Source organism: Lactuca virosa, chromosome 9 (genome assembly GCF_052849685.1).
Source record: "Lactuca virosa cultivar CGN04683 chromosome 9, Lactuca_virosa_CGN04683_v6, whole genome shotgun sequence".
Lineage (NCBI taxonomy): Eukaryota > Viridiplantae > Streptophyta > Magnoliopsida > Asterales > Asteraceae > Lactuca > Lactuca virosa.
Window position 1 is genome coordinate 147,380,169 of NC_136434.1, and position 71,546 is coordinate 147,451,714.

At 38.2% G+C, this 71,546-nt stretch overlaps 6 protein-coding genes across 9 annotated transcripts; 3 read left to right on the plus strand and 3 right to left on the minus strand.

The window, feature by feature from the left end:
- The first annotated feature begins 2,496 nt into the window (after positions 1-2,496).
- Positions 2,497-4,400, plus strand: LOC145135514 (cytochrome b-c1 complex subunit 6-1, mitochondrial-like). 2 transcript variants are annotated; one of them, XM_079069779.1, is made up of 5 exons: positions 2,497-2,624; positions 2,765-2,806; positions 3,463-3,547; positions 3,994-4,083; positions 4,166-4,400. In XM_079069779.1, coding segments are annotated over exons 2-5 (210 nt in total). In that variant the 5' UTR covers positions 2,497-2,624; positions 2,765-2,804; the 3' UTR covers positions 4,199-4,400. The 2 variants fall into 2 exon arrangements, with proteins under 2 accessions (XP_078925905.1, XP_078925906.1); XM_079069780.1 differs by having other exon boundaries at positions 2,516-2,624; positions 2,716-2,806.
- Positions 4,401-9,715: 5,315 nt separating this feature from the next.
- LPA66 (Pentatricopeptide repeat (PPR) superfamily protein) lies at positions 9,716-11,705 on the plus strand. The gene has a single exon (XM_079074636.1). It carries the CDS (start codon positions 9,783-9,785, stop codon positions 11,679-11,681), a length of 1,899 nt encoding a protein of 632 aa, XP_078930762.1. The 5' UTR covers positions 9,716-9,782; the 3' UTR covers positions 11,682-11,705.
- A 27,708-nt stretch (positions 11,706-39,413) lies between these two features.
- Positions 39,414-44,162, plus strand: LOC145141327 (phosphatidylserine decarboxylase proenzyme 2-like). Of its 2 annotated transcripts, none has more exons than XM_079074616.1 (21): positions 39,414-39,811; positions 39,913-39,992; positions 40,154-40,178; positions 40,491-40,550; positions 40,771-40,839; positions 40,985-41,077; positions 41,160-41,225; positions 41,308-41,391; positions 41,475-41,566; positions 41,657-41,812; positions 41,899-41,983; positions 42,098-42,209; positions 42,285-42,385; positions 42,463-42,510; positions 42,713-42,859; positions 43,038-43,133; positions 43,263-43,337; positions 43,414-43,506; positions 43,586-43,672; positions 43,767-43,817; positions 43,901-44,162. In XM_079074616.1, the coding sequence occupies exons 1-21, from the start codon at positions 39,563-39,565 to the stop codon at positions 44,045-44,047; spliced, it is 2,016 nt and encodes a 671-aa protein (XP_078930742.1). In that variant the 5' UTR covers positions 39,414-39,562; the 3' UTR covers positions 44,048-44,162. The 2 variants fall into 2 exon arrangements, with proteins under 2 accessions (XP_078930742.1, XP_078930743.1); XM_079074617.1 differs by having other exon boundaries at positions 39,415-39,811; positions 41,175-41,225.
- Positions 44,163-46,985: 2,823 nt separating this feature from the next.
- Positions 46,986-47,863, minus strand: LOC145139901 (uncharacterized). Its single transcript, XM_079073569.1, has 3 exons — positions 47,618-47,863; positions 47,378-47,563; positions 46,986-47,243 (listed from the first exon to the last, which is right to left on the minus strand). Exons 1-3 carry the CDS (start codon positions 47,861-47,863, stop codon positions 46,986-46,988), a joined length of 690 nt encoding a protein of 229 aa, XP_078929695.1.
- A 1,230-nt stretch (positions 47,864-49,093) lies between these two features.
- On the minus strand, positions 49,094-52,060 carry LOC145136051 (putative clathrin assembly protein At1g03050). 2 transcript variants are annotated; one of them, XM_079070249.1, is made up of 3 exons: positions 51,818-52,060; positions 50,962-51,737; positions 49,094-49,561 (listed from the first exon to the last, which is right to left on the minus strand). In XM_079070249.1, exons 2-3 carry the CDS (start codon positions 51,716-51,718, stop codon positions 49,233-49,235), a joined length of 1,086 nt encoding a protein of 361 aa, XP_078926375.1. In that variant the 5' UTR covers positions 51,719-51,737; positions 51,818-52,060; the 3' UTR covers positions 49,094-49,232. The 2 variants fall into 2 exon arrangements, with proteins under 2 accessions (XP_078926375.1, XP_078926376.1); XM_079070250.1 differs by having other exon boundaries at positions 51,809-52,060.
- Positions 52,061-57,697: 5,637 nt separating this feature from the next.
- On the minus strand, positions 57,698-59,852 carry TRM11 (tRNA modification 11 protein). Its single transcript, XM_079074426.1, has 6 exons — positions 59,472-59,852; positions 59,180-59,391; positions 58,801-59,118; positions 58,658-58,732; positions 58,482-58,556; positions 57,698-58,364 (listed from the first exon to the last, which is right to left on the minus strand). Exons 1-6 carry the CDS (start codon positions 59,680-59,682, stop codon positions 57,810-57,812), a joined length of 1,446 nt encoding a protein of 481 aa, XP_078930552.1. The 5' UTR covers positions 59,683-59,852; the 3' UTR covers positions 57,698-57,809.
- Positions 59,853-71,546: the final 11,694 nt, after the last annotated feature.

The window sequence follows — 71,546 nt, forward strand, 5'->3', positions numbered from 1 at the left end:
AAGAGTGGATCTATGGATTGGAGCCCCTGCATGGCTCGAAAGGCCTCTGTATGGATTGAGAACTGAAGAGACTCGGCGAGTCACATGGGTGTACTCGACGAGTTGTATGAACATGTGCATGGACTCGGCGAGTCTGTTGAAGATTGTCTTGGACTCGGCGAGTCTGTTCTTGGACTCGGCGAGTCTGGTCGCGGAACTCGACGACTCTGTGAGTTGAGCAGGATGGGACTCGGAGATCGTTGAACTCGACGAGTCTCGGGGCGACTCGGCGAGTTGAGTCGTGTTATGGGAGTTTCTGGGGGATACTATGATGTTTAAACTATTTTGAAAACGAGATGTATGAACTTAATAGTTTTTGAATGAATTAAAATGTTTTAATTTGGTTGAAATTTTTGGTCGTTACACATTTACAGAAAAATTGACGTCATCTCCTGCTTATATTAATGACTATGAGATTCATTTTCGCTTCACTTCAAAACATAACCCATGAAAGAACATTATTCATACATGTACAACTTTGTAATTCACTTGAATATTTATTAGCGGAATCTTAACTAATCAGGTGCATTTCATGACTGCATTTATGTTTCCAATCAAATGATTTATCGTATCATGGATTCTGGACAAGTCTACAAACGAGTGGAATCCCAAGTGCTGTGATTTTTGAGTTTACTTGGCTTTAAGATCGAATTCATGGGAGAAGATACAACATCAATATGTACAAGATCATGCAGCTTTTGCAGACACATCACCATAATATACCTTAAGGTAAACGGTTATGTTGATAAATATACCTCTCATACACAGTCATATCCTTTTCCAGAGAGGTGTTGACAGCTAACCATAGTAAGCATAACATAGACCATGTTTTAACGAAGCTACCCCTCCGAAACGCTCTTCATGTACGTTATGGCCAAAGAAGGTTGCAGTCTTTGATACTTTTGCAACTTTAATTTTATTTAACTTTTTGGTGAAAATGACTTAGGAGGGTAACCAACTGTAGAGTTTGTTCTCATTTGGTCCATTTCCTTTTTTTGTACTCAATATACCATCGAACTTGATAGCCGGTCAAAAGGGTTATGGTGAACACAAACAACAAGTTCGATGGTATATTGAGTACAAAAAAAAAGGAAAGAGACCAAATGAGAACAAACACAATAATTAGTTACCCTTCAGAGTCATTTTCCCATTATATGGAAGTGCCGCCTTTTATTCTTTTAATGGATTATGTGGAAGTGCCGCCTTTTATAAGAAAATGTGAGTTTTGTTGTTTTTTTTTTTTTTAATTTTAAATTTGTCATTTAAATATAAAATCTACCAAAAATTAATTTATTTTCTTATTTATCCATCAAATCTACTAACCGAGGCATAATATGTAATAAAATGTTCATGTTAAGAAAAAGTTTTGACACTACAAAGATATCAGTTCTATTCCAATTTCATATCATCACTTAAAACTATTCAAAAACACAACAAAATATTTAAACTAATATACATCAAATCACAATAAATTTGTTGAACAAAAATATTCAAACCGTAATAATATTAAAAAAAATCTAATAATACAAAATATTCACCTTATGATCACTTAAAAAGTTGGATATACACTAAAGATGATACATATATAATTTTAAAAAATATATATAGAAAAAATAGTAATACTTACAAAGATTATAGTTTAAATTGTTGTAAAACATTAGTTTTTACATTAACCTTTAATAACTTTTGGTTTTTTAACATTATGATTTAAATATTTTTATTGGTATATTTATTATGATTTAACATATATTAGTTTGAATATTTTATTGTGATATACATTAGTTTGAAACATATTATTTCTCATTACATCTTATTGTGATATGCATCAATTAGTAGGTTTCATAGATAAATCAAAAAACAAATAATTTTTTTTAGATTTTATATTAAGTGATAAATAGGAAAAAAGGGGAAAAAAAATCTCACAGTTTAAATGGATTGATGGATGAGACAGTTTGATTATAAATAAGTAAACAAATTAATTTTTTAAACGATAACTAAGGGGGAAACGCTTAAACTTGTAGTTTTAAATAAGGGTAAAAATATCAAAACAATTTTAATTTAAGTGGAAGAATCAACTTAAAAAGTGGAAATATCATATCCCAAATATATATATATATATATATATATATATATATATATATATATATATATATATATATATATATATATATATATATATATAAAGTAAAAACATAATAGATTTTTAAACTTAACGGGTTTTTTCAAAAATTCAGTTTCATGTAAAGCCCGGTTATTACATGGGCTATGAGTCTTAGTAATCTTGATTCGGTTAAGTTTAAACCCAGAACCGAGAGGGCCGAACCAGAATTGCACCAAAACCGAAAGTCAGGATTTTATAAAACCGAATACTGAACCGGAGTTGTTATTCGGTGCTGGATCGGTTCGGTTATTGGTTTTTTATTAGGTCCAATCAGATAAATACACGTGGTTTTTCCTAGAAAGCACTAGACGAAAACGCAAAATTCGCATTGCTAAAAAGAGATCTCCCTCCCCATTTCTCTCTCATAACTTCTTAGCCCTGATCTTTCGGTTGACGGCTGCTGTTTTAAACCCCCATTTTCACGGTAATCATTGCTGTTCATCTTCTCCATTAATTTCGTTATACTCGAACAAATTCGATCAGATCTAAACTTTATTCATCGATCTGTTAACTAGGGTTTTCACGCTGTGTTTCATTCGATTTTTGAAAATGGTGCTTCTGTAGGTTGCTTTCAAGTGTTCGTGTATCATATCCTTGTATAATAATGTGAGTAATCCGTCTCTTGAATTTATCCCTACAACTAATTTAATTGTTATGTTTGAAAGTTTGTTTTGTAAGTATTAATGTATTGGTGCCCTAAGATGCCATCATCCGGCTGAATTTGCATCGTTAACTCCTATTTATCAGATCAATTAGGAGTTAATCCCTGATTCGAAAGCAGAAATTCAAATCCATGATGTTATCTGAGAAAGCTTTTTCGAAGGCTGATTGCAACTAAAGAGAAATAAGCTTGATTTTGCTTCCAAGTGACTGTAACAGTTATATATCTTCAGTGGGATGTAACTGTGGATCGTCTGAATCCTTTTTCTGATGTTTGCCTCCATTAATAAGCTCGATAAGCTGGAATCAGTTTAGTTACAAACTACACAGTATATCATGCTGCCATGTATTCGATTTTAAAAATGATGTTTCTTCTGTCGAATCTTTCTTGATCTTCTGCATCCCAAATTACAACTATCTTGATAATTCATCGGCTGCTCATCCTGACAACACAGTTACTTTTAATACTTATCTCCCATTATTTGTATCCTGATTTGCAGACTTTGTCCTGTTTGAATGAATCGTTTGATAGTTAAGAGGTTTTCAAAGGTTTTATGTTCAAGCTCACATTGATAATATGTATCTTTATTTCTCCATTGAAGGTCGGATGAAGAACCAGTTGACCAGAAGAAATACTTTGAAGATTTATGCAAGCCAAAGTGTGTTAGAGCTTGGCTCGACTATCAGGTTTTCTATTATACCAGAAATTGAATATTTTCTCTTTTACTTTCCATAGCCCATAAAGTCCATGTACAAATACATCTGCTATCACATGTTTGTTTCTCTTTGCTTCTTTCTTTTTTATTGCAAATATATGGAGGAAGTCAGGAAACTTCCTTTTAAGTTACAAATGAGTGAAATGACCAAATGGGTCTTTGCTGAGATCTTGAAATAACCAAGTTTCAGATTGTTTAACCACTCAAGTTTCATTCTTATACAACTTTATGTTTTTTGCTTCATTTCTATGTAATTTGAAAACAAAATTTATCATCACTAAACACTTATTAAAAATGTTATCTTTTTCTTGTTTATGACATGGTAAATCTATGTCATCACATAAACATTGGCATAATATTTTGGGTATTTTCTAAAAACAATAATTTATTTCTAATTTAGGCTATTATGATTTTCAGGGATGTGTGAAAAGGGTTCAAGCAGATGAAACTGGCCACAAACATTGCACTGGGCAATACTTTGATTACTGGCAGTGTGTGGACAAATGTGTAAGTTTATTATTATTTTATTTAAATAATAAATTTGATCCGTGTTTATCTTTATTTAATATTGAGGCTGATTTGAATGCAGGTTGCACCTAGGCTATTTGCAAAACTCAAGTAATGGAGATACATATTGAGGTCACATTTACGAGTGTTTATTTGTTTGCAAGAAAACTCATTTTTGGGTAAAACTGGTACCTTGAGTTGAAACATGAATAAGGAATGCCTTAATTGCCATGAATTTAGCTTTTTGATGTTTATTTGTTGAAACCTTGAAAATTAAAATAGACCTTTGCAACAAGCAAGATCATGCTTTTACATCATTTTGTGTTTGTGGGTTTCGTTTATCTCTCACTTAAATACAACATGTAATGACACTATCTATAACATCTTCAAACAGATCATATTTGCATCATAATAATTAACAAAAATATTTTCTATTGTATCTGTCTCCATTGTCACACTTTAAGCAGATGTTAAAATTAGTCTCATTCTCCACAGCTTTCCACTTTTTAAAGGGTACTATTATTGACACATTTATTTTTTTAAGAAAATAAAACCATACATTTCTTGTGGAATATCCAATGAAAGTAATGTAATATCGATCATCCTATTGAAGAAACTAATATAGGTCTTACACATCAATATGTGCAAACTCTATTTTTTCTAGCTTTAGATGACATTTCCATCTTTGCAAATGTTACATTTTTTGTTTAACAAGAACACATGAATCACAGAAACCTATCACCTTCCTTAGATCTAGAATTATGTATTTTAAAGCTAGCATCTTTATACATTCCTCACTTATATTGTAACATCTTCAAAGGCACGTATCACAATATTTTCTGTTTTGGGTCATGAAAACTTCACAACGTGGTCACCGATCCTGGAATTGCTCTTTCCTCGGACACGCTTAAATGCAGAGTGCTTATGGGATTCACGATCCTCATGGCTTTAACAACACATTATGATAAGGAAGATAATCACACCCCTTATAAAGTAGAGTTTGATTCTCCTTCCCAGGCAACGTAGGATCACATATCTCTCCCCCATTCACCCCTTACTACAATGTTAGAGGTCCCTGTTGAACACATCGACATGTAATCTCTGACACCATTTTGTAACATCCACAAAGGCATGTATTATAATATTGTTCGTTTTGGGCCACCTAACAGAAAAACTTCCTAACGGGGCATCTATTTTCAATTTGTTCTCGTCCGGACATGCTTAACTGCAAAGTTTTTATGAGATCTATTGACCTCACGGCTTTAAAATGTATTGTGATGGGGTAAATATCCACACCCCTTATAAGACAATCCTTAGTTCTCATTCCCAGTTGACATATGATTAGGGATGATTTTAATCCCCTCCTTCACATCTCTATTTGTAATTGATTGTTATATTAGCATTTTTGTAACAAACAAGAGACGACGTCCCTCGTGGACACGATTTGGTCGCCAGGAATAGAGTGATGCGACATTGTAGCTATAACCAATTGTGTTGCCATGTCGTTGCATAGATGACAAAAGTGTTAGTGATTTTATATCACTAATGTTATTTAAGTGTAATGGGGTTAATTTGTTGATCAATGTCACTTTGACAATTATTGAACAAATCGGTATGGTGCGTAATGCACAATTGTTTAATATTGTCTTTGTTGAAAGTACACTGCTATTTAGGGGCGAAGCCCCTGAACGGCTGAACCGACGGGGGTCCGGGGGCAGCTCCCCTGGGAGTGGGGTCCAAGGGGCGGCAGCCCTGGCGGGGTCCAAGGGGCAGAGCCCCTGGCTGGGGTCGAAGGAAATTTTCTATATATGTTATGTTACTATATTAAAAATGCTTCAAAAATCCGGACTTTTGGTAAATGTATCCGGTTTTGTGATCCATATTCTAGACCCGAATTTAAGTTAGTTTATGACGTTTTGACAGTTTTAGGACATAAAACTGTCATGTGGCAGTTGTAAGACTGGAAGTTTTTCTGGTTATATGATCATATCCGAAATTTGTTGTTGGTACACTTCTTCTTCATAACATCTTGAATATTCTCTCTTCTGTTTTCTCAATTCTGAGTCTTATCCGATTAAAGATTGGGAGTACCACCCAAATACTTTAATCTAAAAGTAAAAACCACAATTCTCAGAATTTCCAAGCATTTTCTATACCCCAAAATCTTACAAAAAACTTTAAATAATTTATAAAGACGACTTGTCATCAAAGAAATGTCTTTGTAGCTACGAGCCTATGAAGCATGTAGTACCTTCTTGTAGTGTCTTCTCATTCTTAATAATACATGTTCTTCTTAGTAATACATATCCTAGAAACATCAATGATAAAGCCCACATGGGTCACATTATTAAAAGTGTACATCAAATGAAAGAGAAAATGATAAATAATAAGAAGTAAAAGTTATTAAACTAAAATTTTTGAGGTAGTGTGCAATGATGACACTATTCCAACACCAAACACTCTATTCTTTTTGTTTCAAAACTGATGTATATTTTTAAAAACCAAAATAAAAGCAGTTCTGGTTAGCTAGTGAGACAACATTCACACATCTAGAACTCCAAATCAAAATTAATTATCAAAAACACAATTAACCAAAATATATATTTATTGCAATGGGACAAGCATCATGTGTATGAAGACTGTCCAACCTAGTAGACAATGGCAAAATGGGGTTGCAGATATTTTAATTAAGGGTTTGCTTTGATGCCCACTTTATGTTAAATGATTATGCACCTTGTTTAAAAATAATACTTACCATGTCATTAGGTGTAAGATTCCTCCATTAAATCATTAATATGTAATCCCCACTAAACAGTAAACAGCCGCTATAAAAGCCACCAATCCCACTAGCTTATTTGCCACTCGATCATACAAACTATAAAACCAATCTTTCTCTAATCTCTACAAGTACAAATAAACATTTATCATTCACCGAAATGGAAGGTGTGAAGCTAGCCACTTTTCTTGCCATTACAATGATTGTACTCATGGCCTTCACCAGTTCTGGAACGATGGCTCAGGAGTTTGAGGCAGCACCAGCACCATCACCATCAATGCAGAGCGCTGGAATTGCATTGCAAGTTCCTGCTTTACTTGCAGCCATCGTGTCTTTGGTGACTTGCCTCTTCTAAAGCAAGGCCGGATTTTTCTAGCATCTTTCTTATCTTAATAAACTTAACCTTTGCTATCTTCAAGAGTTCAATGTTTCAAACTTGTATTTCCCGCGTTTAGCTCTTCATTTGTAACCATAATTTCTTTTTAACAATTGCATTTACTATTCTCTACTGATTTTTTTTTTAATTTTTAATTTTTAATTTTTTTTTCTGGTCACTACTTTAATTTCCCTCAAATTTATCAATTTCTTTTTATACATTTAAGTAGTAACCAGGAAAAAAACAAACGAATTTACAATAAATATTAGATTAGATAAAAATAAAACTTTACCGTTCCAAAAAAAGGATGAAATTAATACTTTACCGCCCCAATATGGATCAATGCAAAAAAGTAATAGTAATACAAAAGACAAAGATGTACATTTTTTTTAAGTATGTTTTAGAAAATACAAAAAATGCTGGTGAACAATTGTAATATTCTAAAAAATATGGACATTTTCATAAAAATAATAAAAAATTGGGTAAAACCTGTAAAAAAGATAAATATTAGGTTAAAAGTATAAAAGTATAAGTTGGAGAGGTTGGGGGTAGGCGTGGGCAGTCTAAGGCCCCGTTTGATAGTTGCTGACTGAGAAAGAGCTGACTGGGAAATGTCTATCCGGGTAAGAAATCTTGACTGAGTAAGAAACCATGTTGTTTGATTGTACATCTGACTCAATGTACTGATTAATAAAAAATGACCATTTTACCCTTCTTCCTAATAGCTTTTGAATATAAGCATGACAACATTTTATTACTTTTTATATGCATGTTCCAATAATTCAAAACAAATGATATTTAATAACCATATAACATTCAAATGATACAAAATTATACACACATACAAATGATATCACAATAAAAAAAAAAACAATCCAAGCCATAACATTAGATGAAATAAAAACCGACAACTATTCTGCCATAAATACATTCTATAACCACTCCACCAATCAGAAGTGAAAATCAATATAAATTCAGCCATTCAAACATTCAATTATATAGAAGATATATCCATCTGATAACCATATAGCCATCCAACCATTCATATGACACAAACGACACATAAATATGATATAAAAATCACATGAGATAACAATCGAAAAAAATATATTTAAAAGCCAAAAACATTAGATCATTTCAACAAAAATAAATAAATAAATACATAGTCGAAGCAATAACATTAGATAAAAACTATAACATGGAAATCGAGTGCAAAAAAAGTGTCGAAGGAAGAAAAATCAAGTTGAAGGCTTTATTCTTGACTCTTGAGACTTGAATCTGGAAACATTGAGCTTCTTGCGACTTGAATCTTGAGGATTTGAAGTTTGTATAGCACAAGGTTGGCTAGAAGACTGAAGAGACGAGAACCCCTGACTAATTTTTAATCTTGGACAAATAAATATGATTGTAGATTTAGGGCTTAGGATGATTGTAAAAGGTGAAGGGTGAAGAGTAAAGAATCGAAGAGTCGTGCTCTATGAAATCAGCAAAATCAGTAAACATATCCATGAATTCGAAAATTCAAAACAACAAAAGTTGAACTTTCAACAACATTCACCAAAAATCAAAACAACAATCGAAACGAGGAAGCAAAAATCGAAACAACAACTATTGCAGAAATCGATGTTGCTGGTCGATAATGGCTAAAATCGAAAGTATTATGAGACGAGGAAGGAGAAATCGAAAGTATTACCTGATGAGAAACCTTCGATCGGTGCTTGCTGGTGACGTCGCTTGATGGAAGAAAATAGTTGAAAGGGAGACGCTTCGTTAGGGCAAAGGGTATGCGTGGAATGTTTTCTTCCTTTCCCAGTCAGTCGAATTTCATTTCCTTTCCCAATCAAATGTATCTTTTTGAGTCAGATGGATAAAAATTGTTTATCAAACACATTTTGCTGACCGAGTCAGTCAAAAAGGTCTGACCCAACTCGGTCAGCCCAATATCAAACAGGACCTAAGTCTAGATCTACCAGCAAACACATTAAGACAGACCTTTTTGTTTTGACTCATGAAAAAATAAAAAGAAAATGACACATGAACTAACCAAAGCTTGTCTTAAATGTGGAAAGTAAGCACATAATTCAGGAGGTATGTTAGTTGATGTTAAAATAGGTTTATAAAATAAAAACATTTGGTATTAAAATAATAAAAACACTATTCGTCATGTTGCAAATTATACATGGTTTATAAAATTCATTAATTTCGATACTTTAATTTTTTTTAATAAAAACATTAAACAAGTTATAGCAATATATATAATTTATTTGTTGTTATAGATATAAATCAACATTGTTATATATATTTTTAAATTTTTTTAATAATTTTAAAATAAATAACAATTTTTTTTAATAAATAATTTCACATAAATCAAAAAATAATTAAAAATTATATTTATTTAACAAAAAAATTAGGTTAAAGTTGATTTATTAGTTAGTTACAAAAATTATGTTGGTTGAATTATATATTTATATACATATAAGAAATAAAAATTTGGGTGCCGGTAACTCCGTCTCCAATTTGATGGGCATTTGTTAAGCTAGCGTGGCCATGAACTCGACGGTTCTGCAACCAATCACCACCGGTCAGTCACCACACCCATCGACCTTCTTTCCGGAGCTCAAACAATGCAAGACGAAGCGGGATTTGATTCAAGTACACGCCAGACTTATCAAAACCGGACGCATCCGTGACCCACTTGCCTCCGCCGAGCTGCTCCGTTTCTACGCCATTTCCGACCCACCTCTCCGAGACCTCCAGTACGCCCGCCGCCTGTTCGATCAAATGAGCCAACCCAACTGCTTCTCTTGGAACACCATCATCAGAGCTCTATGCGATAGCAACGACCCATTAGAATCCTTCGTTCTGTTTACCCAAATGGTCGAAAAAAGCAACGATTTTGCAAAACCCAATAAGTTCACCTTTCCGTCTGTGCTTAAAGCGTGTGCAAAAACGGGCAGGCTCGAAGAAGGTAAGCAAACTCATTGTCTTGTAGTAAAGCACGGATTACTGAATGATGGGTTTGTGTTAAGCAATTTGGTTCGAATGTACGCCATGTGTGGTACCATGAACGACGCTCATCTTCTTTTTGATTCTTTCAAAACGAATTCGGAAATGGGTGAAATTGTTTTATGGAACGTAATAATCGACGGCTATATAAGACTTGGCGAACTCAAAACTGCACGAAACCTGTTCGATAAAATGCCGCAAAGAACTGTAATGTCTTGGAACTCCATGATTTCTGGGTACGCACAAAATGGGTTTTTCATGGAATCTTTAGAACTATTTAGACAAATGCAAATGGAAGATGATACCACAATACCAAACTACATCACTTTGATCAGTGTACTTCCAGCAATTTCAAGACTCGGTGCACTTGAAATCGGGAAATGGGTACATTTCTACGCAGTGAAGAACAACATAAACATCGACCCAATCCTCGGTTCTGCACTAATTGACATGTATTCAAAATGTGGAAGCATGGATGAAGCGCTTCAACTCTTTAATTCTCTAACACAAAAGAACGTAATCACATGGAACTCAATAATCACCGGGCTCGCTATCCATGGCCGAGCCAACGATGCTCTTAATCACTTCAAGAAAATGCAAGAAAACGGGGTTTCACCAAGCGATGTAACTTATATCGCGGTCTTAACCGCATGTAGCCATGGTGGTCTAGTTGACCAAGGGTTGTCAGTTTTCAACAACATGGTTCGAACCGGTGGGTTAACCCCAAGGATCGAACACTACGGATGTATGGTTGACCTACTCGGCCGTGCGGGCCGTCTACAAGAAGCCGAAGAGTTCATACTCAACATGCCGGGTGAACCGGACCATGTGGCCTTAAAGGCCTTACTTGGTGCTTGTAAAAAGCACCAAAAATTTGAGATTGGTGAACGTACAGGGCAGCGTCTTCTGGAAACAAATCCAGAAGACGGGGCCCCGTACGTAGCCCTATCCAACATGTACGCCTCTCAGGCGAACTGGGATAGGGTTGCGGAAACAAGGTTGAAAATGAAGGAAAACAATGTTCAAAAAGATCCGGGGTGTAGTTGGATTGAGATCAATGGGGCCATTCATGAGTTTTTTGTTGAGGATGAATCGCATATAAAATCAAAAGATATTCGTATGATGTTGGAAGAAATGATGGAGAACTTGAGTCTGTCTGGTTATAAACCGGACAGGTCTCAAGTTTTCCTAAAAGTGGATAATGATGAGAAAGAATCGGTTTTACGGTATCATAGTGAGAAGATTGCGGTTGCTTTTGGGTTGATTAGTACGAGTCGTGAGATGACGGTTAAGGTGGTTAAGAATTTGCGGATATGTGATGATTGTCACTCCACGTTTAAACTTGTTTCTAGAATATATGGACGAAGGGTTATTGTGAGAGATCGAAAAAGATTTCATCATTTTGAGAATGGATCTTGTTCTTGTATGGATTATTGGTAATGGATGATGATTATATTAATTTAATTACTCCCTATGAAATAAATTTAATCAACAGTCTTTTCCAATTTTGTATCATTGACAGATTTAAGTTATTTGTTTATAGATAAAAAAAAAAAACTTATTAAATTTATTATTAGTTGAAAAGAAACTTCATGATTTTATTATGTCGATCTAATTGTTAAGTAAATAAATATATGTTAAATAGAAAATCACAAAAATAACCATGTAGGAATAACTATTCATGGGAAAGCTTTAAACATAATGTAACATTCCAAAATCACGATAAAAATTTTCATTTTTTTTTAAATTAAAAAAAAATCATTGTTTTCAAATAAAACTGACATCCAGGTCGAGTATCAAATATAAATATCCCAAGATTAGTGCATCACAAATCCCAAAAGAAACATGTCATTGAAGGATGTGTACGATCACGCATTTGTTTTGCCACTATTATCTGAAGTACCTGAAACAATAAATTGAAATTGTAAGACAAAGCTTAGTGAGTTCCTCCAAGTACCACCATACAACATATAACAACATGCATACTGGGTCCACAACTAACATACTGGATTACCACTGAGTCCACATCATGAGTCTGGTTTGCCTTTCGGCCCACATCTCATGTCTGGCTTACTCCCGAGCCTACAACATAATTATGGCTTGTTATGTCTGGCTTGCTACCAGGTTTATTGGCTTCCGCATAAAGCAACATTGTCTCAACCCATTTATACTATGTCAACATATACATAACAGATAACATATATCCAGCAAACAGATAATCATATAACCAATCAACAGACTAACAGACATTTCTACCAATCACTACCGCATAATAACATCCTATATACCAGGATACATAACCTAGTGGGTCGGCATTGGTGCCTTCGACCCACAAGTACATTGAGGAAAACTCACCTCTCAGTCTGAAAAGGTAGTTGAACACAACACAACTTCGGATACCAACTCTACAGGTCACCTGTACAACAAACAGTGACCTAGTCTTGAACTATTGCTCAAAAATACCCAAAATACCCCTAGGTCAAAAATCCTGGTCAAAAGTCAACTTAGTCAGTCGCCACGTCGTGGCTAGCCTCTAGCCACACTGTGGGGACTACAGGACAAAATAGTTGCAAGGCTGCCATCCGCCATGTCATGGTGACCCTTCGCCACGCCGTGGGGACTGTTCAGAGCAGCTTAATCCAATAAGCTCTTAATCCATAAAACTAGCCATTCAATCTTCCTATAAGGCATTCTCTCATCTAATTGACCATAAAAATCGTTGCATTATAGACATGCATGTCAAATGCATGTCTTGAGCTCAAGCTAGGTTAAATAGAGTAAAAGGAGCCAAGATCTCATGCAAGAGTTCAAAACTCTATAAAACTCCAGATCCAACACTCCTAACCACAAAAGGACTCTGGGGATCCATAAAGGTGGCAACTTTATGGAATCCCAACACTCCAATGTGTCCCAACATGAAGAATAAGACATAGAAACCTAGATCTATGCACAATAAACCAAAAAGCTTAGAACTTGGGGACTTACAAGAGTCCAGAAGATGCACAACAATATGATGATAAGAGTTGCTTGTTGAATCTAAGTCTAAATGACACCTTCTTATTCTTCTAATCCCCAAAAATCAACACAAAAAGCTTAGAGGGAAAGAATGGAGGTTAGGGTTTGCTTGGAGACTAAGAGGGTGTGATGGAGGCTGAGGGTGAGCAACCCTAGCCATCACATCCCCTTAAATAGGGGCAGAAACCCCAGATATTATGGTTTCTCATTAAACAACTGCCACGTCATGGCGGTCATTTAAAGTCTGTGATACCTTGACCATCACCACGTCGTGGAATGCCTTCACCACGGCGTGGTCCCACCCAAAATCCAAAATACAATAAACTTGAGTACTTCCAAGAATCTGGATGTTATACATAATAATTATAGTATTAAAATGATTACCAATTTCCTAGTGGTTCCAGCAAAATTGGAATAAAATTACTTTTGACCACTACTTTGCCTTTTTCTCTAGCTAGGTTTCACATTCATTCATAGTACACACACATATGTATGTTTACTTTAGTTTCTTAATCGTAGTAGCCTTATTTCACATGAAGGTATCAAAAGCAATTATAAGAAAGTAACTAAGAGTGGCATGGATTACCGAAAAACCGAGGAATGATATTTATGATGATATGCACATGTCATGAGGAGGCTATCACTAACAACAATACGAAGGGTAGAGTCAATGATTGATGGTAGGGAAGAGAGAGGGCATCCTAGAAGGAAGTGGGATAAGAGTGTGATGCTTGACATAATGACATGTATGAGATTGCTTTTACCGTGGACATGACATCAATGGTGTGGAGACGAAACATTAGGGCTGATGGATAGTCTCACCACCTTGTATGCTTTATTTATTTTTTCTTTATTGTGGATAATGGTCTCTTGCTCTTATGTTAATTTACGATTATTCATGTATTTACCTATCTCTATCACTTAGTCCTCCTAGGTTTTGCCTTTTTTGGAAGTTCCTTGTATGCTTATTTACGAAGTACCAATCTTTGTTTCTTACACTATACTATGAATCAGTTTCTTTTTGTGTTCCTTTTCTATAGATTTTCTTTATCCACATGTTAGAGACGATCTAGGTGACAATCATTATCCTTGAAATGGATACTAAACTATTGACTTCTACCTTTACCCCATTCTAATGGAATTCTCAATATATGTTGTTGTTAGATCTTTTATTAAAATCTAAGTTAATTAGAAATGTATATACCCGCTGAATATCCCACTTGTATGGGACATATTTGCATATAAGGCATAATGCTAATGCTATTGCAAGTGGTCAATCTACATTCATAAATTGGCAGACCACAACTCTAACAATGTGACAACCCGAAACTTTTCCCGTTTCCGTTTCGTGATTTCCGTTAATAAAATTTCAAATTCGTTAACTTTTCCGTCAAACTTTTTGGTTTAGAAAATAATCTAGTTATATTCAATTAAATTAAATTATTTGCGAGTCGGAACCAAAAATCGCACGGAAACCCGATTATCTCGAAAAATCAAACATTTCTGGTCTAAGTGAGATTACGACCGTAAACGTGTTTACGGCCGTAAACTCGTTTACGACCGTAAACCTGTTTACGGTCAGTGAAGAGTGGACCCCCCACAACACCCCTATAAATACGATGTCTCCACCTTCATTAGAACATTTCTGGCCAAAAACTCTCTCCTTCTCTCTCTAAGAACCTTAACCGTAAACACTCAAAACGCCTTCAAATTTCGGAAATCATCGAGAAAACCACGTTTGGATCGTTTTGGAACGTCTCAGGGCACTCATCTCTTCGAAATCAGCAACCAGCACCAGTGTTCTTGAGTTTACGGTCCGCCTTCAGAAACCGTAAACTCTGTTCTTGAGTTTACGGTCCAAGCCTTCAAAGACCGTAAACACTGTTCTTGAGTTTACGGTCCGAGCTTTCAAGAACTGTAAACTCTGTTCTTGAGTTTACGGTCCGAGCCTTCAGGAACCATAAACTCCTCTTCGACCGTAAACACCTTTTAAGTGGTGCTTTTGACTGAAAACTCACTTTCATCTATTCGACCAAGTCCCGGTAACATTCCTCAACCAAATTCAAGTGTTCCTCTAACACGTTATCTAACGAAATCGCTAATTTAGATACATATATGTATTTATTTGATAATAGGATTCCGTTAAGTGTCACGTGCAATAACTCGAGGATCTTCATTTCAGTCAACGATTTCACAACAAGAACTGTGAGTTCATACCCCTACATTTTTCCGTATTTTTAATGTTTTCAGGGGGGGAATACAAGCTAAACATAAATGTTTTCAAAAACTTATGCAAATCTCATACATTAAATCCCTTTTGTACTATGCTGAGCATAAGGGACGTTTTCACTAAAATTTGCATAGTTTTCCGGACACGCTATTCACTATACATGCAAATTATAATCGGTATAGTTTGGGATTTTTCTAAAACATATCAAGTATAGAAACTTTCACTACTAAACATATGTGCTAAAACAGAAACCGTTTACAGTTTACATCACTACTTTATCATGGTATTCATAACTAAAATTATCACTATATACGGTATACATACGGATTTTCACTACGGTAGAACGCTACTACACTACATGTAAACTAGATTGTACGATACTGTGAGGCGCTACTTCACTACTGTACCATTAGGTGTACAAGGGATAAATCCTACCACTGTATAACTAGAGTCTCCTGGAGGGAGAGCGTGAGATTTGTGAATAGATCTATTCGGGACTGACAATCCCACATCTGGACTGCTAGCTACAGTTAGGCGGGCACGCCTGAGATGTACAAATGTCATTTAACTCGACGCCTGAAGAACGTTGGAAAGGTCTCTAGTCATATCAAGCATGGTTATACGACTCACATTATGTATAATTCACCTTTAGTTTACAACCTGGCACTCTTCAACGGTTTTATTTATATTAAATAGAACTAACACACACTACGTATACTGGCTGAAGTCAGGGTTTTCAAACAGAACCGATTATGTATTGGTTTCACACACAAATACCTATACTTCATGATTAGCTCTAGCTAGTCACATGAGGTAGTATTTTCGCATATCACTACTGTTTTCAATAACGAACATTCATGGTTTTATACAGAATCGATAACGCTACTTACTCACTAAAGAAAATATCGGATTTTCTTGGAAACATACAAGACATTCATGGTTCATTACAAGACTTATAACACTACGTTTTCACTAAAGAAAATATCGGATTTTCTTGAAACTTTACAACTTTTTGACTAGCTCATCAACAAGTTTTCATTACAAATTACCGCTTATGAACTCACCAGCTTTATGCTGATATTTTCAAACTGCTTGTATTCTCAGGAAATCAGTAGACAGGTACTTGCTGGATTTTGAGGAACTGAAGCATTAAGAGTTTTTAAGTTTTTACTATAAAAAACTATTGGATGTAATTTAAACTAAGTTTCAAACTGGTGTAAACATCTTTATTTAAGTATTCATTGTAATGGTTGTGTTGCTATGATTGCTGTTATTCATTGGTTGTGATGTTATACATGACGTCCTCCGCCCCGGAACGTTTCCGCCATCGGTTTCGGGGTGTGACAAACAACAACAAATTCATATCAGGTCGTTCATTTACACAAAGCAATAGTTTTTTTACATCCGCAAACATACCCACCCACTACACTACTGTAACACCCCGGTATTCAGGTACTTTTAAATTCATCCTTATGGTTTTAATTTATGTCATTTTGGTCTCTGCAGTAGAAGGAAGTCGCCATGAGAAGCCCTGATGGAAAAACAATAATTTGGAAGGAATGGGAGTACGTCATTCGTACGTGTGTACGCTTAGCGTACTGGGGTGCGCCCTAGTACGCTGGACGTACGTCCACGTACGCGGGGCGTACTCATCAGATGTTGAAAACCCTAAATTTTAGGTTTGAGCCCTATATAATCCCCCTTATAACCCCATTTCCATCACCCTTTCAGCCTCCACCCTCCTTGAGTTGATCTTGCAAGCCCTAGCCCTTGTGTGTGTTGAGCTTAAGTGTGTGTGTATGCGTGTGTGTGTGTGTGTTCTTAGTGTTGAAGAAAGAAGAAAGGATTCCTTGAGAAGCTTTGGTGTGGGATTCAAGCTTGTAGATCTGAGATCTTCATCTCTTTGGGAAGCTCCAGAAGGTATAAAGTCTTGAACTTTACTTGTATTCTTAGAGATCTAGCTATATGGAGTTTTATGAGTTTTGTCCCTTTTTCTTGGACTTAATGAGTAGATGCTACTCTAAGACTAAAGAAGCTGCCTTTTCAGAAGATTAGAGTTGTGTTAAGACATAAAAATGCTTCCTTGACTCATTTAGTGCTTGTATGCAAAGTGTGGAGGTCTTTAGTGGTTAAGACAAACTAGGAAGTTGGTCTTGGGTCTTAATGATACATGCAAAACCATAAAGTTGGAAACTTTATGGTTAAGAGCACCTTCTTGGACTTGGATCTGGATTTTGGACCTTTGGACTGAATGGATTAAGCCCTTATTCGAAAGTTTGCATGGCCACCGCGTACGCTGGGCGTAAGTGGTCAGCAGCGCGTTTCTTGGTCAAGGCGGAGTACGCTGAGCGTACAACTGGGTACGCCCTACGTACTCGGTCTGTTGGGTTTAGCAAGTTTGGGCTTCAACTCGGTCTATTGGACCATCTGAGTATTTGGTGTTTTGGGCTAAGTGAAGGAATGGACCTTAGGGTAAGGCCCAAGTACGAGTTTGGGCCCAATTTGGAAAATTGGGCCGATTATGGGCCTTGAATGATTACTTAGTTTTGGGCCTAGGTCTTAGCCCAATTAGGAAAAAGGGTAAAGTGGCCTTTTACCCTAATGATGGACTATTAGCTAAGGTTTGTAATCCAATTATTAATTGGATAATTATTTTGTTGTGATAGCGCGGGGATTTTAGTGAGCCAAGCAACCAGAGACTTTCAGTGTGATTCAGCAGTGTGAGGTGAGTTTTCCTCACTGTACTTATGGGTCGAAGGCACCAAGGTCGGCCCTTTGGACTGTTATCCTGATTATCATATGATTGAGTACTGTAGTGATCTGTTAGATCTGTATCCTGGTAGATAGGATGATGTTATGCTTAGTGATCTGTAATATCTGTCTGCCTGTTATTGGCTGGTTGATTGTATGATTATCTGTTATATATTTGTGTCGACACGGTGTATGTGTGGTTGGGTTGAGGTGGTCCTGCTTTGTGCTGAAGGCCAACAGACCCAGGGCGTCCCGGATAGACTGAAGGCCGGTGGGGCGTACCAGTCAGGCCGAAGGCTCGGAGAACGTTCCAGATAGACTGAAAGCCGATGTGGCATGCCAGTCATGTTGTAGGTTATGTGAGCGTACCAGGTATACTGCAGGCCGGTGGGGCGTTCCAGTCAGACTGAAGGCTCTTTATGCATGTTGTTTGTTGTTATTATGTTGGTATTGTGGGGGGGAACTCACTAAGCTTTTGGCTTACAGTTTTGGGTTATGTTTCAGGTACCTCAGATGATTGTGGGAAGGCAAAGGTGTTATCGTGCACCTCCTTGTGTGCTGTTTTATGATTTTAGGAAAACTCTGATAATAGACATGTTTTGTAACACCCTAAATCTGGTATGACTTGAAACCCTCAAGAATTTACATTTCAGCAAAAATTGGTCCTTTAAGTACGCTGGGCGTACTTAAGTGTACGCCTAGCGTACTAGGCATGGTTGGTCGTGGAGGACCTGGACGTACGCTGGGCGTACGTGCCAGGGGTCCAAAACCCTAATTTTCGGACATGAGGCCTATTTAAGCGACCTTAAGTCCCTTGGAGTTAACCCTAGAGAGCCTCCACAGCTTTAGAACGTCCTTACACTCCAGAGAAACTTGTGAGACCATTTTTGAGCTTTAAAGAGTGTATTTGTGGCCCTTTTAGTGTTCATTCCAAGAAGAAGAGGTGGTCAAACAAGCTTGGTTCAAGTTGGTGCTTCAAGAATCTGCATATTGGTCATCTTGCAAAGCTCCTGGGGTAAAAAGCTTGCACATTTCCACTTAAGTCTCTAGATCTAGCTAGGGTTTTCTAGATTTGTTCTTTTTGTGGATTTTGGACCTCCATTTGGGAGTTTAGCAACTCCAGAAGATGGGAACGACAGATCTGGGGTCCCTTGGTCCTTTAATGTCATAAAAATGGAGTCTTGGTAGGATTTTGGACCTCATGCATGGGTTAAGAGCCTTGGAAAGGTCTTAATGGAGGTGTTGGGTGCATATATGGCATGCAAAGGCATAAAGTTGCCAACTTTATGCCTTAGGACGTCTTATCAAGCTTAGATCTGACTTTTGGACGTAAAGAAATCGTGTATTAAGCACTTAATGGAGAAAGTGCTTAACCCGGTTGTACGCTGGGTGTAACCCAGTATACGCCGCGCGTAGTCCCAAGACCCCAGTACGCTGCGTGTACCAGGATGGTACGCCAAGCGTACGCATCACAGATGGGCCGAATCTGTTTTGGGTCTTTGAGCTATTTGGGCCTCATTTGATTATTGGGCATGGTGTATTCTGGGAATTATGAGTCATATCAACTGTTATGGGCCATGGACATATTGATTGGGCTTTATTGGGCCAAGAGGCCCATTAAGGATTTTGGACTTGGACCTTGGGCCCATTAACAAGGTATGGATAATTGGGCCTTATGGAAGGGTTTGGAGTTGGGTTTCCCTTGGTTAATTAAAGTCCTAACATTGTTTAATATTATTATTCAGCACGGGGGGGGGGGGGGGGTTACGGGCCGTTAGGAGAGCAGCTTTTGTATTCAGCAGACTGAGGTGAGTCTTCTCACCATACCCATGGGTCTAAGGCACCAAGGCCGGCCCATTATGTGATTATGATTTATGTATTAGTCATTCTGTGATTTGATATGATATGTGATGGTGTGTTTTGGATGTAAGACCATGTGGGGTAGCCCATGGCAGTCCTAGGTAAAGACCATGTGGGGTAGCCCATGGCATTGGATGTAAGACCATGTGGGGTAGCCCATGACAGCCCTAGGTAAAGACCATGTGGGGTAGCCCATGACATTGGATGTAAGACCATGTGGGGTAGCCCATGACATTCCTAGGTAAAGACCATGTGGGGTAGCCCATGACATTCTTACATGTTTTATGTATGCATGGCTTATGTGATATGTGCATTACTTAAATTAGCTAACATGATATGTGTATGTGTATTGTGTGTGGTATGCTCTGGGGAACTCACTAAGCATTTCGCTTACAAGTTGTTGATTGTTTCAGGTACATCTGAGCCCAAGGGCAAGGGCAAGGCATGATGGCGCGGCGTGCACTCTATCTCTCTTTCTCTGATATGTTTTTGGGGACACTCTGATGATTTAAATAAGTTGTAATGAATACTGATTTGAAAACAATTATGTTGGGATTTCATGGTTTATGCAAATGTGTTTTATTAATTAAAATGAATATTTCTTTGAAAATTTGGGTCGTTACAAGTTGGTATCAGAGCCTTGGTTTGAGAGATTCGAGCACACTCTCGGGTGTGTCGGGACTCAAACTAAGGAAATGATGAATTGTTTTCAAAATAAAAGTTAAAAACTTTTAAGAAATGTAAAGAAGAGAGTGCAACGCGCGCGATCTCCCTAGCCAAGTAAGTAGTTCCCAATGTGTAAGTCATGTTATACTTATATTTGAGCTTGATGATCGTATGAGACTTGCTATGTGTACGCTTTTAAAATTATATACGGTTAGGAGCTTATAGCCTCAGAATGATGGATTTGACCTTATTTCCTGTTCCTTGTTTGGTTGTGGTCCTAGGGTAGAATCTTTTATTCGAAAGTCTATTTGATCCTTTTCTGTGTATAATGTGCATGCATAAAGGCAACCTGTTATGATTGGTCTGATTGATATGGGTAGAGCAAATCTTAGGACAACCTGGGATTTTGGTTATGCAGTGGTTTGTGGGTTATGATTTATTTTGGGACAAATTGGAGTTATCAGGTGGTGCCTTGGGGAAAGGTACAGGTAGGTGTAGAAGGTAGTATTGGGCCCGTACTACTGAAAGCATAAGACCTACGCCCGAACCAATGCTAGATCGGATCACTCTAAGGAGGACTGATATGGGAAGATCCCATATATATATATATATATATATATATATATATATATATATATATATAATGTGTCCTGATTATCATGGTTTATGACTTTTCAGTTCAGCATGGTGGTGACACGATTTGGGGCACAGGGATCAGGATTAGGGTCTGGATCCGGGTCTGGGTCTGGATCGGGCAGCGGTACTGAGCCTATTGATGAGAGATTGCGCGATATCATTGCAGCCGAGGTTACGAAGGGCATCCTTGACGTGATCCCAGTCATTTTTGGGAAGGTCAAGGAGGGCATTATGGAGATCATGGAGGAGAGACTTAGATCATTCAGGGTTGAGATTGCTTCGGGCCAGTTTAGGGCCCGAACTCCCTCGTTCCGGGAGCTCAAGGCGTGTGGGGCGCCGGAGGTTTTCGGGGTCAGGGACCCCATTGTCAGCCGACGCTGGGTGGCGGATATCGAAAACGCCCAGCGCACAAGTTCTTGACCTGATGTGGCAAAGGTTGGGTTTGCTTCTTGCATGCTGAGAGACAGAGCTCGAGATTGGTGGGGCGAGGTTACTAGACAGGTGGGACCAGCCGGGGTGGCTGAGATGACATGGGTCGAGTTTGTTCGGCGATTTGATTTGGAGTTTGCACCACCCATTGAGGTGCAACGACTAGTGTGAGAGTTTCATGATTTGCAGCAGACCACCGAGACTGTGGCGGAGATCACCGCCAAGTTTCGGGAACAAGCTTTGTTGATTCCTCAGTATGCTACCGATGAGGAGATGAGGCGGACCCGATATCATCCCATGCTGAGAGATGATATTCGGGAATTTGTTAGCTTTACGGGGTGCAAAACCCTGAATGGGATGGTGGAGAAGGCCCGTGAGAGGGAGATGGAGTTGGATACCCGCGCGAAGCGGAGGACTGAGCAGGTGCAGGCAGCAGGAGGTCAGGCTAAGAAGCCTAAGACCTCCGATTCTTCGGGTAAGGGCCAACAGGGTCGGGGACGGTGTGCCAAGTGCGGGAGATTTCATAGTGGGCGTGTCGGACAACTGGGATATCGAGATGTTACTCTTGTGGTCAGTGTTGGATTAGTGTCTAAGTCCATAACTATAATTGGTATGTACTTGACCCGACTCGGCATGGTCCATTTGGGTTGCATGGCATCGGAACATTTGGATAGACCGTTTATGAGGAAAAGACATTTTGTGACATATTAATATATTATAAGTTCTAATATATTAATATGAAATCATGTTATTTAATTAGTATTGATCAAGAATTAATTTGGACTTAATTTAGTGATCAAAAAGAGACTAATTAAATATATGGGGATTGATTGTGTAAATCATTCATTCTTATATATGTGGGCTTATGATCCAAGATTCCTTTATGTTGGGTTTAACCCATGTGGTGATCCATGGATACTCCATGGAGGTTAAAACCCATGGAGCATAAGGAATGGGAAAAGTCATGAGTTACATGGTGTAACCCTAATAGCCACACTATATAAGAACCCCTTTAGTTCAAGAAATTGGCACTAGTGATACATATTTTGAGGGTTAGCCGATTTGAACATGTATGTCTTCTTCTCATGGTTATTCCAAGAGTTCATGATGTTGTGTGAACCATTTGAGGTGTCACACTTGGGGCACTAGGCTCTCAAGCTTCATGGAGTCAAGCAACAACAACAAGGTATGTATTCTATCTATTTTATTATCCTAGTATCAATGTTTTGGTATGCTAGTTAGGATAATACCTTGGATAATCATATTTGCATGTATAATAGAGAAAACATAGATCCAAGGTATTTAGGGTTGCATGTACACTTAGGAGTGTTAGAATGCTCAAAACCCATCAGTGGTATCAGAGCCTAGGCTTGTTTTCAATTATACTTGATGCAAATTGCTGAAAAATGCTGAAAAAGTCGAATTTCGGGCATTCTGGGCACTGGACTCGCCGAGTCCACTGATGAACTCGCCGAGTCCATGAAGAAAATCATCCTACTCGGCGAGTAGGTTGATACACTCGACGAGTAGGAGCCCCTGACAGCATATCTTCGAGTTTTTTGGCTAGAAATGGACTAGGAACATTACCATAAGCTGTTTTTGAACCTATAATCCTGTTTTTGATGTGGTAATGTTCATACTAATCCAATTTCAAAGATAATTGTCAATAGATTCATGTTTTGTATTAGTTTAGTGATTATGCTAATTACATGAAAAAGTTTGATTAAATTATCTTGTTCTTATGAGTTGCTTAGATTAATAGAAAAGTTAATTGATTATGTGTTTTCAATCCATTTTAATCTAAGAGTTGATTCTAAAATGTGTTTTTGTAACTTGTCCTCAAGTTATATGAAAAGTCACATTTAAGTTTCATAAAACTCATAAAAGTTGGTAATGGTTACAAAAATGAAGAGTCTTGTCCTCAAGTTATGGAGGTTCAAGAGTCACTTCATTAAGTAATAAAATGTGTAACCTTAATTAATTCCATAAATTACAAAATAAAGAAAAGTTACATTCTTTTATTAGTTTAAAGTCTTCCATAACTTGTCCTCAAGTTATGGAACTTGAAGAGTTTTTTTTTTAATTAAAACTACTTTAAACACATAAGTTATGGAATTAATTAGTTTTGAATAGTTTCAAAACTTGCCCTCAAGTTTTGGAATTTGAAAAGTTTTCTCTTATGAATACTTTAATTCCAAGTTAGCCCTTAGAATTTTAAAAGTTAAAATTCAAACCCTTATACTATTATTATAATTTTAATTATATAGATATGTATAAGATAAAGTCAATCTTACCGTTAGTAGGCCTCATTCACGAAGCCGGTCTATAAGGGGGGTATAAGGTTACTGCCTATAAAATGGCAGTTTAATGGGTGTCCACTCTCACCCACCGCTTCCTTGACTGGTGGAGGGTCGTTAGCCGAACGGGTAGGAAAGGACTATAATTCTCCCTTCATTAAAAGTATTAATGATAAATACTAAGTAACTAAACACTTGTACATTCCCAATCTTAGTTACTTAGGAAAATGTGAAAATGTGCTAACCCATGAAATTACACTTTGTACCTTACCAAGTCATTAGTGGAGCGTGTGTGGTTAACCGGCACACTAATAAGGACTAGTAAGAGTGGCAAAGGGTAACTTGACTCTATTATAGATCGGTGGAGCGTGTGTGGTTAACCGGCACATCGATTAGGTGATAAAGTTAAGGGTACCAAGTCAATTTGCATGGTTATTCACACCTTGTTTGTGATCCTCGGCATCCCAGTCACAAACTTGAGAGGGCACAATCGAGATTCAAACATGCCATTGAAAGTTCAATGTATCTCAAAAGATCTAGGAGTTTCAAATCCAATTAAAACTTAATTATATTTCGTTTTTCATGGTGGAAATTGGTAAATCGTCATTTACCTACCTTCAACTATTTTGTAACTTGGATTACGACATCCCTCTTCCAGTTATAAATAGGTTGTTGGGTCCTAGCCTTAATATTTCATATTGGGTGTTATATTAAGGACTTTAAATCAACTCTCTTGAATATCTCCCAAAAGATGATCTTCCCAAATCTCTTGAAACAAGCTTTCCTAAATGAAGATGATGTCCCATGGAAATCATACTTCTTTCACCTCCTCCAATTATTCTCCCTAACCCACAAGTTCCTGAAAAATTTAAGGTCACTCAAGCCCTATTGGCAAGCAAAGGTCTATATGTGATCACATCTTGGAGATGTAGTCAGATATTGACAAGTCGGGAGAGTTGGGTGTCAAAGTCTTGAGAAAGTTGGTGACTCAACTATTTTCTAAGTCACATAGTGAGTTCCTTTGGGACTCCTATGAAACAGACTATGACAAGACCCTTAATGATCTTATCTATTTGCTAAGATCAACTTCCTAAAACTTTATGGACATTGACAATGATGACATTGGATATCCAGTAAAGCTCTCTCTTCCCAATGGAAAGGGATCGGCCATAGTCAACTCGGTTGACCAAATGGTAAAGAGAAAGGCTAAGTCTGAGATAGTCCCATTATCAAGGGTCCATTGCCAAAGAAAGGGGCATTAGTTGCGAAGCTGCCAAATTTACCTAAGGATGTTAAAGTCAATAAGTTTGACTCTACTTCAGGTAAAGTCCACTATCTAACTCTGCTAAGTTTCTATTCTGAGATTCTTGATACATGATGTGACTGGGTCACATGTTGATGTTTTAAGAATCAAAGAAAAAAGTGAAGAAACTTAAAGAAAGATTATGTTGAATCTGATCGCGTAGATGGATTTCTATCGCATAGTTTGAAGATCGGATTCTTAAGCTACATCTTAGGAGTTATGATATATTGCATAGGATTATATAACAACAAAGTTTTCATGTGCTTTTGCATTGTAAGGATAGTTTTTCCGCAAAGTTTTAAAATAAAAGAAATTTGTGGTAGTGTCTAAATTTACCAAATAAGGAAAGATTCTCATCACCTAAGTTTCAGTTGGATAGAAACTTGGAATCATGCAAGTTGTATAGCATGATGAATAAGAACTTTCAAGCATTGGAAAAATTAAGACTAAGTACTTGTTCACATGGATGTGTGAGTCAAGTAAGGATCGAGTACACATTCTTGTGCACTGATCAAGCCCACCACAAATAATCGTTAAGACTATTCGTCATTATTTACTAAAATTCAGTAAATATGGTTATACTTACAAGCTTAAGTGTAATTCTGAGACATTGGAAAAGGTTTCAATGTATGGCAGAGCGAATAAGAAGAATCAACTTAGGCAGAAAGATAAAAGTTTCTCAAATCTGAAAAGATGGGAGAGTACTTTAGTATCATGTTATATAATCATCTTAATGATTAAGAGACCTTATCACAATTCATCCTCTAAGTGCATTCTGGTATCTAAGAAGAGGAGCTATGAATTGTTGAAGTGCTTAAATCAAGAAGATGATTTATACTTCGTTCCAAAAACAATTCTTAGAGTTATACTCTAAGATTGTAACTTGAGTGACATGTCTTAAAGAAGGTTTAAAACACTTGTCAAATGTAAGAGTAAAAGTTGTCTACTCTTGTACATTTGAAATTGGTAAGTTGTGATGTTTTGGATAAAACAAAGACCAACTAAGGCCAATTGTGTGAAGTGTTTGTCTTGATTAGAATCCACACTATCTCTTGAATATCTGACAAGAAAGTCTTATATGTCAAGAGGACAGTGGGAGTCTTAAAGGTCTTGAAAGTCTCAAGAACTAATCAAGAATAAAACCTGAAGTTCTTCACTAGCACACGACTTGAGGTTTATAACCTATCGTGTCGACATGTATGTGCCTATTCAAGTTGGCTTTGCATAGGAGTTCTGAGAGTTCTCAATTGGTTGCACAGCTACTTGGAAGCAATGGCAGGCCCTTGAGCTGCCAAATGGCAAGAATTTAAGATTGCACAAGTTTAATCCATATAAGTGTGGATTTGTCAGTAACCTTGTCTTGTGATTATGGTTTTGACAAAATTCATATGGATAGGAACTCATACACCATAAATTCTAAGTGTCATAAGGTTTCTCTCCGATTCATGAAAATGATGGTGAGGAAACACTTTCACTAAGTAGATTTTAGCTAGATAGCAATTGTGATATTTGCATTCTCAAAGTCGTTAGTGGAGCGTGTGTGGTTAACCAGCACACTAACATGGACTTGTGAGAAGTGGTAAAGGTCTAAACAATCGAGACTATGATTACGGCATCCCTTTTCATAGTTCTTAAAATTGTTTAGACACACCTGTGAGCTATCTAAGATAAGGTGTATGATATTGATAAAGTTTTATCAAAGCAATCTAGTATCAGAAATCTGAACTTTGGTAAGAAAGTCAATAAAGTATTGATTTCTAGAAGTCCAGCTGATTTCTGATTACATGTCAAAGCTAGTGGGAGCATAAGTATTATGCTAATAATCATCATGTTAGTGGGAGCATGATAAGTATGATAAAGGTTGCAAGTTAGCAATGTTAATTATAGAAAACAAAAGTTTCAATTCGTGAGGCTGCAGGGGTTGAAAAAGTTGTTTTGCTATAATTAAGGGAGAGAAAATTATACTTCATTTCAATTCTAAAAGCTTAGATTGAGATTTTAATCGTATTTAGTCAAGGATATATATATATATGAATTTCATGTTGGAATGGCTCAACATAAGGAAATTCTATATATGGGTCCATTATTTGCGTTATAAAATTCGATTATGATTACGACATCCCTTTTCATAATCTGAATTATGAGAACTTGGCAAATAGAAATGGAAATGTTATAGCAAAAGACTGGTTTAGTCTTTATGTGAGACATCATGACTCGTGTCCCATATGCTTCGGATATAGGATCGATTTCAAGTGCTATATTCATCCTTTCTAAAATTTTCCAAATGCCTGGGGCATTAAGAAGGGAAAAGGTCTAGAACTGGATATGACTAAAAGGATTACGAGGACAATCTAAGGTTTACCAAAGATTGGTTGCTCAAGGACAGTTGGAAGTATAGTGTTAATTCTGGAATGGCCATATTGACATAATCTGTAAGGAGGCAACTCTTGTTCAGAAGTGATAGTCAAAATGGAATATGGAAATGTTTCAAAGTTGGAAATTATTCAATCTGTGTAAGATTAGGAAACTTAATGCAAGAAGGATGTTTCCAAGGAGTTGATCTCCTTGGAATGCTATGTAATGTTTGTTGTCAAGTCCTTGTGACTCTGTGCATAATCATTACAGGAGGATCAATGCATATAAGTTTAGAATCTAACAGATTTCAGTAAATAGCATGAATTTGGAATTCTTGCATTTGCAGTAAGGATTTGGGACTGTGAAAGAGGATCATTGGAGTTATGTTCAATTGATCTAATTCACAAAGTGAAGATCATAGACAAACATAGTATGCATACTTGGTGTATGGCATGACTAGTGTTTAGAAAACATAGTGTACATGCTTGGAGCATGGGACAACTATTGTTTTAAATTCAAGAATAAAGTTGATAGCTGAAATTGTATACAATGAATAATGTGTAATCATATGGTGATAAATAAAAGGTGTTTTATTTATGTTCATAGGTTTTGATACCATATTAGATTCTATTATTATTGTGTTTCATTTTGCATGTTTTGACTTCCAGAATAACTAGGTCGTTCTTCCTGATTGACTAAGTTATTCAAACTATCCACAGTCGGTCATATGTTGGAAGTAGATATGAATCAAGACTGTCATGGGTTGGCTTGTAGAGGTCTAAGATGTTGGACAAGGGGCTACAACACTCATGAGTGCTCATAAGTTCTGAGTATTGGATTCAACCCGCGCTCATTGGAATCACTTCATGGATTTTATCACGAGTGATCATGAGACGATAATATCTTATATTCTTCAAACCTAGAGATATGAGTTGTTACTATGAGTTGGTTGTACATTGATTGCACGAAAACGCATTCGGTAACTCGGTGTTATAAAATGTGCCTTTGTGTATGATTCAACAAGTAGTAGAACAAGCCATATGAGTCGAAGTTTATCCATTCCTTTTACCTTCGGGATAAAAGCGATATCTGTGGGCCCCTCGATGATTTGATGATGACAAATGGAAGTGATCGGCCGAGCCAGGACTGATTTGATTTGTTCAATTAGTCAGTCGTCATAAATCGGAAATCGGGAAACAACAAATGGACAGAGAGAATGATTATAATCCATGTATCAGTCCATATGATATCTAGAATGGAGGAATATATGATCCCTTATCTAATGGACAAGTCATTGACAAAGGTCAGAGTTCCTCTACAAGGTCAGAGTTCGACAGCGGCTTTTGAGAGCTACGATTGCCAGTTGGTTCCTGAAGTCATACGCAATAATAGTTTTAGACTTATCCAAGTGGGAGACTGTTGGATTAGTGTCTAAGTCCATAACTATAATTGGTATGTACTTGACCCGACTCGGCATGGTCCATTTGGGTTGCATGGCATCGGAACATTTGGATAGACCGTTTATGAGGAAAAGACATTTTGTGACATATTAATATATTATAAGTTCTAATATATTAATATGAAATCATGTTATTTAATTAGTATTGATCAAGAATTAATTTGGACTTAATTTAGTGATCAAAAAGAGACTAATTAAATATATGGGGATTGATTGTGTAAATCATTCATTCTTATATATGTGGGCTTATGATCCAAGATTCCTTTATGTTGGGTTTAACCCATGTGGTGATCCATGGATACTCCATGGAGGTTAAAACCCATGGAGCATAAGGAATGGGAAAAGTCATGAGTTACATGGTGTAACCCTAATAGCCACACTATATAAGAACCCCTTTAGTTCAAGAAATTGGCACTAGTGATACATATTTTGAGGGTTAGCCGATTTGAACATGTATGTCTTCTTCTCATGGTTATTCCAAGAGTTCATGATGTTGTGTGAACCATTTGAGGTGTCACACTTGGGGCACTAGGCTCTCAAGCTTCATGGAGTCAAGCAACAACAACAAGGTATGTATTCTATCTATTTTATTATCCTAGTATCAATGTTTTGGTATGCTAGTTAGGATAATACCTTGGATAATCATATTTGCATGTATAATAGAGAAAACATAGATCCAAGGTATTTAGGGTTGCATGTACACTTAGGAGTGTTAGAATGCTCAAAACCCATCAGTCAGTAGGGCCACGTGAGCAAGGATTGCCCCAGGAAGGGCTTGATATGTTTCCATTGCAACCAGACTGGCCATAAAAAGGCCGATTGTCCGAGGTTGCAGGGAGGGGGAGGAGCAGCGGTGGCGCCCGCGCCCGCCACAATGAGGATCACAGATGGCCGCCCTGCTAAGGCGGATGCCCCGGCAGTGAAGAGCCGTGCTTTTCAGCTGACTACCGAGGAGGCTCGGGCAGTTCCGGACGTCGTGGCTGGTACGTATCTATTATTCTTTGTTCTTATTATTTATATGACTTATGTGTACTATATGCTTGTATAGGGACCTTTTTGGTCAATGGTATGTCTGCTCATGTCCTATTTGATTCTGGTGCTACCCGATCGTTCGTATCACTTGCGCTTAGCAAGAAGTTTCGGGACGCGCCCGGAGCTCTGGATTCCCCACTCGAGGTAGAGATTGCAGATGACCGCACCGTTAGTGCTGCGAGGATGTATCAGGACTGCGTCCTGAATATGCTTGGAGAGAGGTTTCGTGTCGACCTAGTCCCGATACCATTGCGAGGTATGAAGGTGATTGTCGGGATGGATTGGCTGGGAGCCAACGGGGCCATGATTGATTGCGAGCGCCAGTTGGTCAGGGTTCTAACCCCAAGTGGGGGAGAACTGGTTATTCATGGTGAGAGGGCCTTGTAGGGACCGACCCTCTGTTCGTCAGCGAGGGCTAGGAGGTTTTTACAGCAGGGTTGCACATGATTTCTGGCTTATGTCTTGGATATGAGAGTAGAGACCATGACGGATGTGGGTAGTGTGCCGATGGTACAGGATTTTCGGGATGTTTTCCCCGAAGAGTTACCAGGAGTGCCTCCGGAGAGGCAGGTGGAGTTTTGCATTGACTTGGTGTCGGGTGTTGCTCTAATAGCAAAGGTACCCTACCGGTTGGCACCACCGGAGATGCAGGAGCTATCTACGCAGCTTCAAGAGCTGCTAGACCGAGGGTTCATTCGTCCGAGCAGTTCCCCGTGGGGGCACCGATTCTTTTCGTGAAAAAGAAGGATGGATCGCACATGATGTGCATCGATTATATGGAGTTGAACAAATTAACGGTGAAGAACTGTTATCCGTTGCCAAGGATCGATGATTTGTTCGATCAACTGCAGGGTGTGTCATGGTTTTCCAAGATTGATCTTTGGTCGGGATACCATCAGATGAGGATTCGGGATGAGGATATACCGAAGACGGCTTTCATGACTCGGTATGGGCATTATGAGTTTGTGGTGATACCATTTGGACTCACCAATGCCCCAGCAGCGTTCATGGATCTTATGAACAGGGTGTGTAGACCGATGCTAGATCGGTCGGTGATCGTTTTTATTGATGATATCCTGGTCTATTCTAAGACCATGGAGCATCATAAGCAAAATCTGAGGGAGGTATTAGAGACCCTGAGGGCGGAGAAACTTTATGCAAAGTTCTCCAAGTGTGATTTCTGGCTGCGGGAAGTACAGTTTTTGGGGCATGTCATCAATCAGGAGGGTATTTCGGTTGATCCAGCCAAGGTGGAGGCTGTGATGCGGTGGCAAGTACCGAGGAATGCATCAGATATTCGTAGCTTCTTGGGTTTAGCGGACTACTATCGGAGATTTATCCAGGATTTCTCCAAGATTGCGGTGCCATTGACCCGCTTGACCAAGAAAAATGTGACTTTTCGATGGGGTGTGAATCAGCAAATGGCTTTTGAGACCCTGAGACGGAGGTTATGCGAGGCTCCGATTCTAGTACTACCTGAGGGGTTAGATGATTTGGTGGTGTACTGCGACGCGTCAATCTCAGGGTTAGGTGCGGTACTGATGCAGAGGGGGCATGTGATAGCTTACACCTCGAGGCAGTTGAAGCCTCATAAGGCGAATTACCCCACTCATGACCTGGAATTGGGGGCAGTGGTGTTTGCCCTCAAGATTTGGAGGCACTATTTATATGGAGTGTGGTTCACTATCTATACCGATCACAAGAGTCTGAAGTGTTTGATGGATCAGGAGAACCTCAACATGCGACAGAGGAGTGGTTGGATGTGCTGAAGGATTATGATTGCGAGATTCTATACCACCCAGGGAAAGCCAACGTGGTGGCTGATGCATTGAGCCGCAAGACGGCAGGGTCTCCGATTAGGGACATTTGTATGAGGATGACGGTGACTTCTCCGTTGTTGGTCATGATCAAAGAAGCTCAGGTCGAGGGGGTGAAGAAGGAGAATTGGAAGATCGAGCGGATTCAGGGGCAGTATCCTTTGTTTGTGAAGGATAGTCGCGGCCTTTTGACGCAATGTGGTCGAGTATGGGTACCAGTGTCAGGGGGAGTGAGACAGAGGCTATTGGAGGAGGCGCATAAGTCCAAGTTCTCTATACACCCAGGAGCTACGAAAATGTATAGGGGCTTGAGGTTAGGTTATTGGTGGCCATGCATGAAGAGGGAGATCGCATGGTTCGTGTAGCGATGCTTGACTTGCAGGAAGGTCAAGGCCGAGCATCAGCGACCTCACGGCAAGGTTCAGCCACTACCCATTCCCATGTGGAAGTGGGAAGAGATCACTATGGACTTTATCACGAAGTTGCCTAGGACGGCGAGGGGAGTGGACGCTATATGGGTGATCGTAGACAGACTGACGAAGAGTGCCCACTTTATTCCGATTTCCGAGAGTATATCCACGGAGAAGTTAGCAGATATTTATGTACGTGAGGTGGTGGGTAGACACGGGGTGCCAGTGTCTGTGGTCTCCGACACGGATGTCCGGTTTAATTCCAGGTTTTGGAAGAAGTTCCACGAGGAACTGGGCACTCAGCTACATTTCAGTACGGCGTACCATCCTCAGACTGACGGTCAGAGCGAGAGGACGATCCAGACGCTGGAGGACATGATTCGAGCATGCGTGCTGGATTTTGGAGGGAGTTGGGATACATACCTCCCACTGGCAGAGTTCTCGTACAATAATAGTTATCATGCCAGTATTGATCGAGCTCCTTTCGAGATGTTATATGGTCGGAGGTGCAGGACCCCAGTGTGTTGGGACGAGGTTGGGCACCAGGTCATGGGGAGCACTGAGGTAGTGCTCAAGACTACCAGACTGATTCAGCAGGTGCGCGACCGGTTGCGAGTCGCGCAAAGCCGTCAGAAAAGTTATGTTGACCGACTGCGTTCGGATCTCGAGTTTTAGGTGGGGGATTTTGTATTACTGAAGGTGTCGCCTTGGAAAGGGATTATCAGGTTTCGAAAGAGGGGCAAGTTGGGGCCTCGGTTCATAGGCCCGTTCAGGATCATGACCCGGGTGGGCAAGGTGGCATATCGCTTAGAGCTCCCTGAGGAGCTTAGTTAGATTCACAATACCTTCCACGTGTCTCAGCTTCGGAAGTGTGTTGCTGGCGAGTCTGCAGTTGTTTCCTTGGATGACATTCAGGTGGATGGGAGCCTGAATTATGTCGAGAAGCCGGTCGCCATCTTAGATAGGAAGACGGAGGGTCTTCGGAACAAAGAAGTGAAGTTGGTAAAGATACAATGGCAGCACTGGAAGGGCTCCGAATGGACTTGGGAGCCAGAGGAGGAGATGCGGGAGCATTACCCCGAACTGTTTACAGCTACGGACTTCGAGGATGAAGTCTAGTTCAAGTAGGGGAGAGTTGTAACACCCTAAATCTGGTATGATTTGAAACCCTCAAGAATTTACATTTCACCAAAAATTGGTCCTTTAAGTACGCTGGGCGTACTTAAGTGTACGCCTAGCGTACTAGGCATGGTTGGTCGCGGAGGAGCTGGACGTACGCTGGGCGTACATGCCAGGGGTCCAAAACCCTAATTTTCGGACATGAGGCCTATTTAAGCGACCTTAAGTCCCTTGGAGTTAACCCTAGAGAGCCTCCACAACTTTAGAACGTCCTTACACTCCAAAGAAACTTGTGAGAACATTTTTGAGCTTTAAAGAGTGTATTTGTGGCCCTTTTAGTGTTCATTCCAAGAAGAAGAGGTGGTCAAACAAGCTTGGTTCAAGTTGGTGCTTCTAAGAATCTGCATATTGGTCATCTTGCAAATCTCATGGAAGTAAAAAGCTTACACCTTTCCACTTAAGTCTCTAGATCTAGCTAGGGTTTTCTAGATTTGTTCTTTTTGTGGATTTTGGACCTCCATTTGGGAGTTTAGCAACTCCAGAAGATGGGAATGACAGATCTGAGGTCCCTTGGTCCTTTAATGTCATAAAAATGGAGTCTTGGTAGGATTTTGGACCTCATGCATGGGTTAAGAGCCTTGGAAAGGTCTTAATGGAGGTGTTGGGTGCATATATCGAAAGGATGGTACGTCAAGCGTACACATCACAGATGGGCCGAATCTGTTTTGGGTCTTTGAGCTATTTGGGCCTCATTTGATAATTGGGCATGGTGTATTCTGGGAATTATGAGTCATATCAACTGTTATGGGCCATAGACATATTGATTGGGCTTTATTGGGCCAAGAGGCCCATTAAGGATTTTGGACTTGGACCTTGGGCCCATTAACAAGGGATGGATAATTGGGCCTTATGGAAGGGTTTGGAGTTGGGTTTCCCTTGGTTAATTAAAGTCCTAACATTGTTTAATATTATTATTCAGCATGGGGGGTGGGTTACGGACCGTTAGGAGAGAAGCTTTTGTATTCAGCAGACTGAGGCGAGTCTTCTCACCATACCCATGGGTCTAAGGCACCAAGGTCGGCCCATTATGTGATTATGATTTATGTATTAGTCATTATGTGATTTGATATGATATGTGATGGTGTGTTTTGGATGTAAGACCATGCGGGGTAGCCCATGGCAGTCTTAGGTAAAGACCATGTGGGGTAGCCCATGGCATTGGATGTAAGACCATGTGGGGTAGCCCATGACAGTCCTAGGTAAAGACCACGTGGGGTAGCCCATGACATTGGATGTAAGACCATGTGGGGTAGCCCATGGCAGTCCTAGGTAAAGACCATGTGGGGTAGCCCATGACATTCTTACATGTTTTATGTATGCATGGCTTATGTGATATCTGCATAGCTTAAATTAGCTAACAGGATATGTGTATGTGTATTGTGTGTGGTATGCTCTGGGGAACTCACTAAGCATTTCGCTTACAGGTTGTTGATTGTTTCAGGTACATCTGAGCCCAAGGGCAAGGGCCAGGCATGATGGCGCGGCGTGCACTCTATCTCTCTTTTCACTGATATGTTTTTGGGGACACTCTGATGATTTAAATAAGTTGTAATGAATACTGATTTGAAAACAATTATGTTGGGATTTCATGGTTTATGCAAATGTGTTTTATTAATTAAAATGAATATTTCTTTGAAAAATTTGGGTCATTACATGTTGGTATCAGAGCATTGGTTTGAGAGATTCGGGCACACTCTCGGGTGTGTCGAGACTCAAACTAAGGAAATGATGAATTGTTTTCAAAATAAAAGTTAAAAACTTTTAAGAAATGTAAAGAAGAGAGTGCAACGCGCGCGATCGGCCGAGCCAAGTAAGTAGTTCCCAATGTGTAAGCCATGTTATACTGATATTTGAGCTTGATGATCGTATGAGACTTGCTATATGTATGCTTTTTGAATTGTATACGGTTAGGAGAAGGCCCATGAAACGAATTGGGCCCAATTTGGAAAATTGGGCCATAAATGGGCTTGAATGATTATTTTAGACTTTGGGCTTTTAGGTCCATTGGATTGGGCCTTGGTTTTGGGCCTAGCTAGGGGAAGGGTAAAAAGGTCTTTTACCCTGTATTGGACTCTTAGTGCGAGTAGGGATCCAATTATTAATTTGATATTATTTTGGTAATTGATAGCACGAGGATTTTAGTGGATCGGTTGTCAGAGATTTATCTGTGGGTTTCAGCTGTCTGAGGTGAGTTACCTTCATTATATCCCTGGGTCGATGGCACCAATGCCAGCCCACTAATTGATGTTTACAGTAAGATGATTGTCTTTGTGATAATTGTCTGGTATGCCAGTATTTGTTGATTTTTTCTGTGATTATTTGCTTATGATATTATGTGGTACTGGTAGGGTTGAAATAGACTCGGTATCCGATTGAAATAGACCGAAGGGGAGGCCAACACCCACATATGCTCAGCAGTGTCCAGTTGAAATAGACCGAAGGGGAGGCCATCACCCAGATATGCTCGGTAGTATCCGGTTGAAATAGACCGAAGGGGAGGCCAGCACCCGATATGCTTGGCAGTATCCAGTTGAAATAGACCGAATGGGTAGGCCAGGCACCCCATATATGCTTGGTAGTATGTTTGTTTTGTATGTGGTATTTTGGGGAACTGACTAAGCTTTGTTCTTACAGTTGTTGTTTATGGTTTCAGGTACTTCCGGTTCGAAAAGGAAGGATCCGGCTAGATCGCAGCACATACACCCATGCTTTCCCGCAATTATGTGATTTTGAGATTGTAATCTGATAACTGCTTTTATTATAAAATACTTTTAAGTGTTTGAGTAAATGATAAATTGGTGTTTTGGTTGTTTAAAAAAATGAAATTTTTACCTTCTTACTTTGGGATGTTACACATAATCACCAGTTGATTTAAATGGTGTGATGTGGATACTGTAGTATCCTAAAAAAATATTTTTATAGAAGATAAATTTGAGGTTCCCCTTTTATATGTAAGTTTCTAAAGAGAGAAAAAAAAACAAATTTCCTTAATGAAACTCAAATCAAAGAAAGAAACGATATGCTAGCTTGTATTTCATACAATCAAATTTGCACGTTAACTTAGTGGAAAAAAGCTAGCTTGTATTTCATACAATCAAATTTGCACGTTAACTTAGTGGAAAAAAAGAGAGGCTAATCATCATATTATACTCTAAGTGAGACATTTTTGATATCATCATATGTATTTGAAATTTTCATAACCTTTCAATTTTCAGCTTAACATAATTAATCTATAAATTTAAAATATACTATTAAATACAAAATATTATCCTAATACGGACAGATTTTCAAAATGATTATTATAATATACTTATTTGTTAATTTAAATATTATGTTAAATCTGAAACATAAATCAAAATATAAAATAAACTTAAAAATACATTCAGATATAATTTTTCAAAATAGTTAAAAATTTTAAATATTATAAATATAGAACATATAATTTTTCAAAATAGTTAAAAAAATTTAAATACTATAGAACGACAATTTAAATTAGATAAAAATATATATATTAAAAACTATTTTTATTATATTTTTTTTCTTTCCAATACATGGTTTTTAATTAATTAAGAAAAAAATTGCATTGCGTTAATTTATAAACAATTGTTCATATAATAATATATCAATAAGTCATCGAAATTTTAAAAAATCAATAAATAAGTAATTTTAAATTGATCGATCATAACATTAAGTTATAATACAAAATCAAAAATCATGTTTAACTTTATTTAAATGAAAATCACAAATATATGCAATTGAATGATATGATTATAACAAATATATATTTTATATTATGTTTCAATATAATTACAAAATTATATATCGTGTAAAAATTATTATCTTATGGTTAATATCTTATTATTTTCAACCTGTACAAAAAAAAAATTAATTATATATTACACACAAAGGGATAATGACTTAAAATGGTAATATATCTTTGATTTGTACACATTTAGTCATTGACTTTTTTTTCGTCCACATTTACCCTTCAACTTGTTAAACTGTACACATTCAGTCCTTATGACCGGTTACTTCAGGTTAGCCGGGAAAAATAACTTAATAGGGTAATATATTTCTCATTTTATACACATTTAGTCCTTAATATTTTTGTATACATTTAGTCCTTAATATTTTTTTGTTTCAAAATAAGTCATTTTTGTTTTGTACTCATTCAGTACTTATGAATGATTTCTTTAGGTTTTTCTCACGACATCTTACGTGGGACAATCATTGATGAAGTGTGTGCGGCTGTTGATGTTTATGTGTAACGTCTCATTTTCACAACAAAAAATTTTTATTTTTAAATAAGGCAAAACTCCCTAATTATAAATCCATTATTAAGAAAAAATGTTTATTCCAAAATTTATCCAAAATCAGAGTAATATAAGAAACGCGAAATTCTCAATACTGTTGATGAGTGTGTACAGTCATGCAGGCATTCCCACGATCAACGATAGAACCTGAAAACATGAACAACTGGTAAGCACAAAGTTTAGTGAGTTTCCCCCAAAATACCCGATACAACAAACGTATTATCATGCATAACGGGCCCACACTCATTAAATTGGAATACCTTGGCCCAATCAGTCATCTGACTGGAATGCCAACATGCAACAGGTCCAATTAGTCATCGGACTGGAATACCTAGGGTTTGTCGGCATGCCGCCTTAACCCAACCGCTCTTCTCGAGCCTCCGTGCCTACAGCTTACAGTCGGTCCGCACCAGGTATCTTGGCCTACAACATATAGCAGGACCACCTCAACCTATCCCGCCATATGGTTATCCCACGTAAGATATTGTGAGAAACACTTAAAGAAATCATTTATAAGTACTGAATGAGTACAAAAACAAAAAATGTCTTATTTTGCAACAAAAAAAATATTAAGGACTAAATGTGTACAAAAATATTAATGACTGAATGTGTACAAAGTGAGAAATATATTACCCTATTAAGTTATTTTTACCGGCTAACCTGGAGTAGCCGGTCATAAGGACTAAATGTGTACGGTTTAACAAGTTGAAGAGGTAAATATGGACGAAAAAAAATTAATGATTAAATGTGTAAAAATCAAAAAATATATTATCCTTTTGAGTGGTTATCCATGCACTCAAATAATGAATCAAATATTTGCCTTGTTAATCATAAATGAGTAACTTACTGGTTTGGACATAAGCCCCCTCCCTCAATTTATATGTTTATTTTAAGCCCCTAAATTACTTAATAATAAATAATAATATTCTATGTTTGGAAAAATATTTTTATTATTAAAAACAAAAGTTAGATAAAGTCACTTTCACACCCGGCGTTCAAAGAAAAAAAAAAGAGTCCACTTTCACGTGCTTTTATTTATTTATTTATTTTAATTATGACTTTCCACTGATCGTTTTCAATATTCGAGTCTAATGACATTCATTGACTAATGAATTCAACAAATTACGTTAAAGTATATTATAAATTTAGCAAATTTTGTATGAAAAACTAGCTTGCGAATCCGTAAGGATTTTTTTCTCAAATTAGATGATGAATTTATGATAAACTGAAATATATGGTTATATTGCAATATTATATTATATATAGATATATGTGGTCATTTTTATGATTATTTCATAAAACAATTATGAACTATATTGAATTTTAAAATAAATATAGGAATAATTCTTCCCATGACTCTTTTCGCTGACGATGCGTCATGGTGCAACATGTCTGAATCGATTCCAAGTCCATATCAACTGCCACCATTGACAAAAATAGTCAAATTTCCATGATCAACCTCTCCTTTGGAATTTTTCATTCGGTGATTCCTTCTTCTACTCGATTCATTCTTCCGAACTTTCCTCGTCGGAATTTTGGCATTCTAGAGAGATTGAGTAAATACTAAATATGGGGCATGGAAGTTCCAAATCAAGCTCCTCTGACGACTCTACAAACGGCGGTGGTTCCAATTCAAAATCACACACGTCGCGCCGCGAGAGAATCAAGACGAAGCTTCATCTTCACCGACATCGTGATCGTGATCGTGATCGTGATGGTGATCGTGACGTTCGAACTAGTCGCGGTTCGCATTCTCAGCACCCAAAACTCAGCACTTTGGAGGATTTTGCCGGCATCGCTTTGGTCACTCTTATTTCTGTATGATTCCGATTGTATACTGTGATTATGCGCCTAATCTGTTGTTTATATAAATCACAATACGAATTTTCGACTGAATTTGTGTTTCAATTGTTTTGTAGGCGGAGATGAAATTTAAGGATAAGTGGCTTGCTTGTATTTCCATCGGAGAACAGACGTTTCGCACCGAGATTTCTGACCAGTTAAGTACCATTAACAACTTTCCAATCCTACGTTTTCGTGCTAATAAGACTAAATTTTCTGGAAATCATTCTCATGTAGAACAATTAAAACTTAAGAGTTGTTTTCTGGAAGTTACTGTTCAACTCATCAGTCTTATTTTTATATTTGAACAATGTGCAGGACCAACAAGCCTACATGGAACTCTGTAAGTGAATTTTCTTACATATAGCTTTGAATCATCATTACATGACTGTAGTTTGTTAAGACTTCCTTTCACAATCAAGAATCAACCCTTTATGAATCACAGAAGTTTAATAGTTCTTATGAATCATATCCCAAACAAGTTGACAAGATTCATTTGCATGTGTAATTCTCTTCATATCCATTAAAGCTATAGCATGTGATAATCAAATGTTCAAGTTTCTCTCCATCTCCATTCAAATCACTTAAAGAATATGATTTTGTTCTGTGGTTATGACACATTGCATTCAGTAACAATACATTTGGTATTTTACAGGAGATAAAGTTTCTTTTGGAAAAGAATGGGCCTCATGTTGCAAAAATATCTGTTTTTGAGGTTTGTAGCAACTGAACTTCATTTGTATATATCAGTTTTACATTACAAGAAAAGATTACCATGATATGGATTTTTTGCCTCTTTCGTTGTAGGACCATAATCATAATATATAATTTTGATATGTAGGACCATAACTATTCAATAATACAGATTTATCTACTTACTGTAACCTACTTTTCTTGAATGTTTAAACTTCATCATCTTCTTTCTTGTGTTGCAGACCAATAGACTACGCAAGAACAACCTCATTGGGCATTGTGAGGTAGATCTTTTCGAATTCCTTATTCGGGTAAGTTCTCTCTTGAAGAAGTGTATTTTGAGAGTTAAAAGAATACATATTTTGTATGACAAGATAAATCAAAAAAAACGTGACTTCTGCTTACTAATTACTAATTCTGAGGACAGTAACTTCACTTTGCATTCATATTTTACAGGATTCAGATTCTGACAGAAAAGTGTTCGATGTAATGGATCCATCATCTTCAAATGTAGTTGTTGGCAACATATCTCTTTCATGTTCTATTGAGGTTTGCTACAGTGACATATTTCATATTCTGTAAGAATGTTTTTGTTATCGTTAATGCATAGTAATTTGTCTATAACATCTAGTTTTTTTATTGGCAGGATCCAACTGAAACAGAGAAAAGTTTTGCAAGACGTATCTTATCCATTGTTGTATGTCTAAAACCATCTTTAAAAAGAAAATGTAATCTTTATTTTTTTACAAGATTTTAGCTTTAACTTTTTTGTAATGCAGGATTACAATGGTGATGGGAAATTATCTTTCTCTGAATTCTCAGAATTAATAGATGCATTTGGCAATCAACAGGCTGCAAAAAAGGTTCGAATGTAAATCTTGTTAATCTACTCATTTCAGTTAATGGTTATTTTTGTTAGTGAGTAGTTCAACTATTTTTCTTTCAGAAAGAGGAGCTGTTTAAGGCAGCTGATGAAAATGGAGATGGTGATGTCAGCATGGATGAACTGGCTATACTTTTAGCCATGCAACAAGAAAAGTATGTCACATAACATTATGATGCTTTTTTTTGCTTGTTTTCCTCACTTTCTATAAATTGTGAGTAACTTTTTGACATTTGATCTTGAAGGGAACCTCTGATTAATCGTTGTCCTGTTTGTGGAGAGCTTCTAGAAGTTTCTGATAAGCTGAACTCAATGATTCATATGTCACTTTGTTTTGATGAAGGCACTGGAAACCAGGTTATGACTGGGGGATTCTTAACAGATAAACAGGCTTCTTTTGGGTGAGATACTTTTACTTTTACAATCAATTTGTTTATATATTTAAAAGTAATAAATTATTTATGTTTGGATGATTCTTGTTTTCAAGGTGGATGTTTAAACTCTCTGAATGGGCCCATGTCTCATCCTATGATGCTGGCTTGAACTCTGGTTCAAATGCTTCACATATTGTGGTACACACACACACACACACACTCTCTCTCTCTCTCTCTCTCTCTCTCTCTCTCTAGTGTGTGTGTGTGTGTGTATTTTAAGTTCTTAACTAGAAATATGTTATTGGCACTTAGGTTTTTGACAGGAGGAAAAAGAGGCTTGTAGAGGAGATAATTGATGGAAAGATTGTATTATCAATGAGAGCTATTTATCAATCTAAAGTAGGGCTTGGAATTATGGACAAAGGTAATTTTTTTTTATACTTTTTGTAATAATTCTTTATTTCATAATGTTTTTAAATGCATGTCCAATGGGATGCAGGGGCTAAAGAATTATTACAGAGTATATCAGAAAAACAGGGCAAGAAAATGAATTCAGCTGAATCTGCAAAAGATATACAACCATTTCTTAAATTCTTCAAGGTAACATAATCCTCTATATATATCATCCTTTTTTTTTTGTTGCACTAAGTTTAATATGTTATGGGTATATATTGTAGGATCAAATCAATATGGCTGAAGTTAAATACCCTTTGGATCATTTTAAGGTAACTCAAATTCAAACTTTATTCAAACAAGATCTAAATGCAAGAAATAGCAGTGTATTTTCAAATTTTCATTTATTTGTGTATTATAGCATCATGCTATTTAAAAGTACAATGCTGGAATAGGAAAAATGAAAGCAGGATGCTATGTGGGACCACTTATGAACATGGAAGAATAAATTCAGTAACAAATTTATCTATGCAGACATTTAATGAATTTTTTATAAGAGAGTTGAAACCTGGAGCAAGACCAATTGCTTATGTAGGACGTGATGACGTGGCAGTTTGTGCTGCTGATTGTCGTTTAATGGCATTTAGAACAGCTGAAGAGAGCCTCAGATTTTGGATCAAGGTATTACATATTTTGAAATCATTGTTATATTTCAATATTTCATACATTGATTGAATAACTCTTGTAAAACATTGATTGCCATCACTAATGGATTTATTGCTGTCTTTGAAAAAGAAAAATAACGAATGTTTGCAAAATCAATACAATTTTGATTTTTTTATTTTTTTGTAAAATTTAGGGTAAAAAATTCTCCATCCGAGGTCTCCTTGGTAATTTACCATTCTCAGATACTTTCACTGGTGGAACTTTGGTGATATTTCGCCTCGCACCACAGGTGATATTTCATTTTATTTTGTCTTTTTTTTCTTTTGGGTTAAATGCAAGAAATAACAATATACAATGCCTTAATAATTATTAAAAAAAAAAAAAAAAGTTGAAGTTGAAGCTGTACAAATTCTGGCAGGATTATCATCGTTTCCATTTCCCAGTTTCTGGAAAGATTGAGCAGATTGTCGATATACCTGGATGCTTATATACGGTATATACAGATCCATTTATTTATTTTTTAAAATTTTATTTCTTGTTCATATATCTTTGATTTTTACTATTTGTAGGTCAACCCCATTGCTGTAAATAGCAAGTATTGCAATGTGTTTACAGAAAACAAACGTGCTGTTTCTATTATATCAACTGCCGATTTTGGAAAGGTTTGTCATCTCACTTCTTTTATGATTATTTCTCGACTTAATGAAGAAAAAAATGACTTAATAGAAAAGTTAAATTTAGGTAGCATTTGTGGCAATTGGAGCAACAATGGTGGGTAGTATGACATTCACTAAAAAAACGGGAGACTATGTCCAGAAAGGAGACGAGGTTCAAATTTATTCAACTATACACGTAAATTTCCGTTTCTACCCTTGTTCGGTTTTTGATTCATACATCTTCCTATTTATTTATGTTTATACAGTTTGGGTATTTCTCATTTGGTGGAAGCACAGTCATTTGTGTCTTTGAAAAGGTTAGACCATCTAATTTATAATAACTTGTTTTAAATTTTAATCAAGTATTATGAGTATATTATATTATAATTTTTTTTTTCAGGATTCAATAGCTTTAGACGATGACCTTTTGGCTTATAGTGCAAGATCAATTGAAACCCTAGTTTCAGTTGGAATGCAATTGGGGGTATCCGTAAAGAAACGCACACAACATCCATTGTCAACATCAAATACCTCATTTTTATGTTGAAATTGCATTATAAAAAAAATTGTGTTTATGGAGAATCCCAAATTACCATTTGCTCCCCAAAATATTTTGTCAAGTGCATTGTGTTTGGTGTACATTTAGACAAAAAGTTGCAACTTTTTGTGCTCGTTCTTGATCTTTTGCATCTGCAAAAGAAGTAAATGTTATCTGAATCATCATTATTAGGCCGGTGAGTGTCATATCATACTCACTACACTTTTCAAGTGGCACGTCATTTTTTACCACACCCTACAAAACATGTGGGTGTCATATCTCATTTTAACATATTTTCGTTTTTTTTTTAATTGAATAAAATTTAAACAATTAAAAAAATACTTCATTAATTAAACAAAATACATGCTAAATTTTTAAAAAAAAAGCGAAACATATTTAAAAAAACATTGAAACATAGTTGAACAAGTCGTCTAATCATCGTCGCTTGACACATCATCAAAATCTTCATCCCAATATCCTTCAAACATTTCCGATTCCTCATCTGTATCATCGAATAAGTCGTCTTCAACAAAATCGTCGACAACGGTTCCCTGCGAGCATTGAAGACGTGTTCCACCAAATCAGCGCGAAGGTTGTGGTGTCCAACCCGGTCGTCTACTTCCCCTCTGTTCGCCATGTATGCCTCCGAACCAATACCAACTCCTTCAACATTTGGTAAATTCTCATTCTCGTAGCGGTAAATTGCCCTCTCCTCATCTTCTAAAATCATATTATGCAATATGATACATGCGTACATTAAGCTACTTATTCGTTTGTGCTCCATAGATCGTGTCAGTACAGAGAGTATCTGCCAACGCCTCTTTAGGACACCAAATATGTAACGTCCGGTTCCCGGTATGTATTTAATTAAAATTTATTCGTATTTGTATAGAAACTCGACGAGTTGGAGGCCCCAAACTCGTCGAGTAGGGATGGAAATTGGACGCGGGATGGGAAGTCTACTCGACGAGTAGGACTGGCAGAATGAAACCCTAATTATCAGGGTTTTGCACCCTATTTAAACACCTTAACCTCCAAAGGTTGGCCTCATTTGCAGCCTTCATTGTCCCAAACCCTAGCCATGAAACCCTAATGCCTTGTGTGAGCATGTGAGCCATTTTGAGAGAAATCTTGTGTATTTGAAGCTTGTGGAAGAAGGAGAAGCTTGAGGGCCCAAGAAGAAGCTTTTAGATCCAGAAACTTCACTTCATTCTCAGCATTTTCTGGTAAGCAAGTCTCAAACTTGCTTAATGATTACTTAGATCTCTTCATTTTCACTTTATTGGGTTTTTGGTCCAACTAGCATGATCCTTGGGAAATGGACGTCCCAAGTGAGTATACTTTCAGATCTGGAGCCTTGAAGGGCTTTCATGGCATAAAAGTGCAAACTTTATGGCCATTGAAGCCCCATGCAAGCTTTAGGACATCATTTTGGCCTTTTAAGCTCCAAAAGGCCATGCATGGAGAGAAAGTCAGAGACTTTACGTGTTCATGTGGTGTCTAGGGTCTAGATCTCAGTTTGTATGCCTTAGCTTGAAGTAGTAATGGCTTTTGGATCAAGATCTAAGTCTTAAAGAGTTAGGGTTTGAGCTAAATCCATTAAGGAAGGCTATTAACGGGTAAAGTTAGAAAATTTACCCTTAAAATGACATTTCCAGTATGTATATAAAGTATGGAGCTTAGATCTGAAGGATAGGGGGCTTAATCCATTAAGAAAGATTATCAGACTGAAGAACTCGACGAGTTCATAGAGGAACTCGACGAGTTGGGGCGAAGTATCACGATTCTGTAAAAGAATGACTCGACGAGTTCAAGGACGGACTCGACGAGCTAAATTGAGAAGTATCGATTCTATTCATAGTAGGAACTCGACGAGTTCATGAAAGAACTCGACGAGTTGGATCGCGATTTCAGGGTTTTATGATTTATGGAACTCGGCGAGTTGAGTCAACCCATAATGTTGACTTTGACTTGGACTTTGACCAGAGTTGACCCTTAAGGGGTCATGAGTATGAAAGGGTAATTAAGGAAATCTTTTATGTATAGGGGTTTGAGTCGAGTGATATACGGAGCCGGAGTTTTTGCAGCTACTTTTCGATATTCGAGGTGAGTTACCTTCCAGTAGAAGTGGGTCGAAGGCACCAATGTCGGCCCACTAGTAGTTGATTTTAGTTGAGATAATTGTCGTTGTGATAATTGTCTGGTATGCCACTATCTGTTATGCCTTATGTGCTAGTATCTATGATATTATGTGATAGTGGTAGGAGGGGTGAAATAGTCCCCGGTTACCGGTTGAAAGAGACCGAAGGGGTAGGCCAGCACCCAGATATGTCTGACAGTATGTTTATGCTATGTTATTATGTGGTAGTGGTAGGGGTGAAATAGTCCCCGTAATCGGGTGAAATAAATCGGAGGGTAGGTCGGGCACCCAGATATGCCTGATATGGGTAGGACGGGCACCCAAGTATGCCTGACAGGGGTAGGTCGGACACCCCGGTATGTCTGACATGGGTAGGTTGAGCACCCAGGTATGCTCAACAGGGTAGGTCGGGCACCCAGATATGCCTGACAGTATGTTTATTGTATGGTATGTGGTATGATGGGGGAACTCACTAAGCTTCGTGCTTACGGTTTTCAGTTTTGGTTTCAAGTACTTCTTCTTCAAAAGGAAAGGAGTCGGCATGATCGCAACACATCACACCATGATTTCCGCACATGAGATTCTTGGGAGTTATACTCTGATGTTTTTTATCATGACATGTTTTGACTATTGATACTTTGGTTTGGATATGACTTAATACTATGGTTGTTTTCAGACAAATGGTTTTATAATATTTAAATTAAAAATGAAATTTTTGGTCTTAAATTTTGGGATGTTACAAAATACGTGCTCAGATTCTTGTTCCGCCTTAAACTTTAATCGTTTTTCATCATTCATACATATGAATTATTTCACAAATACTGCTGATTCGGGATATATTCCATCAGTAAGGTAATACCCACGCTTGTATGACGTCCCATTTGCTACAAACGGCACATCATACGATTTGCCAAGGTAGATGTTGTTGAATATCGAAGATTGATCTAGAACATTGATGTCGTTGTTGACACCCGATGGACCAAAAAATGCATGCCAAATCCAAAGGTCATACAACCCCACTGCTTCTAAAATTATTATCGGTTGCTTTTGATCACCCCGCGTAAACTGACCATGTCATGCATTAGGGCACATTGCCCACCCCCAATGCATACAATCAATACTACCAAGCATTCCAAGGAATACATGCTTGTTTCCATGTATTGTATATAGTTGATGGATGTCGCTAATTGTAGGCTTACGTAAATAGTGACTGTGATAATCACAGGTTTAGCAAACTTGTATAGATAATCCAGTGTCATGCGCTCTGACATCCTCAGATACTCATCCCATGAGTCTGGTCCCATGCCGAATGCTAGTTGACGAATTGCAGCTATACATTTTTGGATTGTGGAAAAACTTTTTTTACCTCTTCCATCAACCCGCTGCTGGAAATATGGAAAACGATTTCGTATATCATCAACAATGCGTAAAAATAATACCTTGCCCATCCAGAATCGACGCCTGAATTTTTCTGCGGACACTGCATCATCAGAAATGTAGTCGTTCACCAGTTGGTTGTGCCCAACTTCACGACCCCTCCGTAGAGGAGGATTTCTTGTTTTTGGACGCGAACTTTCGCCTTCATTTTCTTCCAAATAAGCAAGTGTTGTACGCATGACGTCCCCGATAAACCCTGCTTCCCGAAACGCCAATGTATCGGATGAAGTGGAGGAAGAAGAAGACATTTTAAAATATAGTTTTTGAAAAATGTAGAGAGAATTTTGTGTTTGTTGGTGATTTAAAATTAAGAATTGAAGTTTAATTTATAGGGAAATTAAAAAAATAAATAAAAAAGAAAATAGCCAACGGCTATTTCCCAACGTTCACATGCGGCAAAACCATAACCCACATCTTCCATACCGCACTTTTTTTACCCTTGGTACGGTGTGTACCGCATACCACAACTTACCGCGGTATGTGATGAATGGTGCACCGTCCAACCTTAGAATGTTTATGAAGAAATCCCAAATTACCATTTGCTCAAATATGTTGCCATATTTATCGAATAATCATTGAAAACACCCCAAAATGTTTGTTAGTTGATGCGACATCGACTCCGACTACCTGCTCTGAGGATGTGCTTCTACGCCGGAGACAGATCTGCGAGGTCACAACAGACAAGGCTGTTAGAGCCGCCCTAGGGACTGTGCCCCAGGAGCGGGCTCCGACGGTCAAGTTAGATCATCTAGTAGATCTGAGACGGTCCTCCATAGCTGGAGAGAACCATCTTGGTGTTGGTAGTGGTGTATGGTGGCTGACGGCGGCGGGTGGCGGCTGAGCCACCCGACCGGAGTATAGTGTGGAGGCTGAGTTATGAGGGAAGTCTAGTGGTGGCTGAGCCATTTGGGGAAGAGTCCCCGGGAAAGGTCCCCCTTCATGGAGGACGCACTATTCTATTTATAGGGGACAACTAGGTCAAGGGGAATTGAGTCAGGCCTTGGGTCAGCCCAATTCAGGCCCAACTAGAAAGGAGTTGGGCAAGGCCGCCCGGAGGCGCCGGGCGAGGCTGGCGAGCGCGCCCCAGGAAAGGCTGGTGGGCGCACACCAGGAAAGGCTGGCAGGGGAGCGCCGGGCCGGGCCGACAGGAGAGTCCCCAGCACGGCTGACAAGGGAGCGCCAGGAGAGGGAGCGACGGGCTGGGCCGGCAGGAGAGTCCCCAACGCGGCTGGCAAGGGAGCGCCAGGCAAGGCTGGCAAGAGCGCGCCAGGCCAGGCTGGCGCTCTAGATCAGTCTAGGCCATGCTAGTGGACCATATATCATCAAGTCCCCCAGACTGATGTTATTGGTACGCGACCAATGACATTGGACTGGACTTAGTCATATAAACCGTGCGTCGTCATTAGTCTTGTTAAAAAACTACAATAAAACCAAGTTAAAAAAACAAGATAACAATCTATATTGAGGTAGACCAACTCTTGCCTTACTTGATAACTTTGGTGATTAAAATTTGAAAATCAATATAAGTCTACCTATTACATTACTCGGTCGATATATATACAACAACTAACTTGTGTGAAATACCAAAACTGCCCCTTCTAGGTCTAACACAACGATTTAGTTTGTCACTCCTGATTTCTCTTTCACACGTTCATCCATGGCGTCTAAATCCTTTTGTGAAATATTGTCAACTTCTAGATACTCGACATTCTTTGCGTTGCTAGCATTTTTGCACCAATAATAAAACATGTCGAGTTCCTCGTATTGTTTTGACACTCGCCGGAAAATACCGTAGACCTTCACGGAATGTGACACATTGAGATCATCGGTCTCGAATTTGTCTTTCAAGACACCCATGATTTCTACAATGTCTTTATAAAGTTGGAAGCTTTGTATTAAAACCGGGTATAGAGCTAGAAGCACCAACCTTTGAATCCTTGCTCCACCTATCGACCAAGAAAATATAAGTTATCCAACCGGTTGGAATGATATTAAGAATAAAGAAATCAATGAGATTGTATTTGTTACACAGGACAATACGAGACTAGATAAGGTCATTAAGGCCATTTTTGGTTGAGACAAAAAAAAATTCAGCTTGTCATATTGATATCGGTACTGCTCCGGTCCCACCTTTTTGGAAATGACATGACAAGCTTTGTTCAACTATTTTTAACAATGAGGATGAGCGTTTTTACGTTTTTTACTCATATGAGGTATTTTTTGGTGGGACACAATATTGCAATTTTTGTCCTATTGACATGCATCCTAATACAAGTTCCATTTTTTTTAATAGTTCGTCTATTTTTTTGTGATGGGATCATAAGGGTATTTTTGTCTTTTATACAAGTACATATCTCGTCTTTTTGGGTGGAACAATATTGTAGTTTGTGTCCCTGCATATGTCCTAACTTGACAAGCCTTGTAGGGTCAATTTTTGAGACCATTTACGTATTTGGTACAGACAACAAGAACAAGTTCCTTTACATACTATAATTTTTATCTCATAGACATCAGTTATACTTCTAGTCCCACGTTTTTATCTCTAATTGGGTCTATTATTCATAAAAAAAATAACATATAAAAGTATAAAATTCTGAAAATTTAAAATATTTTTGGTAAAAAAAAATGTCAATACAAACAATTTAATATAAAATAGGTGCAAAAGAAAATATATTTTGTAAATATATGATTTTTGGAGGGTTTTTTAGTAATAAATTTGGTTGTACCTATTTCTCAGTGGGTCTATGGACCATATTTTCAAATAGGGTCATGCACCCCACTTAAAAGGGGTTGCTTTTCTACTTATACCGATAGTAAGTCTATATCACATCATTTTAGTGTAATAAAATATCATATTTTTTTGTCCCATTTACATTAGGCCGTCCGGTATATTCTCAACGGAGCCCTTCGTTGTCCAACTTGGCACCAACCACGAACACAAACACCATCCCTGGTGTCCGTTGTTGGCTATGGTCATTGTGGATTGTGGTGGCTACGACGATGAAAAACACCCACTATGAGGCGTTGGCTCTTCTTCTTCTCTCCCACACTTCTTCTTCTCTCTCTTCTTTCTTTCACGCGGGGAGAGTATCGTGATGGTTGTGGTGGTTCACAGAGGGCTAATGGTGGGTGACTTGGAAGCTCTCCACGACCCTGTGGTCGTGGAGAGATAGTCTTAGTCCATTTACATTAATCCAATAGAATTGGAGGTTGTTTTTTTGAGGGAAGGATTAAATTGACATTTATGCCTATTGAATCAAGAAGATAAACTCTTTTTATGATAATGATAAAAGAGCATGTATGTCTTTTTTGTTTCTTATGTGAGAAATGGGCGGGAAAATATAACCTGCAGGGCGGCAAGCGAGAAAGCGGTCAAGTAATTGCATCAAATGATTAACCCGAGCAAAGAGCTGATCCATGGTCATTTCACGAACAGGTACAGTCACAGCTGCAGATAACGTAAGCTCTCCTCCCTCTTGCACATACGAACACGAACCATGTCTTCCGATCCTCCCTTGCATCTCAAACTCAATTTGCTGATCCAGATCATGCGATCGCGATCCATGCTTTCCTTTCCTCCCTTGAATCATGAACTCATGTTGCTCAAGATCTTGCGAGAATTCACGTATTCCTTTCTTCCCTTCCATCTTATACTCAAGTTGTTCATCCAAAAACAAAGCGTACGCTCGAACAAACGCCGCGTAATCCCACGTACTCGATTTCAGAGCATCCCTAAAATCCGACATGTTCAATAGCCGAGTCCCCCGCCGTGTCGCGAAGAACACCTCCTGCTCGTACGCCGGACCACCGTCGTGGAGGAGTCGTTGAACCAACATTAACGTTTTTAAAGCCACGATCCAGTTTCTGGTTTTGCTGAGACGACGAGATATGGTGTTGACGCATGATGCGACGTAGAGAGGCGAATCGGTTGTTAGGGTTAAGATTTCGACCATGAGATGCTCATCGGGGGGGTTTTCGTCGTGCGATGTGGCCTTGAGGATTGCGACATCGAGATCGGCTAATGACGCTTTGTGACCGTGTTTGGCTAGCCGGATACTGGTTTGATCCTTCACTGCTTTGATTGCTTTACCGAATCTACCCATCGATTTCTGATTAATTAACCTGAAATTTCAAAAAAATTAAGATATCAACAAGATGATCATCATCAATGGCAATGCACAGAGAATACATACTTTTTTTACCTTTTGCAATTTTGACCCAAGAATGAAGAAGGGGTCAAGATTTTGACTTTCTTGTTGTCAACAGCATGGGAGAATAAGAAAGGGAAAGAAGATTTGTTGTTGTGTGGAGATTGTTTTATGTCTTCTTTCTCCCTTTCTTCTTTCTTTCTTATTTTTTTTTTCTTTCTTTCACTCTTTTCCTATACTATTTTCCCCTTAATTGATTCGGGTTTTGGTAATTAGATGCCATACATCTTTCAACATTTTAGCAATTGAATGGGGAAATATAGTGGAAGTTAAGGACCCAAGTGGCATCTCTTTCTTCGCATCTTTCTCTCTCTTTCTATATATAGAAATACGCAATTTTACACAAACACAAAGTTATTTTACATTCTTCATCTTTCTTATATGGGTAAATTACACCAATCGTCCCTCGTGCACATGCCAAAAAGCGTGTTTAGTCCCTATTTTCAAAAATTAACTCGGACCGTCCCTGGTTTGTTTTTTTCTTGCATGCTTAGTCCCTATTGACATGAAATGATCATTTTACCCTTAATAATTTCTTTTTTCATTTCTTTTATTTATTTATCAATTTTAAATTAAAAAAAAAACAAAATAATCTCTCAAGAAATCAATACTCCACGACTCCAAATCCTCTTCAAGACCTTAAACCAAGAAATCGATACATCCACAACCAAAACAATCTCTCAAAAAATTGATACATCATCGGCGATCATTCGTATCTCAAACCAACAAAAAATTTCCACCGGTGAATCCCAGGAGCCCGTTTCTACCCCTGCAATATGTGATTTTATAAATGTCACATAAATCGCCCGATCTGGACTCTCCAGTCGCCATCCATGGTTTGAACTCGTCGATTGCTCAAGAACGACGACGACCACCAATGTATGACTTAGATTTCGACTTCAATTTCTGGAACCATCCCACCCCTTTCCTCCACACAGATCCGGCGAGACCCCAAGCCTACAAATCGGAAAAATCAAACCTCAAAGATCAAACCCTAAACCTGCAAATTGGAACTAACGAGTTACAAGAGAAGAAAGAGAATTTTGATTGACGGAATCAGATTGAGGAACGTGATGTCCACCGTCACCAGATCAAGGAGGATTTCGTCCACCACCACTTCATCTTCCTCATAGATGGTGTAAGTCGGCGGGGGCTAATTTACCTTGTGATGTAGGTTATAGCTTCATTGAGGATTCAATTTGTTGTCTGATGGCTTCTTCAAGTCAACGTGAAGGAGAATCGAGGTTCTTCAGGTCAATGTGATGGCTTCTTGTGTGTGTGTGTGTTTTGTATTGAAGAAGAATGGAGAGAGAGAGAGAGAGAGAGAGAGATAGAGAGAGAGAGAGAGACTACATCGAAGGTGGTGGTGGTATTTTCATGCGTATGAGAGAGATAGATATTAGAGAGTTGTTTTTTTATTATTTATAATAAATAATATTAAAATAACTAAAAATAAATATCCAAGGGCATAATGGTCATTTCAAATGTGGAGTGGACTAAATTCGCAACAAAAACACATATAAGGGACGAAGTTAGCAAGTTTTAAGCAAACGAGGGACGATCGGAGTTAATTTTTGAAAATAGAGACTAAACACGTTTTCTGGCATGTGCACGAGGGACGATTGGTGTAATTTACCCTTCTTATATCATTGTCAGCCCTTATTACTTGATTCCTTTTTCCGAATCTTCCGTTAACAGTATATACTGAAAGTTTGCTTTAAATTTCAAATTTAATTTTGTTAGATGATCCCGCTTATCTACTATAATAAATGAAGATAATTTTGCTACATGTCAATCTCTAATTAGTTTTGTCACTTGTCATTTTGTGATATTTTTTAAATAAATAATATTCACATATCAATTTATGGTTTTTTTCAAATTTTAAAATTAAAAAGTTATATAATACTTATATTTATATATGTAAACTATTAAATGTAATAAATATTATACTAAATTGTAATTATATGTTTCTTATTTCAAAATTTCATTCCTTATTTCAAAATTTTATTTTAAAAAATACTTATTATTTACATTTCAATATTTTATTTTTTTAATCAACCCGTGTAATACACGGGTCTTATACCTAGTTAATTAATATATATATATTAATGGGCTATATTATAGAGCCAAACATGTACAAAAGACATATGTCAATTTATATACATGGCGTGTTCGGCAAAATTAGCTGGTAACGGGTAGCTTGTAGCGTTTTGTTAAACGCTACATGAAATAGCATTTGGATTTGGAGCGTTTTGTTTAAACTAAACGTTTGAAGCTTGTAGTGTCGAACGAGACTTTCTGTTCAAAACGGAGCGTTTTGTCAAACGCTAGAAGCTCTCAAACGCTCCCAAATGCTCCGTGCCGAACACGTCCATAGACTAACATCCTCAATACTTTTAATGAGAGGAACAGTCTCACTTTTATCGGGAGGAATGGTCTAAGCGTTTAAACTAGACTAAAATTCATGTCAACTTATTTAAAACTGAAGGGAACATGTAACACTCAAAACCTGGGTGTCGGATCATTTTGTCAAGGATAAAGTGGATGTGAATCTCAATATTCTTAGTATGTTGATGTTGAAATCAGATGGTAGAAAGATAGACTATGCAGTATGCACACATTAATAATAATACTGGCTTTGATTGATGCATGTCTCAACATACATGATACATTCGTGCATTTGGTGTGCGGTTTTCGTTAACACATAATAATTTAAATGAATTACATCACATATTAGGTAAACTAAAATGATAGGGTAAATTATACCAATCGTCCTTCATGCAGGTGCCAGAAAACACATTCAATCCATATTTTCAAAAATTAACTCGGACCGTCTTTCATTTGGTTAAAAGTTGCACGCTTCATCCCTCTAAACATAGAAAGACCATTTTGCCATTATTTATTTCTTTTTTGATTTATTTTTCTGTTTGTTTATAATTATTAATTATTTATTGATTTGTTTATTAAAAAAAACTTTTAAAAAGAAATAGGGGCCCTAAGCAGACGTTCATAACCCGTCCCCCTCTTTCTTCTTCAACACACCTCCTATCCACCATCACTACCCACAGTGGTGACACCTTCGGCCGACTTCAATACTCTGGTAACATCTCTGGCCGACTCAACCAAACCACCCCTTCCCTTTCCTTTCTTCTTCTTTGAATTTGATCGGTCATCATCGCCTCTCTCTCTCTCTCTCTCTCTCTCTCTCTCCACTTATCACCGCCATCACCTCTTGTAACCACCACCGGTCATCATTCAAATCTTAAAAAACGAACCCTAAACTTGTAAATCGGAGAAGATGAAGATTCAAATCGGAGAAGCAAGCTCAGGTTAAACCCAAATCTTCTCCATCGACGACGGAGACAGAGAGGGGATCACATTCCATGCGGTGTTTGAGATGGTTTTCAGGGCTTGATTTTGTGGTAGTTCTAGGCGGTTTTGGTGAATGTGAGGTTCAGAAATGGTTGTTGGCATTCAGTAGTATGTTTAATTGTTAGGTGGTGGCATTTGAAGGCAATGATTTTCGAGGGTGGTAGCAGCAACGGTTGCTGTTTTTGGTGATGTAGAGGTTAGAAACAGGTGGTGTAGAGGTTGGGTTCCATGATGGGCGACTGGTCGGTGAAGTGGTTCATGGTGAAGGCGGTGTTTAGGAAAAAAATGGTTGATGGTTCTGTGAATAGTGGAGGCTACAAACAAAAAAAAGTGCTCGATTTTTGAGTTTAAGGGGTGTGCTCCGGTGGTGGTTGGCCAGAAGTGGTGGATCGGTGGTTTTTCAAGAGTTAACAAAAGAGGGAGGAAGAGAGATGAGCAAAAAGAAGGTTGGGGTAGGGTGGTAGGGATGTTGAGGTTTTTTTCTTTTATTTTTTAAATTAATAATAATTATTATAACATTTAAATTAATTGGAAAAAAAATACAAAAGGGTATAAAAGTCATTTTATGACTCGTAAGGGATGAAGCTTGCAAATTTAAACTTATGAGGGATGGAGCATGCAACTTTTAACCAAACGACGGTCCGAGTTAATTTTTGAAAATAGAGACTAAATGTGTTTTCTAGCACCTACACGAAAGACGATTGGTGTAATTTATCCAAAATGATACTATCAAATCTCCCGACTTATCTTTTTCTCATCTGGAGAAAAACTCAACAAAGTCACCAACTTTCGTCATTTTTCTTAAACCTCATTTACTTTGACAATGAATACAATCTATTTTTCAAACATGTATCTAAAACTTCCTAAAAAGTAAGCTCGCCATTGTCGTTGTTCAGGGTCTCCCAAAGAATCCTCAAGTTTGTGCGATTAGCATTTTTACCCTTACCCTTACACAGTTACTATTTTACATTTTTATAATGTTTGATCATGAAAGAGTGAGGGGTTGGATTGTGAGCAATTTTTTGCTTTTGAAACATTGTGTGATTTTGTTATTTGATGATACTCTCATTCTTTGAGGTCGAGACTTCAAATCTCGTCGTGGACATAGGCACCGGCGGATCCAATGTATATGAAGTGGGGTGTATGGCCCCACTTTGATGTGGGCCTCACCATATGTGTGTGTGTATATATATATATATATATATATATATATATATATATATATATATATATATATATATATATATATATATCAAGGTTCTACATAACGTGAGGCGTGGCTTGGTGGCAAGCTAAAAGTTAAGTCATGACAAGCCTTGGCGAGCCATGGCGTTTTTCAAGGCGTGACTATTTTATATATATTAAAAGAGATAAATCATGTTATTATTGATTTTTATCAAGTATATCAAGTTTTTAGAAGTGTTATATTAGAACCATGATATATATATATATATATATATATATATATATATATATATATATAATTTTTCTTTTTCTTTTTTGTTAAACATTATCCCCCATTATATGACAATGACAGTTGATCCCCATATATTTTTTTTGAAAGTAATGATTTATTTCTCTCCTGAAGCGGATGTACTTGGGCAATGAGAGTGCTGTTGCATCCTTTTGATTATTATATAACCTTCTGGTATACCAACGGCGAAGAGGCTCGTGGTCTACATGGTCATGAGCGTTGTCTATGCACACCACCCCGGCCTATCGTGGTCGGGTGTTTTTGTGGTGGTTTGTGGTAGGGAGGATGCAAGACAATGACCAATGAGAACGAGTCTCTCTCAGCATTCTGCTTCTTCTTCTCTCTTCGTTCTTCTCTTTGTGGTTGTGATGGGTATACCAAAGTTGGTTTGTGGTTCGTGATGGCGAGGTGGAGATAGAGGTGGTTTGTGGTCCATGACAAGTATTGCAGATGACCTTAGGCCATCCACAATACCCACCACTATAGTGGTAGACCACTATAGAGGTGCGTGCCAATTCATCACCACATTCAACCATTAAAAGGTTGGGATACCTACCACTATATCTCTTTTATTTTTTTATTATTAAAATAAAAAAATATATTGTTTTTAATTAATAAAAATGTAGAGAGAGGTAGCAAGAGATATAGAGAGAAATAGAAATAAAAAGAAGATGATTGGGTGTGGTGGTTCATTCTCTTCACCACAAATTACTACGAAAATGTCTCATCACTAACCACCACTAACATCTGGGATGGTGTTTACATTTGTGGTTAGTGACCATGTATACCACAAAACCTCTTGATGACCATTCCAGATGGTCTTATTAAATGTTAAAAACCATTCCAGATGGTCTTATTAAATGTTAAATTCTTATGCTACCTAATCTCCAACGATTTTTTCTATTATGAGCATGTTAAATTGTCCATATAAAAAAAATTGTCAAACTTCGTTGCTTTCATGAACCATTTTGATTCACATTGGACAAACCACAAAAATAGCCAAATTTTTATGGCTCTGGCTCAACTCATACCAAAAAACAATTTCGTAAAATAATAATATCCAAAACTTATGCATAGCTACATATAACATAACAAACCTAACAAATAACAAAAGTTACAAACCAACATCACCTCATAATCCTACACATATTTCCCCCTATATTTCTTCTTGGGATCCTTCCCACTTTTACTATCCAACTCATCAAATCCCACAAAATCCGGATCAAAAACCGCAGAATGAAGATTCCCTTCCTCCATCCACTTCACATGATTCTCCCTAAACTCCAAATGCTGCACCCTCGCAGCCTCTTCAATCTCATCAGTATACGCTCCAATCTTCACCATTGTCAATAATACCCTGCTATACCGATAACTCAAAATCTGTTCACAGCTTGCAACCAACTTAAAACAAGGGTGTTTTGGGAAATCAACATCCAAGGTATCGTTGTTGTCTCTTAGAACTGGATAGAAGTACACGAGCCTGCCACCTGTCACGAGCATTTTCGCCGCTAGGTCAAGGAGGTCGTGGACGCATTCCGCTAAGCTGTAGGCGGCAGTTGATGGGATGTGGCCGGATCTTAAGTTGTCTGGTACGGTGTAGGGGTCCACTGCCCCTTTTAGAAGCTTCCGGCCACCGGATTTTCTGCCGCCCGCCCGGACCCCGTATGGTGGATCACAGATGATCGCATCAAAGATCTAATGGAAGAAAGGATTGAATGTATGATATTGGACATTTATAAAACTAAAAAAAAAAAAAAAAAAAAAAAAAAGAGCTGATGGCATTTCTGTAATAAAAGACATTGTTATTGTTACCTCTTTTAACCCAGGTCGCCAAGGAGGAAGGTTATTATCTGCTCTCAACAGCGAAACTGGCATTTGCAATCCATACTGTTAAATCAAATATCATCACCAAATTCAAAATTGTTAACATTATATTTTTTTAATTGGTAATAAGGAAAAATTATATAAGCTAAGAAATTTAATTTTACCTGTTTAAAGTTACTCCAGACATTGCAATCTGGGCCACGCCCATCACGCACGACCCGAATATCAATATCTGCTCCCTGAATGTTTTAAATTAGAAAAAAAAAAAACATTTTAATGCAAAAAGTTTCGATCAAAATTCACACACCATTGTCATGGCTCCAAAATGAGCTGCAGCAACAAGAATGCTTCCAGTACCAACAAAGGGATCATAAACAAGCTTCCCAGGCATGGCTTGTGCTTGATTAGCCATCAAAAAAGCTACTTCAGCATCCATGGCAGTGGGCCCAAGATAAGTACGGCTTTTCAATTGATATGTAGGCAAAAGCTTCCTATCAGCAGCACCAACTTCTCGCCCAAAAAAGATTCTTTTGTCAACAATTGGTGGAAGCCCATTGTTAGATTCGTAATCATCGGTTTCAATTAGCCAAAATTTATGCTCTGGGTTACGTAAATCAACTCGACCCTGGAAATTTGATCCTTTCAGTTTCTGATATGAAAGAAGAAAGATATGAAAAGGTGAATACCTTAAAGGGGATGTAGGACATTCCCTGAATGCGAGATGTTTGATCCTTGAAGGTTATGGCTTTTCCGAAGCTATCTACTATGATCCTAAAAGTGCTATCTGAAGTTAGGTATGGTAGCTTTCGATCTTCTGGATAACTGTTTATCGCTTCTTTGAGTTCTTCATATGAAGATCCCTCTCCCCAAATCTCATAAACTCCTTTCACAAGAATACCTGCATATAATCCAAATTGAAATTAGAGCTTCGGTAAAGACAAATGAATGATAAATTATAGAAAAGTGAAGAGTACAAACTTCGATTGGCAATGTTGCGGGCGATATCCTCAGAAGGAAGATTAACGGAGTGGAAAGGAGAATCGGGATGGTGATGCTGAGGTAGCTTCCATTCAAGTGAATGTGAACTGCTTGGATCATCGTCGAATGCACCAAAGAGATCAGCTAGAGATTCGAATTCGGGTTTCCTGTAGTCTAATAATCTGTGGTAAAAGACACAGAGATACCACATTCTTTTGCTGCTTTTTTTCTTGATTTTCTCTCCTGTGTGATTGTTTGTAGAAAAAATTGACGATGATGGAGAGAGTGGTGAAAAAGTAGCAGAAACCCTAAAATGGAAGAGTTGGAGGCGGAGAAGGGAGGGAACGCTGTCCTCACGAATCAAAGGGTTTATGTGCGCAGTCCGTTAAACCCCAAAAAAGGTTTACAGTTTATTTATTTATTTATAAAACTGTTAAATTTAATTTAAAGTATAATATATACATTAAATTTTGTTTCACAAATTTTGTAAAATTAATAAAACAAGTTAGGGGTGATCATCAAAACAAGATACTCGTCCTATGAATCGGAACCGGTCCTTGCAATTTTGGAATTGGAATTGATGTCTATGTGATTGTCGGATGGTTTCGGTCTCAAAAATTAAGAATAGATTGTTATTTTGTAATCCAAAACTAGTCTGAAATCCAAAATGATAATTTGGTTTTGTTCAAAACCAATCCAAATATCAAAATATCCAAACCAAATGGTCTGATCCAAATTATGCGGTTGTCCAATTTGTTTTATCTAAATAGTGAACAACTCTAGTTTCAAGTCGTATCATTCATGTTGACCATAAAATGATCATGATATTCACCACTCACCTGAAATTTCCAATTACCATTATAATTACAAGTGCAACCATTACCATCATCTTTGATTTGTTCCACAAAACTCTAGGTTGTTGGTGTAACAAAACCTTGATTTGATTCAATCAACCTCTGTATTATGACTTCTTTTTCATTACACATTCCGTAATAAACTCCAAATATTGAATAACTGGCTTATCCCTACTATCTATAATCTTGGAATTCAATACTTCACACAAATTGTTTAACATGATATTCGATTTTTGCTTTACATGATAAGGAAACTAAGGTTAATAAATTCAACCTTTATTATATACAACCATTTTCAAAGAATATTTTGAAAAGAAAATACCATAGAAATTTCTCCTAGTCTAGTGATTGGCATGTATTAGTTTGAACCATTCATAAGTTTGATTGTTGAACTTTTTCAACTAATCTCCAAAAAGGGTAGTGTTATGACAGTGTCACATCCCCAAAAAGCATCTTTTAGGTGTTTTCCTTTCCACCTCACCTTTATATTTTCATGAACATGTCTTGTAGAAAATCTATGCTCAATACTAGGAAACACTTTGACTTATGTTAAAATTAAACCATGCAATAAAGTAAACAAAACATTTATAAATAAACTACTAATCATATTAATAGCAAGAAATCCATGTTCACCTCCACGTCTTCTAGATAATCCAACTCCCCTAGTTGAAAGTCACTTACTGAACTACTATCATAATTCTTACTCTCATTACTAGTTTATCATATGTTGTATCTCCTCCCAAGTTCTACTCAACATTGATTACATAACTAGATTGAAATGTTAACTTAGTAGTCCTCTCAGGGCTACCCTCATATGGTATTCTATTATCTCCCAAATCAAATAAAGGATCATAGAAGTCAGTTCATCTTGATCAAACATTGGGACATGGTTATGGTTATGATATATGTCATAATAAAAAACAAGGGTATAATGTGAGTCATGTGGTAACCCTTGTTCACCATTTACTCCTTGTTCCAAAATAGGGGCATTTACAGAATCTTGAGGCATATATTGACCATTAACTACTTCCTCAACCAAAACAATCATAAAAAACTATTAGGTCCTTTATATAGTATGGTACTATAAAGCTTGGGTGATAAACATGTTCATCCACATTTATCATTTGAGAAGTGTCAAGTGACATGTTAAGATCAAAGTCAAGTTTCATACTACTTTCCGCAATGGTTTTTTGTTAGTATTCTATTCTGGGGAATGGTTATCCTCAATTTCATGGATTACAACTTTAACATGTGACATAAAGTGTAACACTCAGTTTTGGATTGGCTTCATTATTCGGGGTTGCGGATGTCATACCCCCGGACCAGACGGCGGAAACGTCTGGAGGCGGGTGACTTCATTATGCAGTATCATAACAATTGAATATAAATGAAACAGAGCAATCCAAACATCATACATTGAGATAACAAACTTACATTGTTTACATATTGTATTTGTCCTTCGAATTACACAAAAGAGACATAAACAGAAAAATCCAAACTACGGCTAAATAGTCTTGCATCTGCGTCCCTTGTTACATGCTTACTAGATCCCTGAGAATACAAGTCGTTTTGAAAAGCGTCAACTAAAAAGTTGGTGAGTTCATAAGCATTTTTGTATAAAATCGTTTACACTTGTTTAGAATCGTTCTCATTGTACTTTCAGAAAATCCGATATTTTCTATGAAATCATTTGAAGCTTTGCTTTGAAAATCATGGATATATGTGTGCATGTCGTTACTTTTGTTCATCCTTATAAAGAATAATTTTGAAAAGTAGTGGAATTTATAAAGGCGAGCTGTATCCGAGAATAGTTCTTTTGTATAGTAATAGTCAATCGTTTCCAGAAAAATCCCTTATTTTCAAAAAGAGAATTTGGTTGAAAATCTTGTTCCTCTTATCGAGTAAAATTGAGTGTGTGTTCTAGTTTATCGTTATCGAAATCGTAGAAAATCGTTTTCTCCAAAAAATCCTATATTTCCTGCTATAAAATATTCGTAAGTTCTATTTCCAACTGTGTATATGTGTGGGTTAGTTAATCGTTTACAAACGTTTTCCATAGAGTCCTACGCTTTTTAATTTGTAAAATAGCCGTATTTAGACTCTATACTTGTTAGGAGAAAGAATCAACATGGCAATTGTGGACATTCTACGTGATGAAAAAGGACAGTCGACGCAACAAATGCGAACCATCACCTATCATGTGTAGGACAGTCAACACAACGTGCCAAAATTTATTTATGAGGTTTTTCCATGCATAAATTTCTAGATAACATAACATATTCTAGTGAGTCGTTATAACCATACTAATCTGACGGAGTGCCTGTTTTGGCATTTCTCAGGCGCCCTCAGTTTGGAAAAGACATTTGTCACCCTATACTGGCATGTCTAGCTGTAGCGAACAGCGAAGGTGCGGGGTGCCAACCCCGTATAGATCTATACACAAATTCCCGCTCTCCCTCCAGGAGACTCTGGCTATAACTCCTTACAGGACTTTAGACGTACACTAATATATTTATATTTAGGTACTTTTGAGATTTGTCTGACTATAATATTAACAACCTTTTGAGCAATCGTTAGAGATCCATTATTTGTTAAATAAATAATGAAATTCGTGATCATTGAATAGAAATATCGTTCTCGTTCCATATCGTTGATTGTGCTCGTTAACTGGGTGCTCGTGTTCATTCCTTTTCGTTTATTGAACAATAAGCCATTTTAGTCAAGAGAAAAAGTGTCAAGTTATAATTTGTATAAATTTATAACTGCCGGTTATGACACACATTTTCTGTTTTATGACATATAAAACATTACTTATGTTCTTGGAGGTTTTACGACAGCAGTTTATGACATGCAAATATTTTTGTCATGAAAACTCTGTTTTCGTATATTTGCTTTGATAAAATTATTTATATCAAATATTTATAAATAATCACAAATAGTTTGTTAATCTAGTAAAAAGTCATGAATATGACATAACATTCCAAGGTAACCCTTGTATTTATGTTTGGCCAAAAATGATCTAAAATATTAATATTTCCATACTTTAATCATTTTCCAAAATATTTTGTCCAACAACTTGTTTAGGAAAATATTAAAATAAATCCTTATAGTTGTTGTTAAAAATTTCGTGACTTATACTTGGTAACATACTAGTTCTTGATTCCAAACGTGATTTGTGAGTTATAATCCAAACTCTTGAGACTTAACCAAAATCTCGAGTTTTTGGACCATTTACAAGAGTTTTCATACTTAAGCACATGTAAGATGGCATGCATACACAATAAGCAAATAAATCATGATTTATACAAGACTTTGACTTGTATTCTCCCCCAAAAACAATAGGAATCTCAAAAAAGTAGGGGTATGAAGCTCACCTTGAGTTGGTTGATGAGTTGTTTGGAGAAGTGTTAAGGAGCTTCCAAGTTCCAACACTTGAAAAGTTTCTTTGAACTTTAGAATATCCTAAGAATATTAACACATACTTCATGTGTAACCATGAGGAATTTAAACAAGATAATATGGAGAAATACTACCCAAGGCTCGAAATACTTACAAGGATTTAGGAAATTACTTGAAGAAAATGAGACTTGGAGTTTGCATATGTTACAGAGTAGTTTGAGACTCCATAGGATGTGAATTGAGTTTTTGGTGGAAAAATGAAGAATGGGTTTTGCTCCCAAAGGGATAAGGGAGTAAGGAGATGTGCTTGGTTATCTGTTAGTTAAAACATTGATATTTGGTGGGTACTTCATGGGTTACTGTGAGTTGCATGGAAAAATGGGAATTTACATCACATCCCAAGGTCAAACATTTTTGTCCTTATCTTGATTTTAGGATATGATCCTTATAAATCCTAAATTTTATTTTATGTAAATATGATTTAAATAATCAAATTTGGCATAAAATAGAGGTTTTAGGGGTCTAAGTTACGAAAAATACGAGTTTGGTGTGATTCCCGACGTCAAAATGCCTCAAAATGAAGAAAAAACTCCGAAAATGACAAAAATCCAGAGTGTAGCATGGCTCCTGCGAGGGTCCGAAGGGCTGAGGGAAGTTCCGGAGCCACTCTTCAAGGTTCCGGAGGTACTGGGCGAGTTCCGAAGTCAGGTGATAATTTCCAGAGCATCTCCCTCGGATCCGGAGTCAGGCATGGGTTCGGTTGTCCGGACTGCTGTGCGAAGCTGTCTAGCATTTCCGAAGCAAACCCTAAGCGAGGTCTTCCGGAGCGAGGCTTTTTCCGGAGTCACTCTTCCGTACTTGCGAGATTGTCCGAAGCAAGAGGAGTTCCGGAGTGAGGCTTTTTCCGGAGTCACTCTTCCGGACTTGCGAGATTGTCCGAAGCAAGAGGAGTTCCGGATTGACTAGGGTATTCCGGCCAAGAGGGTTCTGGACCAAGAGGGTTCCGGCCAAGAGGTTCAGGACCAAGAGGGTTCCGAACTAAGAAGGTTCCGGACCAAGAGGTCCATGACCAAGAGGGTTCCGGACCAAGAGGGTCCTTTGGGGTTTTCTCCTCCGGTTTTGGGTTGTTTTCGACTGAGGAAGGTACGTAGAGAGATTTGGGAGAGATTCCACATACTTGGAGAGATTTGGGAGAGATTTCACATTCTTGGAGAGATTTGGGAGAGATTTCACATACTTGGAGAGATTTCACATACTTGGAGAGATTTGGGAGAGATTCTACATACTTGGAGAGATTTCATATTCTTGGAGAGATTTGGGAGAGATTTCACATACTTGGAGAGATTTGGGAGAGATTTCACATACTTGGAGAGAATTGGGAGAGATTTCACATACTTGGTGAGAATTGCACTCTATCTTTCCATGGTCCATTAGGAACCATAAAGTACACTTTTAATGTGTTAGCACAAGTTTCACAATATTTACTGCTTACATGAGGACGGAATTTCCTAGCCAAAATGCTAGTTGTGACAACAGCCCAATCATCAGTTGTCATGAGGCTTAGAGCCCTGGGGAAGAAAGGAATTGGCCCATTTCGGACGTAGGTGTTATGGTTTAAGTGATCCAAGTGTTCGATGGTGTTTTCGGAGGCTAAGGGTATAATCATAATTTGATAACTCGGTTCTTTATGATTTTTTGGGTTTTGTTCAGGAAGTTTTAAGGCTATGGTGAGTTGTTAGAAGTGTAGCGCTTCTCGCCACCTTTCCGTGGATATAAGGTTCGTTGGAAACGGACCTAAGATGAGGAAGTTAGGGCAATTTGAATTATTGGCAGAAATGGCCCTTAATGGAAAAGTTTTCCAAACCAGTCCCATGTGTGCTTGGTAAGTGGCGTGTGCCTGGGTGGGTATGCCCATCGTAATGAGCAGAGTGCCAAACCCTAATTTTCAGGGGTTGGGCACTATTTAAGCATCCTTATAAGCATCCTTAACTTCTAGCCTCATTTCGGAAACCCTAACCTCTCATTGAGTGTTTGAGAGATCTAAGTGTGCATTTTGATGAGCTTTTGCTCATTTTCAAGGAAAGGGTGCTTGGTGCTAGCTTGTGGTTTAAAGGAATACTTATAGATCCAGACTCTTGGCTTTATTTCCAGCTCATTTAAGGTATCAAGTTCATACATTGGCTTATTGTTATGTTTTATGGGTTTAGGGCTAGATTTGTGCTTATTTATGGGTTTTGAGTCCTCCGTGTGAGTTTGAGCCACTCCAAGAGCTAAGATTGCTAGATCTTGCCCTTTCTGAGTTTATAATTTCGTAAAAATGGTATCTTGATTATTGCTTTTGGTCCATGCATGTTCTAGTTGGGTTAGAATGTGTCTTAATGGATTAATATGGTTGTTAGGTCCCATTAAGTCATGCAAATGCATAAAGGTGCCGACTTTATGCATTAAAAGCTTTATTTTAAGGTTCTCTGAAGTTTGGGTGCAAAGTGCTTAAGTGGTTAAGCCATAAAATCAATTTTAGAGTGAGCCAGGTTACGCCCCGCGTAACTGGACGTACGCCCAACATACCTAGTTTTGGTCGCGACCAGGATTCATCGAGTACGCCCAGCGTAGCCGAGTGTAGGCCTCGCGTACAACGCTGAGCTGGGCTTTGGATTTGTTGTGTTTTGGGCTTCGCACCTTTGGGCCACCTTGTTGATTTGGGCCTTTTGGGCCATTCGAGATCAACTTTTTGAGACTAAGGAAATTATTGGGCTTTAGGATAAGGCCCATATGGGTTAGGCCCAATTTGGAAAATTAGGCCATAAATGGGCCTTTGTGGATCTTTTGGGTTTGGGCCTTTTGGTTTAAGGATTTGGGCCTCAGTTTTGGTTCAATTTGGGCTAGGGGTAAAATGGTCATTTTACCCCAAGTATGGATTATGGATCATAGATTGGAACCTAATTGCTAATTGGGTGTTATTTTGTTCTGATAGCTCGGGGAGTCATCAGGGCAGCAACTAGGGATTTCTTTCAGTGAGCTTCGGCATTTGAGGTGAGTCTCCTCACTATGTTTAGTAGGTCGAAGATATCAATGTGGCCCATGATTTGTTATGCTAGTATGCTTGTTGTCTGCGTGACTCTTGGCTGTGTTATGTGTTTTATGTTTTACTGGGTGGGGCCCGATGCCAGGCGGGGCCTTATAAGTATATTGTATGTTAGTTATTTATATGTGTTTTACGATTACCGGGTACGACCCGATGTCGGGCGGGGCCCGAAGGCTAGTATGTATGCTATTTATCTCTGTGATTATGGCATGTGTTGTGTGTTTATATGTTTATATGCTTATACCGGGTGGGGCCCGATGCCAGGCGGGGCCTGATGATTGACAAATCTGTTTACCGAGCGAGGCTCGATGTCGGAGGGCCCGATGAAGGGCGGGTCTCATTATGTGATTTTATGTATGGTATATGGTATTTGGGGAACTCACTAAGATTCATGCTTACAGTTTGTGGTTTATGGTTTCAGGTACTATCGGTTCGAAAAGGAAGGGCCCGACTTGATCGCAGTGCATACACCCGTGTTTTCCGCAATACGTGATTTTGGGAATGAACTCTGATAATTGTTTTTTTAAATGATTTTTAATGTTTGAATAAAAGTTACATGAGTGTTTTGATTATAATAAAAATGAAATTTTTACCCTACGATTTCGGGGTGTTACAAGTTGGTATTAGAGCCTTGGTTTGAGGGATTCGGGCATACTCTCGGGTGTGCCTGAACTCAAACTGAGGGTTTGGTGATTTTTTTTGTAAAATAAACATTTAATTTAAAAATAAACTTTTAATCAACGAAAGGGGTGTGATGTGTGCAATCGGCCGAGCTCAAGTAAGTGGTTCCCAGAATACCAATACATGTTTATTATGATACGATTATGTGAATTGCATGCTAGATTAGGGCTAATGATCTGCTCAGGATTTTATGATAGGAGATATGCCTTTATATGCCTGATTGTATGAGCTTTAGAATTGCATGCTAGTATGAATTTATGATAAATGGATAAAATGGCTTGATTAATGTATGTTGGTTAGATTTTCCGTTGCCTGAATGTTGCTTGCTTTGTGCTTTGTGGGACTCTTAGTGATGTGGACCAGCTACTAAGTGAATATGTTAAGTCACATGTTGCATAGGTTAAATAATCTCGGAGTGATGGACCTGGCCTTATTGCGCAACTCTCGTTTGAGTCCAACCGTTATAGGATTGAGTCTTTTACTGGAAGGATTATCTGATCTCTGTTTCATGTGACTATATTCATGAGGTTGATGGTTGACATTAATGGAAATCCATTAGCAGCTGAGGGCGGGGTGAGGTCGGGAACCTAGGAGAGTCTAGGATATGCTTCAGTGAGTTTAGTGGCGCGACTTAGTGAGTTTTTGGTGCATCAGTTTGAGAGGGTGACTTAGAGGATTCGGGATGATTCCTGAGGAAAGTATGGATAGCTAGAATAGGTGTGGAAGGTAGTATTGGGCCCATACTACTGAAAGCACATGATCCATACTCGAATCGGGGAGAGTCTTGTAGAATCTAAGAAGCTTATAAGAGGAGGATTTTTTAATATGTTTTGATCTTTGGCATGTCGTATTTCAGTTTGGTGATGAGCACTCGGGGATGAGGTTTAGGTTCTGATTCCGGATCAGGTTTAGGTACTGAGCCGATTAGCGAGCAGATGCGGGAGTTCATCTCGTCGGATTACCTGTAACATCCCCATTTTTAAGGCCAGAAAAGACCGATTTTGTTTATGTTTTATAAAAATCAGAGTACTTCTTTTAATAAAAATATAGCGGAATTTGTTCCCAAAAAAATATGATAAATACGTTATCAAAGCATTTCCGAAGGAATGTATTTTTATTTATTTTAAAACATTTGGGATGTCATCGTCAATACAGAAACATAAGCATAAACAGAACTTACATTCATTTACACTAGTGATCTACATCTCTTTAAACTCTCAGTGCAATGTAACTTCTTATCGACACATGTGATAGAAATAAGCTGGAGTGGGTCAGGTTGGGAAACCTGGTGAGTACATAGGGTTTTCAACCCACAATAATATAATTATTATGTTTAAACATCAAACAATCAACCCAATTACCCATCCCCATTATCTTCTTTACTCTTAAGGATCTACCCTAAGAATCAAATATTCCTCGTTCATTCATTCCTAAGGATCATCCTAAGGAATCGGCACGAAGTCCTTCGTCACCGGGGTTTAGGCACTAAGTCTGCATAGTCGCCAGGATTTATACAACATGCACTAAGTCCGCATAGCCGCCATGGTTTAGGCACTAAGTCTGCATATTCGCCAGGGTTAGGCACCAATTCTTCATGATCGCCAGGGTCTAAGCACCAATTCTGCATGATCGCCAGGGTTAGGCACCAAGTCTGTTTGATCGCCAGGGTCTAGGCACTAAGTCTGCATAGTCGCCAGGGTTAGGCACCAAGTCTGCATGATCGCCAAGGTTTAGGCACCAAGTCTGCATGATCGCCAGGGTTTAGAGTACACCGGGTGAACACATCGTTCACAACACCTACAGGTTGCGAGCCTGCTAGTGTTCCACTGGACTGTCTAGAATAGTCTGTGGTTGTCATCCATACTCTGCTAGATGACGGGGCCACGCTTGGGTAAAAGGCTTCTCTCATTGTTCACCTCTCACCCTTATCTCATGGTCTATATCACCTATTATCTCAACATTCAATTCATATTTCATCTACCCATGTTTTACCCAACATATTTTGTAGATATAAGATACATATCCAGTTTAAATCATTTAAAACACGTATAAAATATTTCATTCGACATAGACAACAAGTATTCAGACAATATGCACACATAGCACGTAATTTATATAAAATGTAACACACATAAAAATTGAGCCAAATTAAAACATTTTAATTCATTCAAAAACCATTAAGTTCATACATCTCGTTTTCAAAATAGTTTAAACGTCAGAGTATCCCCCAGAACCATATCACATAAATCATAAAACATGAGGAGCGGTACGATCACGCCTTCGCCTTGCCACGATCTCCTGAAGTACCTGAAACAATACACTGAAACTGTAATCCCGAAAGCTTAGTGAGTTACCCCCAAAATACCAAACACATAACCATACACATATCAAATCACATCATAATATAGAACAACCATGCATATCGAGTCTACAGTGTGACTGGTCCGCCCGCACCGAGCCTTCAGTCCACCTGGTCCACTCTCTGAGTCTACAGTATGACTGGTCCGCCCGCACCGGCCCTTCAGTCGGTCTGGTCCACTCCCCGAGCCTCGGCGCGTCTGGACCGCCCTCCTGGGGCCTTCAGCAGAACAATGCAGATAGATTTATAATACCACACAAATAACAAGATAACAAGATGGAAACATACCCGCAGCTGCATCTGGCTCTGCCCTGACCTCCTCTGCTGTAAGTTGTAATGCGAGTCCCTGAGCCCTCGGAGGCTCCGCTCCACCCTGACCCCCGCCAGTAATCCTCAAAGTGGCCGGTGCTGGAGCCTGCACCGATCCTGCAGCAAACTGTGGGCAGTTGGCCCTCAAGTGTCCAACCTAATGGCAGTGATAACAAATCCTCATATCCTGTACCGAGGCTGACTGACGACAATCCCTCGCATAATTCCCCTCTCTCCCGCACTTGCGACATGCACCACCGGACCTATAAACTCTAGTATGACCCTTCCCACACTTCTCACAAGTGTGGCTGCTCTGACCCCCAATCCTGGAGTCAACGGTTTTGAATCGTTTCGGCGCCGGCTGCGACTGCATCGGGGCCTGCCTCTGCTCTCGCAACTGCAACTCAATCTCCAACTCACGCCGCCTGGCGGCCTCCTGCAACTCTAACAAGGTATCACATCTCTGCGTGGACACAAACTATCTAATATCCCTCTTGAGCAAACTCAGATACCGGGACATCTGAGCCTGCTCCGACACGAACTCCGGGCAAAACATCGCCCTCTTAGTGAACATCCTGGTGATCTCCGTCGCCGACTCCGAATTCTGTTTCAGCTCCAAGAACTCCTGAGCCAACCTCTCTCTCTACCCGCGGAACATAACGAGTACTAAACATCTCCCGGAACTGATCCCAAGTAACCGCAGCCCGCTGCGCATCAGAATAAGATCCTGTAGTCAACCTCCACCAATCCTTCGCCCCGAGCCTCAAAAGATTCAAAGCACACCTCACCCTCTGATCCGCAGGGCATGAACACATGAAGAAAAAACCCTCCACGTCTGACAACCATCTCATAGCAATGATAGGATCCTGAACTCCATCAAAGGTAGGGGGCTTCGTATTATCAAAGTCCCGATACTGAAAACCTCGACCGGTTCCTCCCCCTGCCGCTGCTACAGCCGTTGTAGCTGTCGCGGTAGCCGTCTCCGCAAGAGCTGCATAGCGCTCATCAAAGTACTCAACCATGGCGGTCTTGATCGACCCAAACATCTCCGACAACTCAGCCCGGAACATAGCAGCAACCTCATCATGCAGGATCTCACGAATCCTGGCATCCAACTCATCCGTACTCATCTGACCAACGACCTCGGGTGGTACTGGTCCATCCTGACCACACTCTCCTGACCCCACTCCTGAACCGGATCCTGCCCCGAAACGTCTCGTAATCGCCATACTGTAATACACCAACAAAACCCTTAGACACATCACATACCCGCCCGGGGAACTATCTCATAACTGATACCCTAGAGAGTTGTGACTTCCTTGATACGCGTATGGGTCCTGTGCTTTCAGTAGTACGGGCCCATACTACCTTCCACACCTACCCATATT

Coding starts and splice junctions, on each gene's coding strand:
- LOC145135514 (XM_079069779.1), top strand. Junction 3,548..3,993: donor GAGCTTGGCTCGACTATCAG/GTTTTCTATTAT, acceptor TATGATTTTCAG/GGATGTGTGAAAAGGGTTCA. Junction 4,084..4,165: donor GGCAGTGTGTGGACAAATGT/GTAAGTTTATTA, acceptor ATTTGAATGCAG/GTTGCACCTAGGCTATTTGC.
- LPA66 (XM_079074636.1), top strand. CDS start 9,783: ATGAACTCGACGGTTCTGCAACCAATCACCACCGGTCAGTCACCACAC.
- LOC145141327 (XM_079074616.1), top strand. CDS start 39,563: ATGGGGCATGGAAGTTCCAAATCAAGCTCCTCTGACGACTCTACAAAC. Junction 41,226..41,307: donor GACGTATCTTATCCATTGTT/GTATGTCTAAAA, acceptor TTTGTAATGCAG/GATTACAATGGTGATGGGAA. Junction 43,338..43,413: donor TACCTGGATGCTTATATACG/GTATATACAGAT, acceptor TACTATTTGTAG/GTCAACCCCATTGCTGTAAA.
- LOC145139901 (XM_079073569.1), bottom strand. CDS start 47,863: ATGTCTTCTTCTTCCTCCACTTCATCCGATACATTGGCGTTTCGGGAA. Junction 47,564..47,617: donor GTCGATTCTGGATGGGCAAG/GTATTATTTTTA, acceptor CCATATTTCCAG/CAGCGGGTTGATGGAAGAGG. Junction 47,244..47,377: donor TTATCACAGTCACTATTTAC/GTAAGCCTACAA, acceptor TGACATGGTCAG/TTTACGCGGGGTGATCAAAA.
- LOC145136051 (XM_079070249.1), bottom strand. CDS start 51,718: ATGGGTAGATTCGGTAAAGCAATCAAAGCAGTGAAGGATCAAACCAGT. Junction 49,562..50,961: donor TCTCGCTTGCCGCCCTGCAG/GTTATATTTTCC, acceptor CTTGGTCGATAG/GTGGAGCAAGGATTCAAAGG.
- TRM11 (XM_079074426.1), bottom strand. CDS start 59,682: ATGTGGTATCTCTGTGTCTTTTACCACAGATTATTAGACTACAGGAAA. Junction 59,119..59,179: donor TGTCCTACATCCCCTTTAAG/GTATTCACCTTT, acceptor TCAAATTTCCAG/GGTCGAGTTGATTTACGTAA. Junction 58,733..58,800: donor ATTTTGGAGCCATGACAATG/GTGTGTGAATTT, acceptor TAAAACATTCAG/GGAGCAGATATTGATATTCG.